Source organism: Chiroxiphia lanceolata, chromosome 1 (genome assembly GCF_009829145.1).
Source record: "Chiroxiphia lanceolata isolate bChiLan1 chromosome 1, bChiLan1.pri, whole genome shotgun sequence".
In the NCBI taxonomy this organism is placed as follows: Eukaryota; Metazoa; Chordata; class Aves; order Passeriformes; family Pipridae; genus Chiroxiphia; species Chiroxiphia lanceolata.
The window spans coordinates 128,880,365-128,952,453 of record NC_045637.1 but is presented as its reverse complement, the minus strand read 5'-3'; the positions used below and the strand labels follow the sequence as shown (position 1 = coordinate 128,952,453).

General features: G+C 35.6%; 1 long non-coding RNA gene across 1 annotated transcript; it reads right to left on the bottom strand.

Annotated features, from left to right (window-relative positions):
- Positions 1 to 24,072: 24,072 nt before the first annotated feature.
- LOC116796955 lies at positions 24,073 to 68,027 on the bottom strand. The gene is made up of 3 exons (XR_004360546.1): positions 67,957 to 68,027; positions 36,084 to 36,139; positions 24,073 to 24,378 (listed from the first exon to the last, which is right to left on the bottom strand). It is a non-coding gene; the product is annotated as an uncharacterized LOC116796955 (long non-coding RNA).
- Positions 68,028 to 72,089: the final 4,062 nt, after the last annotated feature.

The following is a 72,089-nucleotide window of genomic DNA, read 5'->3' as shown; positions in this document are numbered from 1 at the left end:
CTAGCTACGGCTAATCTATGCAAATCAAAAGCCTTTTGAATTGTTCTATGAGGAGTTTCAACACAAATGTGAATATTGTCTAAATTAAAACACTTTATAATCATGTTGCTGGTAGTTCCAGAGCGGGTATCAGTTTGGTCAGAAGGGATTTTGAGGCCAACGAGGATCAGATCTAGGACCCTTAAAAATGTGATCACAATATTTTTAATCACATCTACTTGCGTATTCACAAACCTACATTGCAAGAAAATTAGGTAATTTACAAATACAATGAATGGATAACTGAACTTGCAAGATTTACATATACAAGTACTTGTACCTGAAAATATTTAGAGGCTTGTTCAGAACAAACTATTACAATTCAGGAGATAACACTTAGAATTATATTAGATAACTTTATGAAAACATAAAATCTCAATAGTAATAAAAAAAACTCCTAAGAATCAATAATCTTAACCCTACAGGTTAGTATGAAAGGAACAAGAGAAAAATATTTGCAACTTTTTGGTACATCTGCATTTTAATACAGTAAAATTCTGTTTGTTCAATGCCAGAAATCATTTGGTACAGTTAGAAAAGACACAGATAGCTATAATGGTGATCACTGAAATTATTTTAACTGTGGGTTAGATTGAGACTATTTAACTTGGAAAAAAGACAGCTTGAGTATAATAATAGTCTGTGATTGTGGGTATCACAGGGAGTAATTATTCATAATTCAAGAAGAAAGGGCATTGAATTAAACTATTATATGACAGGAAGAATAAATATATCTATATTTTCTCATATTATTCTCTGGACAACTACTCTGGCCACCTCTGAAGAATGATATCAGAACAAACAGATAATTGGTTTCAACCAATAGTGCTGTTCTTTTATATGACCATTCTGTGTAAGTGTAATAAATATCTGTTACAAAACGTCCTCTTGTCTTGAGTCATATCACTGGTAATTCAAGAGTGTGCTAAGTGTAAAGCGGCACAGGATGTCTTCAGACAATGTCTTTTTGCATTCCTGCTATACTACCTAAGGGAAAAATATACTCTACTAAGTTTGTTAGCATGAGGGAGATATCTAAAGGGTTCTAAAGTACTTGAATTCATATAATGGCATTTTCAAGAGCAACTGTGAAATTTTGGTTTTACAGCCAAAGAGAGTGCTACAACTAGATTTTAAAGCATACGTACTTCCTACTATAAAACAAAACTTCTAAATTTGCTTGTACATTAATTTTAAAGCACTAACTTTTGAAACCCTTGCTATAGGAAAATTTTTAAATATACGTATATCCGAGAACAGAAATCTAAATGAATTCAAGTTTTATTAATTTTGCTTTCTGATTTTTTGTTTGTTTGTTTGTTTTTTGAAATGTTATGCTTTGGAAAAAAATACTTTTTATGTGAAAAACTAATGAACATTAGAAATGTGTATATGGGTATTTCATACTCCTTTCATCAGTTTATTCTTAGATGAATTCATGAATGCTACCATTAGATTATAATTAAGCTCATAAACTACTTGATCTACAGTTTAAGTATGTTCTTGAATGTCTCGTTTGAAGGGAAAAGATATACAAGGTTGGCAGAATAGATTTTGTTTGGATTTTCTACAGCTGTGACACAAAAAGAAGTTTCACATACAAAATTGGCTGAATAGCTCTCGAATAAAAACTCATGTATTTTAAAATTTGAAACTAACTCAGATGATACATATGATGGTACTCAGTTTTTAGAAGTTTTTGGTTCAAGGGTGACGTCCACTAGAGGACTTGCAACTCCAGCTGACAACTATCCAATTTAGCCAATTGGATAGTTAAAACTTTTCAGAGAAGCAATGAGGGAAGAGCAAGTTAACAGGGAGAGTGAGGCAGAGACCTTCACCAGGAAGATCATACTCCTCCTAGCAAAGAACTCAGGACACTGATGACTACATCAACCCCCCCACCCCCACCCACCCACATTTCTTGTTCAGGAACAGTGAGGCTTGACTGTCAACTTCAAGGCCCAAAAAGTCTTTGGAGGTGTGACTGCAATATCAGAGAAAATAGTATTTGAAAGTATAACAGCGGTAGCTGTGGATGAGGTTTTCTGTAATAATTACATAATTTAGTCTACAAACACTATGAGGTTTGCTCTTTGTTGATGAGATTGTTAAACTGCTAATTGAATTAACAATAAATTCTTAGTCCAGCATCGGTATGCATGCTGTGTCCCCTTTTTGCAGATAGCAAGGTTTTCTGTGTAAAAATGTTTGTCTCTTGGTTGCAAGACTGAAAAAGCATAAACTTTGCTAACTTGCTTTTCTCTTGAATCTTGATTTTGCTCAGCAATTATTTGAAAGCTGAAGGAGAGCCTCTTGCCTCTATCTGTTCTCAGTATAGCCTGTATCTTGATGGCTGATACATTTTTCTGTTAAGAGATATATGTGTCTAGAGAGACAGTTTTTGGTGTCCCAGCCCTAGAAAAGAATTGGCAGAGATTCATGATTTGTGCAGGTAAAGTTGGCACCACAACCTGTGGTTGTGAACAGAAGCATCTATATCTGCTGTGGTCTGTGCTCAGTACAGTGAGGATTCCATGTGTCACACATAAATGATGATGTCTAGCTGATTAAACCATTCTGTTGACTTGGATGGCGTTCATGCCTTCTGCATTATTAGGCATTAAATTTCAGGTTCTTGAACTTAGTCTATCACAGCAAAAATCTCAGCTGAGTACATGTGTTGCTGGCACCTCACTATTTCTCCTACTCTTCTTCACCAAAAAAATCTAGTTCTTTGATGCTTTGACATAGAGAAAGATGTCAACTGTATAAAATTTTACAGCCTGCCATGCTATAAAACATCCTATATGTTGACTTCAGTAGGAGAAAATAAAATTAATGACATCTAATAAAACACTTTTAGTGTGATTAGTCAACACACTTTTCTCAGACTCTCAGTACAGTATATCATATTGTAGAGAACTTTCAGTTTGCTTATTTGCTTCTTGTGGTATTAAACATAGGAAACTCACATAAATAATTCCTTCAAAATAATCAGAGTCAACAGAGCATTTACAAGTGATTAAGGAGAATTAAATTTCATTGTATGCTGCAGTCCTAAACAAATTTCATACTCACCTGAGTTTGTTTCACAGCAAATCAATAATACTAAAGACTTTATTTGAACAGACAATATACAGTTTCCTATTCCTGTTCAGTGTGCATATAAAACTATCAGCTTCAGTTAATAAGAATTTTTTTCACAAACGTTGATGGGTGGAAATGTATTCTTTGCTTTAAGAGACTTTGCCATCTTGTGTCTGACATCAGCCAACAGCCTTGAATATCAAGAGGAACTGTCCAATTCCTAAGAACACTTTTTATGCTTTCCAGTGATCTTTGGGCAAGTATTCAATGATTCAGTAATAAAGTAAACAAACTATTAGTCTGTTTTCAGGTTTCATTGCACAACTATCAGCAGGATTAAAAAGTTTAAAAAACTCCCAACACTACAGTCATTATTTAATATCCCTGTGATGATACCAATGCTGAATCAAGTAAAAATAGTAATTGTACTGCAAATGTAATAGCATACCACTGCTAGAATCCATACTCTTCTTGGGTATCAACATGCCTATACTTTGTGTCTTTTTTATCTCAGGGTGCTATTAGTTCCTGCCCATCAAGAAGTCCTCAGAAGACATCCGTGTTCTAAAATATTTTCTTAGGGAACAAAAGCAGCACAATAATTTCCAAAATGTACACAGATGTCATTGGGTAAAATAACTGAAGAGGGAATACTGGAACATTCTAAAATTTCCTGTCCAGTTGTCAGTGAATTATTTGAGTTTATGAGCCATTTTGCGTTTATGCCTTCAATGAGAGTGTTCCCAAATGGTAACAGATATTGAAAAACTCCATAGAAAGTTGTGAAAATAGAGATACATTCAAATATTAATACAGATGTAACACAGGCTTAAAGTATTAAAAATGTCTGCAGCAAATTTCTTATCAGTGATAAATCAGAATGGGATTGTCTATCAGCTGAATAAAATACTTCGAGAATACTTTGAGACTGCAAGGAGGAATGAGGTAAGTGCCTGAATTTTGTTTTGGAGGTGTGTCTCCAGCCCTGCTTCTGGCCCTGTATCATGCATAAACCTGGGCCCTGTGTTGTAAGTGGGATTTCTCCTGGACCCCTTGAATATATGCAGACCTGTCTCTGGCCCTGTCTCCTGGATAAACTTTGAGTTCATGCTATAGCCTGGTCTTCAGCCTGATATCTGGCCCTGTCTGCTTTTCCTCCAGGCTGGATTTCCATAGAAGGACCCCAGATGCAGTCTACTACTCGCCTATCTATGCCTGTCAATGGACCCCATTCCCAGCACCTGCCTCTGCCTGTAGGATTCAGCTCGTGGGAGACTGTGTCCTGTTGACGAGGACACAGCCCCAGATGGAGCCACCCTCAGACCCTGACTTGTCTGTTTTTGAGGAGCAACTCTGCCCTTGCTGCTCCCTGATGCAGGATTTTAAAGGTATATCTTCCTGAAAGGGTTAGAGCTCTAGGAAAGAGTGATGAATATTTTTATTGTTATGCACAGATAAGCACAGGATTCATGTGAAGATTTAAGCACAGAGCATCATGTAGCACTCTAAGTAAAAAGGTAATGTGTATATCCAGAGTGGAAAAATGGAGTAGCTATATTTAATGTCAACTGATGAACAACAGTATAGAAAAACATTTTTAAGGATAACATAGCCAGTTAATTTCACTTTGTGTATATGACTAGAACTTGGGTTTTTTACTCCTTGCGAAAAAAAATTGGGAGGGGGCTGTTCAATTAAGGCCCTCTGTCATCTGGTTTATTTATGCATTCTAGAAGCATTGGTAACCTTGAAAATATTTTTAATTGTAATAATTTCTGAGCTGAATAGGAAAAATATTGAATGTGAAAAACTCATTTTTAATGTTTTTTTAAAATAATTTCTTGTTAACTGATCCAGATTGGTTATTATAAACATAATTTGGGGTTTGGAAATATATAACAAAATGAAATTTTCTTTTCCAGAATTTGTTTTAATCTGCATATGTTACTTTTTTGATGGATGGGCGTAAATATATTTCTAGGATGTTCTAAAAAAACACAATTCAGTTTGTGCCACTCACTTTCCTTCCTTTATCAAAATCCTTATGCACCTGCACCCATTTCTGACAACGTGAGCACGATGAAGCATGGCTGGAATCCACAGGTTAGCGTAGCATTCATTCAAAAAAAAATTACCTAAATTAAATAGACTGAAAGCTCAGTGTGGCTGCAAAGGAGATACTATCCTGCAGTTTATTGCATTCTGAGCCAGGGAACACGGCCTTTATAGCACTATTACCAATGAATTTTAAATCACTCCAAAGTTCAAACTTCACTGAAGCATCACATTGTATGCTGAAATCAGATGACCATTTTGGCTGGCAAATGCCATCTATATTTCAGAAAACATGCATGTTCTAATAAAAAATGAATTAAAAGACATGGAAACTTCAAGCATCATTTGTCATCTGAAACTGATGTTCATTAATATGCTTCAAATCTCTAACTCTGAAAAAAGCTAAGTCAATTCCCAAATTACCATAACATTCAAAACTAAACAGTAATGCATTTTAAAATGAGTGTATTGAAAATTGAATGCCAACTGAAAATAAATGATGGTACCTTTTAAAATTAAATTACAACAGACTTTTTTTCTTGTTCTTTCCCCTGTTGTCGTCTTCAGTTAGTCTAGCTGTCCAATTCTTACTATATTTACCCTTTGACAAGAAGGGCCTAGAATATAAAAGACAAAAACACCACATAATTTTTCATAATTAAATACTTCATAACAATCTTAACTCGGTATAAAAAAAAAAATCCATTACATAAAAAGGAGTTTCTTCATTTTTCTGTTTTCTGTTAGTTCTTTCACTACATCCTTCCCAATGAAATTTCACACACATAGCTATTTATTTATTTGACCTTGTCCATAAATATCCTTATTTGATATGTCTGTATAGACTATTTGCAAGGCTTGTACAGTAAAAATATGAATTTTTAGTAAGCTTGGTATATATTTAAAAACAAAATGAAAAACAGATTCCCTAACAACAAACTGGCAGACCAAAAGTTTTCCACTATGAAGTTTTGGTGTTGACAGGGAAAAGCAAGTAACTATGAAAAAAAGAAATTCAAATCAGATATTGATTACATATTAGTAGTAAAAATTGATTTTTTTAATATATGGTAAAATGTTTTATTCTTGCTGATGTTCTGAAAATACTTACTATCAAATTTCAAAATATATTAAAATAACAAAACAATACCTAGCCCTGGCATACTTGACAATAAAATTTAGTAAAACTTTAGGTTTTTCAGTCTCTAAATGGGAAAAAAGCTACATAATAGATTTATGAAGTTCTACAAATCCATTTTCTGCATTTTTAGATTCCTATATGTTTTTAACTGTCCCAGTATTTTTTATTCTTTACTTGTACATTGCGTGGTACAGCATAGCTCTCCCTACTATTTCATATCCATAAAGCAGTGGGCTGCAAAGTATACAAAGAATGAAAAATAAACTTTTCTACTATTATTATTTACAAAATTATTTTGATCAACATCATTCTTTCTGTGTTCTTCAGTCACCATTTCCACTAAATGGATTGTATCTTCTACGCATTGGCAGATGCTGTTTGCCTGATGTCATAGTTGAACAATAAACATTTTAGACTGCTTTGGCACTTCAGCATAGAACATCTTTCTTTATTTGGCATCCTTCTGTTTTTCATTTTGGCCACATTTTTAAATACAACCTCTAATTTTGCTCTGGCAATCAATTGCAGGTGCAAATAACTGGAGTATTTAGATGTCCAAATACCTGACTGAAGGCACAAATCATGTAGTTAAACCCTAAATGCTATTGATTGTGACCATGAAGTGAGTGGTTTAGTTGAATTCCCCTTTACTTTTTTGACTATGAAAATCAAGGTACTCTTTAAAAATAAAAATAGAACATTATTTCTAATATTTAGAACTTATGCCTCTACATCATAAATGTCTTTTTTTTTTTTTTACTATTTTCACAAAATGCGTATTTGGTGTGTCTTTCTGGTAATTGTGCCTCACAGACCCTTAGTAATAGAGAGTTACTGAGATTTTAATGGCTGTACAAATATAATAATAGTACTTTTTTCACTTTAAGCACAATTCACAAAAAACTACAGAGCAGTCAGGCAAATTGTTGCCAGATAAAATTCTCTCTTTTCTCTGTGGGAATTTTACCAGAAAAAGAATTGAAAAGTTGAGGCCTTCTAATAAAATGTAACTGAATTAAAGTCTATGTGCATTAGAAAATATCTTTTTATACTTTTTTTTATTCCATCTTCCTTTCTGTGAATAACCACCGTGCTTCAACTGGAATCTGACCTGCATCTTGTTGCTTTGGATCTAAAAATGCTTTTCTGAACAGAAATTAATAATCATGCTGAATCATGGTGAAGACTGTTGCTGTATATAAACATCTGGTATAAAATGTGCTAAGGCCAACACATTTCCTTGTCAACTCATGAAAACTATTCGAATTCAGGTCTCCAGAAGTAAAAGGCTTTAAGTACAGTAATCCATTGGATCACTGATGGACTGAAACAATTGACAGATGTAACACATTTTTAACCATAAGAAATGGTAGAAATACCATTTTCCTTCATGTATAGTGACCGTTATGAAATAAATATGCACATGCCATTTGATAGACCTAACACTAATGGGAGACAAATCCCTGAGTCAGCATTTACGGGCTGAAAAAAGGTAATTGTCTGAAATGACAATTACTGAAATGACTTTGGTCTGATGAGGCATGCCCTGGGGAAAAGTCACAGGATTGCCACAATAGATTAGTTTAGGATTTGGTTTTCTATAGATTACTTTGACAAGAAACAAGCATTGGAAATTTCCCTGTTCTCCCAGCACCTTACCATATGTTCACAAATTCTGAGAAAGCTATTCTATCTCAGCTTTCCTAGGAATACTAACTCCTGGTGACCACTGTAAAAGTAAGCTTTTAAATGTTACAGATAAATTTTAGTCTGTGTCTCAAACTGTCACCAAATTTCTGGGCAGAGCTTGAACTGTGGCTCTTACCTCTTACTAATAACTTTCTCACTGGAAGTTAACGGAAATTATTTTCCTTTTCAGTACAATAAAAAAACAACAGAGGGTAAGGGACTTTTTTTTTTTCTCTTCACATTTTGGGGGTAGGTTTCAGATGCTGTAAGTATTGCTTAGGAGATGCATCAGAAAACCAAAATAAAAATACAAATATTTGACAGGAAATAGGATAAAATCATTATTTATACATCTTTTAAAATTCTGCATTTCCAGGGTAGAGGTTTTAATTCATAGTCCTTCAAATTAGTCTTTAAAGGTTGAAAATGCAGATAATCATTATCAAAACTATGAAAATTAATAAATCACACTCACTAATATTTTTAATTTTAATTACTGAAGAAGGGCCTACCTACTACCTGGAACAGTCTGACATTGAGGTGAAAATTCTCTTTCTAAATTAGAGAGCTCATAGTGAGGACAACAAAATCTAAAAAGCAACATCTACAAGACCACTGGAAGATTACCTAGCTCGAAATGAAAACACTTTTTCCCCCTCAAAATCCATGCATAATTTTATAGATAATTAAAGCTGGTATAGAGGACACATCACAGCATTTGTAAACTCATCCCAGCAAGGTCGTAGGAAAAAAGACCAAATGAATGTTAATTTTTTGCTAAAACTTGCAGTATAAGACCTCAGACCTCAAAAATGTATGTGGATATTTAATTTCATGCACATGAATTCTATTTTGAAGTTTTCTTTCGAAAAAACCATATCTGTTAACCAGTGGGCAATCTTTTCACTTCTAGACATTACAGTAGCTCTTAAATTTTATCACACAGGTAGACAAACACTGGATAAAGGCTGTTGCCAGCTCACAGAGTTTCAGCTCTTAAGTGCTTTTAACTACAGAAGCATTTCAGTACATCTAACAGGTAATTCGGTCTTGGATTTCAACCACACTAACATTCATACTTCTCCAATATTATATCATTTGTTCATGGCACTGTCAGTCCAGTAACAGACATAACTCCAACTGCTTAAAAACCAGGAGCAAAGACTAAGCTGGTAATCGCAGAGGAAGGTAGTCACTCTGCCAGTGTGTTCTGACCTCAGACACCCTTGCAGAAAGGAAGGATTCCTCCACTGAGGAGGCATCTGCCTCTCTAAGAACAAAAACTGTGTTTCAGGTATAGATCAAATAAACAACTTCTAAGCTATTCTCATGCAAGAATTTAAAACAAAGAGTTAAATTGTTACTCAGACTTGTCCGAATGACCTTTCCCCTTGTCATGGTCTGAGATAGCCCCAAAATCCAATTCCCTAGCTCCATTCCCCCTCCCACATCTCAACCCAATGTGAGATGGGTTTTTCCAGACAAAACACAACCAGACTCAGAATCGGGGAAAGGGAATATATTACAATGACTGTACAAATAAATACTATAACACATTATAGACACGATCACAACTATCTCTACCATGACATATAGTATTTACAATGGATCAGATCTCTTCTCCCCTCCAAATAAAAGTCCAGGAGGGAAAGAAGGACAGATCCCTTCCACATTTAGGGTAGCAGCTCCTCTTCTGTCTTCCATGCAGCAGTAACTGGATTGCTGTAGCTGGATCTCTTTTCAATACACACAAGGGGGTCTCCAAGCCCCTCGTCTCTCCTTCGGTCCAAGCGAAGGCCTCACCTGTGGACTGCCAGCAGGGACAAGACTCACATCACCACAGGTATATCACGAAATGCAGGGGCATCTTTGTGAAAGTCCCTTCCTCAGGGGATTCACCCCTGAGTCAGAACATCTTGGGCAGCATTCAGTTGCAAGCCTTTGCCTCAAGAGTTCTACCAGAGCTCCTGTGCTCTGTCTCAGGTTGCTAGGCTTGTCAGCAGCAGCGAGGGAGGCCAAGGTCAACTCCCCCCGCATTCCATCTGGCCGTCCCGGTCCAGCTCCGGGACGTCTTTTGAGCTTCTCAGCTCCTCTCTCTCTCCAGTGCTGCATGTCCAAAACTCTTCTCCAAAATAGGGGTCCATCTCCCTCTTTTTTCTCAGAGGGATCAAAGGAGTTTGGGGGGGTCTGGTATCAGTTCTTACCCCCAGAACTCTGTCTCTCAGCTACTGGCTCTCTTTTCCTTTGCTCTCCTTCCAGGAGTCTTCTCTGCGGTGCTGCATGTTGTTCCTGCTGCTCCTCCGGTTCAGGTCTTATCTATCCTGGCTCTCTGCCAGTCTCTGGACGCTGCGTCTCTGCTTTCTGCTCTGTCTCCGCTACCCAGTTTGGAGAAAACATCTCCCAGCTTAACTACAGACACTTAGTCCAGTCTAACACTGTTCCAAGTCTTTGCAGTCCCCCCCAGCCAGGGGCTGGGAGGCCCCAGAGGCCCTGAGGGGCTCAGAGCCCCTTCCTCGTGGCTCTACAACATGGTTACTTCTTCTAACAACCAAAACTACAACTTGTCTCTTCCGGTGCTTGTGATATGTTCACATTTTTTTTGCAGGAGCGCCCATTGGACAGAACTTCAAAACTTCCAGGAGTTTCCACCCCTTGGGGGTTACCACTTTTCTTAGCCTCTGGGGGGAAAACAAGATCCAAACCACTACACCCTTGAAACAGCCTCTGAGTCCCAATTGAGAATTTAAAACTAGTCCTTGGTACCCTTTCTTTAAATGACCTTTAAACTAAATCATTCTCTCTTTCTAATTGTGATTAACAGATATCTTCTCTTTCTAAGTCTTTCTCTGCAATCTCATTTCCCTTTGCTCCAATTAAAGCACTGCTCATTTTTGTTTCAGAAACAGTTAATGGAGACGAACTTTAGATGGAAAGAAAAAATTTTACTTCACAAGAATACAATAGTTTCAGATTGTGTTTTCTGTACCTTTAAGATGTTAAGTAGTTGGAAGAGAAATCTTAAAAAAACTGAATTCTAATAGGTTCATAAACCTGTGTGTAGAAGTTAGTAGCAAAACATTTAAGAAACTAACTGGAAATGAATTCTAAAACACATATTAGTTGGTTATCACATGAAAAGACAAACACATTAATTTTTAATATTTACTTTTGCTTTTACTACACTCGTTAGTTACAATGTACCAAAGTATTAGACCAGAGTGCAGCATAGAGAGGAAAACAAAAAAGAGAAATCCTAGACCTTGCAAATAACACTTGCTTTTTTTTCAAACTTTGAGCAGAAAAATGTCAACGTTAATGTTCAATTTCAGATAATTTTGTGGACAACTAATTTCCATTATTCAGCTATTGAAGGTCACTTAAGTAGGTAACCAGAATAATTAAATTACCTCCCCAGAGTTCCCTGTACTAGACCACGTTCAACAGTATTCAGTTAGGTCATATTATCTGCATGAACATCACTGAGTAGGTCTACTGAACTATCTTGTTTTTTAATCAAAAAAAGACATCCTTTGGTTACAAATTGCAATGACTGCGAAAACTTTCATATCTACAAGTGATAGATATTCACTTAGCAACAGACATGAATGCAGCAGGTAGATTCTCTTAAATGAAATTTAATATGTGTGATAGGCAGCAGCCTCCAAGCTGCGCTCCCTGCACATAGTTGTAGTGCTTTTCTGAACTGTGGCATTGTGCTCTGCATGATGGTGTTAGTCCAAAATAATATGGAAGAAGGGTCTATCAGGAAAATACAATTTCCATGAGCAATCATTTTGTTCCTACTGTTTGACAAAGACAAAGAGCATCTATGGCTGTAGTGACATTAACAATGAATTTACACGCTGGAACTTACAAAGATTCACAGTTTATTCCATGTGAAAAAAGTAAAATAAAACAGTCTGTAAATATAAAACAAGGTAACAACTGAAAATTAATTTCCCAAATCTAAGCTCTGCATGATCATAACTATAGCCTTTCTTTCCATTTACAATGCCTTAAAACCTACAAATTCACTCAGAAAAACAATGCTGTTCATTTAACATGTTTTATAAGACTTCCGTAGTACAAATTAGGATTTAGATTTTAGCTTTAAGATGTAGCCTACACAACTAAGAGAAGGTGTTAAGTAATGTTGCTCTATGCTATTCTAAATGTCTTGAATCAGCCACCTAGCAGAGCAGAAAGCCACATTACTTCCACATTCTCTCTACAAGCTTGCTACAAGTGTGGAGAAGATCTTGGATTTCTGTTGAAACACTGTACATGGAAATTGTAGAATTGACATATGTTAAGTCATTAAAAGATTACTTTCACATTATAAGGGACAGATGACTCAAATATTACATAGAAAAGATGGGAAAATTATTAACTTCACAAGAATAAGTTGTAATTTCCAAACAAATGCCAGCTTTTAAAACCCCTCATTCTTATATGCTTATGTTAATTTCCATTGTTTTACAATAAGTAATAGTATTTATTATTATTATCATCAGGTGTTTTACACTTCAGAGTGCATAACACATCTGAGAGTTATGGTTTCCAGCTTTACATGGATTCCAATCTATCATTTCTTAATTGCCTACTTGGAAAAAAATCAAAGCAATTTCCTTTCCCATCTGAACAAAATAGCATTTTTCGGCCTTGATGTTCAGGATTCGGTGTTTAAAAGAAGCATACTGTCAGTCAAAGAGCTCAGCAGAAGAACCCTGCAAGGTATATGAAAAATGGCACTTTGAACCAGTTAATCTTAAATTCGCAAAAAAAAAAAAAAGTGAAATAGGGAATAGAAAGTGAAAAATCATTTTTAGAATAAGCAAAAGTGTTTTCTTAAGAAGAACTAAATGCAATATTTCTACAATACATAACTTATGCTTTTAGAAAAATAAAAGTTTAGTCTTTCAGAGCAGTGAGTAAACTTAATTTTTGGAAAAAAATATAGTGCAATGCAATTAATATTATTTGTTTACTAAATAGAAGCCCTAGGGCAAACCTCAATAATTTCAATGAGAGCGGGATAAGAAATACAATACTGTCCACAATCTCCTGTCAGGAAAGAACAACAATCAAAAAGAAAGTTTGAGGAAACACAGCTTTTCTCCAACAAAATGGGTAACTCTCTAAAAGGACTCATCAAAAGAATTAAAATCAACTGAAGAACACTAGTTCTTCAAGAAACCACATGATGATATCCATATCAAAAGAAATACTCAGAGCTTAATGTTAAGCATGTCCTAAATTGATGCGCTGCATTACAGTTTTGAGTGTCCATACCATACCAATATCATAACACAGAAACTACGTCACAGGTGCTTGTGATAAAGATCATGCTTTACAGTGGTGCTTTCCAAATTGCTTTATGATTCAGAGGAAAGCCATGAATCTGAATGTTATATCAACACACCAGGTAGCTTCAGATGAAATGCTCTCAGCCACTTACAAATGAAAACTGACAAGATTATAAAACAATTTTCCAGTACTGGACAATAGTGGTCTCATTAACATAATAGTAGCAACTCCAAAAGATTAATTACAAAAAGCTATTCATATTTATTATTTCATAAAGGTACATGAATGAGTTTATACAAATAAGAAGGAAAATTGTTGCTCCTTTTTGAATTGCCTTTTGGAAAGCAGATATGCCTGTGGGGAAAATAAACACTACATATACTCATGAAAATAATTTCCAATAGTGTAGTATTGACAGGGAATCTTTGGAAACCATAGCTACCAGGCTAACTGAAGGCAAATAACAAAAGGTGGATTGAAACTGTTTGAAAATATCAATCTTGCCAATTGCAAAATAAAAATGCAAACTTCTGCAACAGTCACTCTGTGCATCAGTGTAACTATTATATGTGATTACTACCTGGCAAGCTCTCTAGGGTCCAAGATGAATGGAGAAGTCAAGAACAGAAGCACAAAAACTCAGCTTTTTCTTTTTGAGTCTGATAATCATCATCTCTTTTTCCATATCTTCCCTTTAGTTTGTCCAAACTTTAACCATTTTTCTTATCATTGAGTGATCTTGAGGCTAAAGCCTGCAAAGGATTCCTTTTAGGAAAGGACATGCCCTCAGCTTTGTTTTCCTTTCCTTTTTTGCTTGGTTCATTTGTTTTGTTCTTGCATGTGTGTGTGTGTGTGTTTGAGCTTGCAGGTGGCAAGGTTTTCTCTCTTTCCTTTTTTTTTCTTCACTACCAGATTCATTATTCTGCATTAAGCTGCATTGAACTACATTTGTCATCTATTAGTCCTGTTACTGTCTACATTGTTCCTCATTAATTACTATTTTTCCTAAATTAGAATCACATGGAAATCTTGCCTTCAGAAGCATTATCCAATTCATTTATATGAATAAAAATAGTAGAGGACAGATCAGTAGTGCTTGCAATGCCAACACCTCACTAATAACTTCTGTTTGATTTAGGAAAGAGCATCTTCGACTTCTTTTGTCCTCTTGCAGAAATTCACTTCACTGAGTTTCTGAACTGGATTTATAGCATATTTTGCAGGTTAATCTTCGAAAGAAGCCTTACAAAATAGGTCCTAAGCCAGGTTGTATAGCTCTTACAAAGCTGCTGTACTACACCTTTTCACTTACTAAAGAAAAGCAACAAGTTTCAGACCTTTGGATACCTGTAATGCAGAAATTGAAGTAAAGAGGAATGGAATTCCAGTGAGGTGGTGAGCAGAAGGACCTTTATTTCTTTGGGACCATAAGTTACATTCATAATATCAAACGTACTTGCCATTCAAATCCAGCATTTCCCATCAGTTACTCTTAACCAGCTTTACCTGTACTAACATTGTGAAATAACCATTTGCCTGCATGGGAAAGCTGGAAAATTGTGCCTGTGTTAGAGAAACGGTGTAACAATATTTAAGCTGTTTATTTAGACTATATATAATGTTGACCTGCAAAAATTCTACCAATTTCCCAAGATAAATTCACAAAGACTTGTTTCAGAGGTTTTGAACCTCAACATATTTTGGTTCTGCTTTCCTTTTGTGCCAAGTTGTGTTTTAATTAACTTGGCCACCAAGCTTTCAATTTTCTTCTGTGTTGTTTAAATAAGATAGATTTTTATAGCTTTTAAAAAGCATGAGTCTTTCAGTGACTTTGCCATGTGGTTTGCTCTCCATATAAATAAATGATAAAATGGGGCTCCTGTAAGGGGAGGCATTCTCACCTCATTTGTTGTGGAAGGCTAGGTTCTGGTTCAAAGTCAGCTAAATTTTAAATGTAAATATAGTACACTATTCTACAGTACCTGAAAAATGTTTTAGGATTTAAAGCTGACCTATATTTTGATGGCTTTTTTTCATACCTGTTGCATGAGATGAACAAATTCATATTAAGAAACAAGAATTTCTTGTTCTTTCTAGGAATTTTATAATTTGCAGTTTTTAAAAACCAAATTATAAAATGTTAATAATGTCATTGCCTTCTCATCCAGAGGCAGCCCGAAGGAATTCTGTGTGTGGTTTCATCACTCATAAGAAGTCTTGTACTTACAAAAACAACTTTTGTTTAGTTATTTTTATTTCAATTGTTACCTACTGTAAGCTCTGGAGGCTGTTTGCTTTGTGAATGTCACAGGCAGCTGTAAAGACACAATATGTAGAATAGAAACAGAACATGAAATTATTATAAAGCATATATATCAATGTACTCATGCACACATGTGTGGGTGACTATGGTTGACAGGAAAGAAAATAGGGATTACTAAACTGATTATCAAAGTCAATAGGGATCTCTAATAAATTAAAACCCTGAGAGGGCAACAGATTTAATAATAATAATCTATTTCATAAACAAATAAAAGAGTTAATTTTTTCTGGTTACAATGATTTATTTTAAAAAAAAAAACAAACCAACAAACCAAAACTCTGTTTTGGTTTTAAGAAAAGTCAGACTGTAAAAAACCTCACTAACAAACACTTCTCCCTTGAGTTCCTGTAAGTTTTGTGTAATCTGGAGTCTTTTAAGCAGCTTGAAATCAAATTATATTAGAAACTGTCCAAAAAGGTAGATTTTATAGCTAGACCTTGATTTATGTTTTTTTAATGAAGTATGTTTCCAAAGCAGCAAATTGGGATTTTTATTTCCTTTAACAACTTTTGTTTACAAGAAATGCTGTGACTGGGTGACATAAACAAACAAGATTTATTCATAAAAGTGTTTAAACACAGCTAACAAATGAAGAGGAAAGAAGTAAAGCAGAAGATCAGATAAACAATAAAAATGCAGTTTTAACCTAATATTAAATTAGCAATTACAGATATGATACACAGGTCACTGTTTCATTTTTATTGTTGCCTCTTGGAGCTGAAAGACATACTAAGCTAAGCTAAAGGTAAAACTCTTGCAGTGGTTAAACTCAGATAACTTCTGAATATGTGGTTGATCATCGTCCAATCCAATTCCCAAATTATGAAGACAATCTTTATTAAAAGGACAGGTACTTCTGGTAAGGCATTAGTCACCACTGAAATTCTTTGACTTTGAAAATAAATAAGAGATGGTGCCAGATCCTTTTTGGTGGTGCCCAGGCCCGGGTCTGGAGCTGCAAGGAACAGAAAAGAGCATCCCTTTTTTTAAGGGATGGAGGTGACTGGTTTTCAACCCTAGAAAGCAGCAAATATGAAATCCATGAAAGGTTTCACATGGTTTTCATCTCTGAAACATTAGTAATTTTAGACCAACTGTTCCCCACTGTGAAACAGGAATGCAAGCACTTCTCCAGGCATGCCTTAAAAATGATACTATCCTCATTCTTCAGTCGTTGCTTTATTCAGTGAGTGGTTCCACACGCAGTTTCCATGCACATAACTCATTAAAAAATGTCCACTTTTGTGTGTGCTTTAGAGCTTGCTTTCTACTGAAACTGCAAAGGATTAGAAGCATTTGCGGACTTACCTGGTATTTCTAATGAACCCAGCTCTGAAAGAACTGTCATTTTGTGGGTAATGTTGCTTATTTCATAGCACAGGTCTCAATTCCTTAAGAGCTTCCTTATTGTACATCTTAAGAAAGCGTGCCAAGAACTTGAGACATGTTTTTGAGGATGACTGATAAAACTGTGTTTCTATCATAGCCTCGTCACAGTAATCCCTATCCCGATGTCATGCAACAGTTAGCTTTTCTAATTCAGGTCAGAGAGTTATTATTCTGCTTTTCTTTCTGACTGGATGAGTTTCACTTGGCATAAACAGAAAGTCAAGGCTGATGTTCATGAGACAACAGGAACTAAAAGAGCTGGAAGATTCAGTTCAGTCTGAAAACTGCAAGCCAAAATTAAATAATCAAAATGGTATTGGAAGCAGTGTCCATTTTATCATATTTTCTGTATTGTTTGTTTGTTTGTTTTTCATTTTATTGTTGTCAGAAAATCTCTTATCTGCATTTCCCAATAACAAAGAAACAAAAGCAAGGATTTATCTTCTCTGTGCTTATCATTTGGGGTGGGCCTAATGTTGTTTTGCTGCTCATACGTCTCTTTTTAACATTTTACAATCCCAGATTAATAATCCCATTCCTTTACATGGATATGTTTTAATATCATTTCGATTACCCCTCTCTGAGCTCTGATAATAAGAATAGTTGATAAATCATCAGTGGTATAGGCCACTGTTTTGACATTATCAAAGTATTTATTAACTCCTGAAGAAATAAAATGAATAAAAACATGGAAAGTCTATACAGAAATGTTTGTTATTACAATTTGTCCTTTTTCAGAATTATTTGACACTATTTGTCATCATCAAATAGTTCAGGGAGGTATGTTTTGGTGTGTTTTGGTGTTTTATATGACAAGAAAGAATACTCTTTTTGTTTTTTCCTCTGTCTATAAAATCATAATGGTTACAATTTTGCTTTTAAGACTGTATGGATTGTCCTGGTAAGTGAGGTCAATTTCACTTGTCTGAGATCCCTGGAAATATGATGAACATGTCTTTTAAAGATAGTTAATATATCTGCTGCCAAGCAGTATAACACTTAACTCTCATTAAATTGCATACTTTTGTCAGTATCTCAGCCACTTCATTGTCAGACAGCTCCAATATGAAAACTATTTATTCTCTTCTTTCCTTACTTCAATTCCTGATAGCCTCATTCTTATTACCTGAAAAGATGAAGTAAAGAGGTGCTTTTCCTATGGTCTGGTGAGACGTGGGTACAAAGAAATTATCAGGCTTCAGCTTGACAATGTTCTTATCTGATGTAACAGCACATTCCATTCGCAGACATTGGACCAACAAAGCAAATAATTTTTTTGTTGTGGTTTTCTCTCTCTGATGCTTGAGACTCACTTTTGCTTTTTGAAGAGCAGGTCTGGGTCTGAAACTGGTAATTGGATCCTCCCACAAAGATCTTTTTCCACAGTTTGAATGGGTCCCATGCTGATCAGTACTATACAGTCTGCAAGAATTTTAACCCTACTTGCCCCCAAATATTTGAATCTTTTTTGCATACAGAAATTAGAATCAAACACATATTACTTATGAATGATATAATAAAATGAACAGCCTTTCATTTCTGTGGGCAAATAATACTCTCATTCTCAATCTAAATCAAACTGCAGAGTCACTAATAAAAATAAGTCATGACTCACAAAATTAAGTTCTTTTGCATTAATCTTAAACTCTTTAAGAATTATTGGAGTCTCACATCATTAAAACTAATGTCAGTGGTATAGTCTGCAGTAACTATTAAATTTACAACTGGAAGATAAGACTCATTTAAAAGAAAAATTAAAACTGTACTAAAGATGAAAATGTAGATACTGTTTACGTAGCACAGCTGTGGTAGGTGATAGTTTACAGGTAAACCCTTCATGCTGTAGGACATCCATTATGTAAATAATCACTGGTTTTTTGTGACACTGTTTGTCAAATAATTCTGCAAGAGGCCTAATTATATAAAAAAATCTTTTTGTATAGACTTCCAATACTTTTACTCATTTTATTATCACTTCTTGCAGCAATTAATAGATACTGCATACACTCATTTAACAGTGTACAGCATATTTAAGTGTGTTCTACTAGACTGACTTGAATAAAATGAAGCCAAATTGCAGCAAATATAAAACCTGTCCTAGGTCCATCAACAAAGTACAGGTAACAAGTCACTGTCCATAAATTTACTGTAGCTCAAGGACTACACCAGTCTGAGGAAAGCAAAAAATGCACCCAGAAACATACTGAGGTTACCATCTGAAATGCACCGTAGGAAAGGTTGCCAGAGACCCTTTCAGACCTATTAAATCTGGAGCATGTATAGGTATTCTCTCACTGCAGTAAATAAAAAGGCATTTTTACTGGGGAGAAAAAAAAAAAAAAGAAAAAATTTCCTTACAGAGTAAGAAGTAGAAAGGATTTTACTCTGATTCTTGACATATGTCCCACCTCACTTAGAGTGTATGCTGGACTTCACATGTGTTGACTGGAAGCTACTGCTCCAAGGATTTCTCACCTACCTCTTTTAGTCCTTATAACTCAAAAAAGGCCTAAGAGGGGATGGTAAAAAGAAGCAGCTTGCTTTTGCATGAATTGCAATGTCTCAACAGCCAGCAAGCAGAGGCTGGACTGTTAAACTATAAATTAGAAGTGCCTTGAAGTCACTGTCGCAGAAATCTAAGGCTGGACTTCATCTCCTCAGACTCTTTCACTAAACAATTTGTAATTTGTTTTCATTCCAGTGGAATATTTATGAAAACACACTATTAGTTTAAATTGATATTGCTCAGAAATTAATCTGAATTTGTGAGGTTTAGCGATGATTTTTCAGGTTACTAGCACAGCACATATACTATAGATGAAAATGTATAATCAAAACCACTTGTGGGATTTTTTAAGGAAAAAGTTTAATATTTTCTAGTAGAAGATTTCAACTAACATTAAATTGTTCATTTTGAGACCTAAATCCTTCAAATGCATACAAAAAATTCTGGATATGATCTGTGCTTATTTCAGAAAGAAAACCAAACCAAACCAAAAATGTATTATTTATTTTAAATTAAACAAACATTTTTGTTTAATTTAAACCATTTTGTTTAAAGAAAAATCAAGTATTTTCAGTCAACTCAAAAAAATATGATTAGTTTCTAAGGGAATTTTAGGTAGAAAAGCTATTTAAGCTAGAATAAGAGAAGCATTTAGGATAAAATAAGAAAAGCTTTTATTCACATAGGTTGAATGTTACATAGCTAATAAGGCTTTTAAGTTTTTCTCTAGAAGCAAAGAAGAAAATCTAATCTAGATAACTACCTTTCATTTTTTAATCTAGCACTTAACACAAGCATCAAACAAACAATAAACCCCTGTAAACCACAGAAAGACTATTTCTTTTTTTCTTATAACTGTTTAAAAGCAGCATTTGAAATGAGTCACAGAATCACAGAATTGTTAGGGTTGGAAGGGACCTCTGGAGATTATCTAGTCCAACCCCCCTGCCAAGACAGGGCCACCAAGAGCAGGTTACACAGGAACGCGTCCGGGTGGGTTTTTAATGTCTCCAGAGAGGGAGACTCTGTGACTTCCATGGGCAGCCTGTTCCAGTGCTCTGCCATCCTCGACATAAGGCAGCTCTTCCTGATGTTGAGGTGCAACTTGTGTTTTAGTTTTTGGCCATTGCTACTTATCCTGTCACTGGGCACCACCAAAAGGGATCTGGCACCATCCTCTTGGCACCCACCTTTGAGATATTTATATGAATTAATGAGATCCTCTCTCAGTCTTCTCTTCCCCAGACTAAACAGGTCCAGCTCCTTCAGTCTCTTCCCACAAGAGAGATGCTCCAGTCCCCTAATCATCTTCGAGGTCCTCTGCTGCACCCTCTCCAGTAGCTCCTTGTCTCTCTTGTACTGAGGAGTCCAGAACTGGACACAGCACTCCAGATGTGGCCTCACCAGAGCTGAGTAGCAGGGGAGGATCACCTCCCCTGACCTGCTGCTCATATACTATGAACTTGACAAGATGTTTATCCTGCATCCTACATATGTTCAGTCCAGGGAAAAAATCTCTTAAAAGATTTGATTCAATTTAACTATGCAACAGAGACCAATTCTTTTTTTGTGAATCTGATGACACCAAGCAGGCAAAGAAACAAATAAACAAACTCCTTTAAAAAAGACTTTACATCACATAAATATTGGAATGACTAGAAAATCTACCAAATTAAAGCAATTCCTCTGTCTTTTATAGCTTTGTTATTACTGAAAAAAAAATCTACTAAATTGGCAATGATTTAATGAGAATTGCTGCACAAAGCTATGTGTCATCAGTGAAGTCATTTAGGGAAAGCTAAAACAATTCTTCCTTTTAATTTTATTGTTTTGAGCCCAAATAATTTCTTTTATTCTTTCAATTTTGAGATTTTTTACTAGCTTACTTTTACTGGAAAGCTGCCATTAATATAATTGCTATTTAAAAAATAATCAGAGGAAATATAAACTTATTTGAGTTTGTAGAACAATTTATGCATATCTACTTGTTTTATTTAAAATATCTATGTGCTCTGTTAGTAGCTTCTCTCCAGTGGAACCATATTTACCTCACAGCAGATAAAACTGGGCATATTCACATTTTCTAATACAGAGCTAACTACCATAATTACGAGACTTAGGCTTTTAAAGCGGGTGTTAGCACTAAGTTACTGTGGAAAGATGTAATTTCAGGTGTTATGGGGCTAAGTTTTTTTAAAAGTATGGTGGAATACATGGTAGATCATACACTGAATTTTGGGAGTGTTTATTCTCTGTAAATATGGACTCAGGTCCATATTCAGGTTCCAATTGCCGTGTCTATAAATGTGTAACTCTCCATCACTTTCTCAAGTTTAAGAGCCAAATGTCTCTATCAACTAAAGTTTCAAAATGATGGTTAAGGTCTCTTGGTTATTCATAAATATAGACACTGAGACTTCCCAGAAAAATCTATAATTTCAGCATAGTTTACTACTGCTATATTACTTCTACTTCTATATGAAGGTTAAGCAAGGAGAATGTACAAGAAGGAGTCCAATACCATATTGGGCTTAAGTCCTGTTAGTTTTAAAAAAAAATCCTATTTTTTTTCTTATTCTTTTTCTCATAGATCATACCAATGAATTTTAATTTGGCTCACTAGGGCAGTACTTGTCTTAAAATGGGATAAACCTCAGAATGACTTAGTAACAAGTGAATTAAATATTTAATTAGATATTTTAAAGGGCTCCATAAAGCTCTTATAAGATTAGCTAGACTTATGTATATATTAAATCATACACATTTTCTTAAGCAGAATAGAAACAGGAAGTATCCCAGATTTCCCTGATCGCCATAAAATTAGTCAAGAAAGATATTTTGTTTTCTATGTTAATAGGAACAAGGAATGCAAGTTGTCAAAAGACAACTCTTTTTCTATTTCTGAAGTAAATTTTTAGACTGCTTGGAAATTAAGACAGAAGGGAACAAGCAGTTGTTCCGAACGTTAATTGTCTCAACCTGTTTGGTAATGGAAAGATGTAATAGGATAAAGCAAACTTTAAAGAGCTAAAGGACACAGAAAAATGCAAGCCATACCACATTGCATTTTCCTGAGCCGAGAGAAAGTTAAAAAGTACAGAGTACATGGAGCAATGACAGTGTTTGGTACTAGTTGACAATGACATGCAGAGCATCCTAAGCAATAGTGTTTATCTCACAGAGCATCTGAATTATTCATAGATTCCAACAGTAGAATAAATTTATTGTCTCCTATAAGAGATATAAGAGGTTGATAAACTGCTTTTCTGACCTTGAAGAACTTTGTTGGCACATTAAGGGACTTTGATACATAGCAAGGTGCAGACACTCACTATGATTTGTTAGGTGCATTCTGCTGGGACTGCGCTATCAGGTGAATTGAAAACAAAAAACCTCTCTCAAGAAAGCAATGTGAAAAAAAAAAAAAGCTGGTTGGTTTTCTCCCACTGCCCCTGTGGTACTGATCACAAAAAAATGCACAAGGGGAGATTTTTTTAAAAATTTATATATTTTTTAACTACTACTAACATGTGGAGAAGCAAAAATCAAATGTTTTCTTCTGCTTTCTGCTGTCTATGTACTTTCCACTCTGGTACAAATGACTCTGACCCATCCTGCTTTGCCCACTACATATTGCTCTGAACTGCACACTGGGATTACAGTAGATGACAGCAGGGCCTCAGAGAGTCTCAAACTAAGGTCCTGCTGGTATTGAAGCAAGGCCATGCTTCGGTACTATAGTAGAAATACCCTTTAAATGTGGAGAATGGGAAAAACTTGGTAGAGGAAAAAACATTTCTTTCAATGGATAAGCAGAAAGAGTGGCATTAATTACTGGCAACACAGGTTCTTTCAGAACATTTATCTTAATATCCTGTCTTCCATCTCTGTGGATTTAGTCTACTAGCTTAGTATCAGGATCTTTTCATTCTCTCCTGGTTGGATAGGCCGATACAGCTTACAGAAGTGGTTAAATTACCTGTTTTTCTCAACCTAAGGGACTCAAGTGTTGTAACTGCAGAGACAGAGGCATCAGCACACAGGGCCTCCAGAGATCAGCATTTTGCCTCAAGAAACTACCATCTGTAACTCTGAATAATTAAATATAACTGATAATCAATCAGGAGCATATGGTTAGCATAACAGAAATTGAACTGTCGCTGAAGTCAGGGAAAAAGCTGCTTCACTGAGGATTAAGAAGATTGGATTTTGGTTACCTGCACACTATATTGCATGTGAATAAAAAGAGGATTTTAGTTTGCAGTATAAGTAGTCTATTAATCCTAATAAATGCAACCATCTTTCCTACAGAAACATTTAACATGAGTTTAGTGCTTTTACCTCATTCTAATACTTCTGTCATAAAATAGCACAAAAATAATGTACTATGTTTAAAGAAAACCACAGGGCTGTCTTGTATAAGCTATTGAGAAAGATTTATTGTTTTGAGCTTGAAAACAGCAAGAAAAACATAAGAAGGTTAAGGGCTGAACCTAGCTCAAGAAATGAAAGCAAAGCAAAATGATCCTGCTTCTATGGTTTGTGACAAACCAGTTGGATAAACATGAGCAAAACCGTGATGCTTCCTTTAAGACAACATATTTTAAATAAGCAGCAGTCCCTTTCTTTCCAAGGAGTTGCTTGTAGTTCTAGCAGGCATTGACAGCTGCCGGCGCACCTCTGTTTAGATGCTGCCAACTCAGAAAGGTACAAATTTGTCCAAATTCTCCTTCCATCTTCTTGCTTTCTCTAGGAAGAGTTTACTTGAATTAAAAGTTGCGTCATCTTTAAGACCACCACTGTTACTCCCTTTGGGAGTCCACATTTGAAATCATGCTTCTGTTTTAAAAGATGGGAAGAGTACATAGGTGGAAAATTGCCGTAGAGGCAACTAATGAGGACCAGTGTATTATTTATGTATGCAAATACACACATATACAACTCTATAAAATGGGGGTTGTTCAGTCTGAGGAGTTTGTGTTCACAGACACAGCCCTGGTAATACTGCATGCCTGAGTTCTCAGCGACTGGAAATGCCAAAGGGCTAGTTACATATGCCTCTGACAATGAATAATCAGCAAGGGATTGACAGTAAGCATAGGTAATTTTGATTGAATAGACTCTCTAGGTTCACATGGACAATTCAGAAGCCCATTATACTTGTTTAATGAACATGAGTAGAGTAATAGAGATCATTCATTAATTCACTACATTAATTGAAGCCAGTGTTGTTACCTTTCGTCTTTGTTTAATACTGCCATTATCTGACCTAGCTTTATATTGTTGATATATTTAATACTCTGTGAACTGTTTCGTGTTGACTTTTTGATGCGTTATAAAAAATTCAATGCAATTTCATTAAGATCAGGACTGAAATGGGATAAACAGTAACTCCAACTCTAGTGCCATCTATATTTTAATTTTCAGTGTAAAATGTTCTGCCTGACCTTTTAAAAAGCTCTGCTATATTAAATTAGGATTCTCTATTTCAAACGGTCTATGTTCATATTGGCATTTTAATAAACCTTGGAAAAGGAAAATATTTATAATTTAAGTTTGTCCATCACCAGATTCATACAGAACATTTTATGTAAAAGAATATGTATCTTTCCAGTAAAAACAAGAAAAATGGCTTGTGTAACTTTGCAGCCTTTCATCGGGTAAAATGAATGAGGTTTTTTAGTCATTAAGATCTTGTCTAGGTTTCTTTCTTTTTCTGACACTTTTTGTTCCAAACCTGAACTTTGGGATAGTATGTGAATTTGCTCATTTATTCATTTTTGGATAGTCCCAAGCCCTGTCTTTGCTTTAGCTGAAAAGACTGATGGCATGTTAACACTTCTGAGGTTATTTGTTCTTAAGTACATCTTCTAGGTTATATGTCATAATGACAAGCAGCCAGCACTGTAGGTGCCAGAAACATTACAGCCCTGTAGCAGGGTTACAGTTCATAGACTAAATCAGCTCAGAAGATGTATGGGTGGTCCAATGATTGCTGAATGCTCAGTCCAGGAGTTTAAAAGAGAGAATCAATGAGCTGCAACTGTGTAAAATAGGGGTCAAATATGTACAGCTGAGGCTCCACATACATCAGATAGGGCTATGTTTTATCTTCTGCTGTGTAACATTTGTTACTGAAATGTGGCTCAGAAACACTCTATTAAAAGTAGATTGGTATTAATTAATTCAGATTACTGTCTGCTCCAGAAGACATCAGGATAACAGAAGTCTCCTTCAGCATACTGCTATATATCTCAAAATCTAAGTACTAATTCAAAATTACCAAGCAGATATTCGATCAAAACTCTCCCCTCCACTGACTGTCCTTTGGTTTTGTATCAGTGACTTTCTTGCCATCACAATCTGCTCTGCCAGTCATAGCTTCCTTGCTTTTTTATCTGTATAACTTTATGTTCCATTGGATGGTTGAATCTATTTCAGGTCTTTATAACTATTTCTGGATTGATAAATAATATTCTTTCTATGGTGCTGATTCAGTTTCTTTGACATGAAAAGAAGTCTTGTACTGACTTAGAGAAACAAAACCCCAAATTCGGGAAGACCAGTGAGAATTCAGGGAACCTCATCAGCTCAGCAAATCTAGCTTGCCTCCAACACGTGAGAGAGTAAGTCTGGAAGAATAAAATGTCAGTTCAAACATTAAAATCCTTAATTTTCACACTGTCATTATTCATACAAGTCTATAAGGATTCTTATGGTGACACTCTGTGGGTTTCCATCCTGCACTTCTGGAGCAACCTAAACTGCTGTGGTATCCTTGACACTGAGCTGCTCTTGTCTCTACCCTCGCCTGGAGATGGTTTCAGAGAGGAATTTGATCTCAGACCTGCTTTCAGCAAACAGAAGCCATAGCTCATACCACTAACACACTTTTGAGAGAAAATATAGATTTCCTTTGCAATGGGTGGTGCTGGTAAGGGTGCTTGGAGGACACAGAACTGCTACAATGAGAAAGATGGAGGATGTCTGATCCTCCCATTCATTGAACGAGAAGTCTTCTTGTTGTCCTTCTGAGTAATTTTGAGGCTGAGGTTTCTGAACTAGCGATTGGAAAATTGAGATCAGAAGAACTTTAACCTAAGGAATGGAGAGAAAGAAGTTGTGAATGGCTAAAGAAAACATAGATAAATGTGAATATAGAAAATTAAATAAAAGTAGTACTATTGAGGAAAGAAAAATGCTGCTAGGAGGTACTAATATTAATAAGAAAAATACTAAATATAGGCAGTATAATTTTAAAAGGTTTATATTTAATCTTGTAAGAGAATTGGATATGATCATTAATGACATTGTAGACAGTTCAGAATTAGGGAAGAAGAACATACATAAAATAGGATAGTTGAGAAGGGAGTACAGGTCACTTAACTGATTTTAAGAAGGGCCTGGATTATTTCATAGAATCATAGACTTGCCTGGGTTGGAAGGGACCTTAGAGATCACCTAATTCTAATTCTCCTACCATGGTCCGGGACACCTTCCACTAAATCAGGTTGCTCAAAGCTCCATCAAAACTGGCCTTGAACACTTCCAGGGATGGAGCATCTACAACCTCTCTGAGCAACCCAATTTCATGAAAATAACTTTGTTTATGGTTATTGTAAGAGGGACTAGATGTTCAAGTATTCTATCCCTATTTTTTAATGCTTTGTTGAAAGAGAAGATTCCTTTAATGGCATATTAAAGAAAGTTTTACATGTAATTTTCTTTTGTTTGGTTTATAAACTAGTTTATAATCAGCCAAAACATAGAATACTTTCTTGGAACTTCATTTTTTTATTCAACTCAACCTTTATTTCATTAAATCTAATTAAAGTACCTGTCGGCAATTTAATTTCGAAACATTCAGTATTTTTTTTGCCTTTCCTTTGTAATGGGTGATGAACTTATGTAAGTAGAATAGTTTTTGTTCTGTTTTGTTGCATTTGTAGAAAAAATCCAATAAATCTAATATACAGCAATGTGAAGAAAGGATGTGGCCTTATCGTAACCCTAAAAATTGTAAAAAAAAAATAAAAATTCCCTGGTTATTAAGAACAGCAGTTGTTATAGTTTTCAGAACACTGTTTTAAGAGTGTCCACCTTGCTTTCACTATCAGTATTAGTACTCTGCTCAGTGCTTAAAAGCTTTATTACTATTCATAGCATGGGAATGTGTGGCAATAAATGTACCTTTTCACCTACAAAAAATCCTATATGTTTTAGAGTGAAATGAGTGTCTTGATGATGGAGGATACAGAGAAGATGCAGTTACTGAATGGCTTTTTTGCTACAGTCTTTACTGAAAAGTCAGCTCTCAGCAATTCCAGACCCTGGAATCAAGAAAAAGTCTGGAGAAAGGAAGATTTTCCGCTGGTAAAGGAGTATCAGGTTAGAGGTTATTTAGGCAAACTTGACACCCACAAAGCCATAGACCTCAATGAGATTTAGCCGTGAGTGCTGAGGGAGCTGGCAGATCATAGAATCGTATAATCATAGAATCAGGTTGGAAAGGACCTCCAAGATCATCAAGTCCAACTCTTGATCCAACACTGCCATGATTACTAGACCATGGCACTAAGTGCCACATCCAGTATCATCTTAAAAACCTCCAGGGGTGGAGAATCCACCACTTCCCTGGGCAGCCCATTCCAATGCCTGATTACCCTCTCTGTAAAGAATTTCTTCCTAATATCAAACCTAAACCTCCCCTGGCAGAGCTCAAGACCATGCCCTCTTGTCTTACCGATAGCTGCCTGGGAGAAGAGACCAATCCCCACCTGGCTACAACCTCCTTTCAGGGAGTTGTAGAGAGTGATGAGGTCTCCCCTGTGCCTCCTCTTCTCCAGGCTAATCTCAGTCTTTGAAGGGTCATGGAGAACAGTAGAGGTGTGTGGAGGAAAGCCAGTGTCACTTCAGTCTTCCAAAAGGGCAACATGGAGGACCCAGAATGCTACAGGCCACTCAGTCTCACCTCTGTCCCTGGAAAGGTAGTGGAACAGCTCATTCTAGATATCATCTCTAAGGATAGGGAACAAAAGAAGGTTATCAGGAGTAGTCAACACTCCTTAGTCAACAAGGAGGAAATCATACTGGACCAGTCTGATAGCCTTCTATGATGCATGACTGTCCAGGTAGATGAGAAGAGAGAAGTGGATGTTGTCTCCCTCGACTTCAGCAAGGTTTTTATCACTGTCTCCCATAACACTCTCAGAGGTAAGATCAGGAAACACGGGTTGGAGGAGTGAACAATGACATGGATTGAGAACTGGCTCAGTGGCAGAGCTCAGAGGGTTGTGATCCATGGCACAGAGACCAGCTGCAGGTTTGTAGCCAGCAGTGCTCCCTGGGGGTCAGTCCTAGGTCCAGTCTTGTTCAACTGTGACCTGGGTGAAGGGACAGAGTGCACCCTCAGCAAGTTTGCTGATGATAAAAGACTGGAGGGAGTGGCTGGTACACCCAAAGGCTGTGCTGCCTTTCAGGGAGACCTGGACGGGCTGGAGAGTTGGGCAGAGAGGAATCTAAACTTCAACAAAGGCAAGTGCACCTGGGGAGGAATAACTCCATGCACCAGTACAGGTTAGGGGCTGACCTGCTGGAAATCAGCTCTGTGGAAACATCAAAACCCAGTGGGACATGATCCTGCTTTAGGTGAACCTACTTTACCAGAGGGGTTGGACTAAATAATCTCCAGAGGTCCCTTCCAACCCCAGCCATTGTGTGATTGTGACTTCATTCCATAGGTCTGAGAAGTAATTTAGAAATATTGAATATAGATGTTATTTTTGCTATGGGCCTTGAGGTTTGAGAAGTGGATAGATAATAATTCTTCCATTAGATTCTTTTATCACTTATTTTGTTACTTCAGCTACTAATGATGTTTTATTAATATGTAGCTTTCAGCATGACAGAGAAAACCATTATGCATTTTACCGTGGGGTAAACAGTCTTTCAGATACAAAATAAAATAAAAAAGAAAGCTTTTTTATTAAGCCAGAAAAGACAGCCAAACAGGTCACTAAATGTCAATATTGTTATGTTATTTCAATGTGATTATGCCTGTCATGAAAGAAGAATGATGTATTCTATAAAGTGACCAGGGGATAAGGTTTTGACCCATAAAAAATGTTTCTCGGACCAAAGCTGGTTCAATTCACCACACATAGCTAATTGTGGAATAGTTAACCACTGAGACTGAGCTAACCATTTAACCTCCCTCTGTAGCACATCAAGACAGAAAGACACTCCTTCCAGAGAATAGTTTATTTTGACTACTCTAAATATGTATTTTTGGATAATAAGCCTCTAGAAGTGCTTTCCCCTCTCTCTCAGCAGACTAGAAGCAGCACAGATCTAAATTAGTTGGTTCAGATTAGATACCTGACAAGATGGCTGACAGGAGGTGAAACTCTCCGAGAAAAAACAAAGCCAAGGCTTGTAAGGTGTTTAATTCCAAGTAAAATCAATAGATGACAATAAAATGAAATAACCTACGTTAGTTTCTGAACAGAATCCTGCCTAAAACAGCAATGAAAATATAAGGCTGCTTAAGAATATGAAAATGGACCTCTTCAGGCCAGAACTGGAAATCTAGTAGCCACACCATTTGCTCTGTAGACTTTGTAATAGAAACAATACAGATCCATATGGGGAAAAAAATTATAGTATTGCATATTTTTTTTTACTAAAGTGGGAGAGATCTTTTGAAAGACTATGAAAGACTAAACCTTTCTCCAGAAAATCGTCTGAATTCATCATGGCATTTGAGTGTATGTACACAAAGGTTTGTGTTTTTGCCTGACTCTGGACCACATTCAGCTCCACTTGAATTAACCCTAATAATGAACTGTACTTGTGTATAAGATATTAAAAGCAGTGCACAAAGATTTACTCAAAAGAAAATTTGCCTAGGAAAATATTAGATACACAAAACTACATTTTCCTTACTGTAAGTAAACCAAATTTAGTTGATTAAATAAGAGAACCAAATATTATTATTTTCTTTCACTTGTTAAAGAGAATCCATCATTTCTGTCTTTAACTGTAGCAGCCTTGTTGCTGTAAGCTGTTAGTTTTTAACAGTTATTCAGTCCTGTTCCCACTTGCAGCAATTATTTCAGCATGGAAGCAGGACTGAACCCAGCTGCTTAAATTCCTTCAGTTTTCACTTGTTCTTAACACTCACAAAGTTCCACTGTTGCAATTCAGAAGCACCCAATTTATTAAAATATTTTGGAGCAGGATTTTTGATAAGGACCTTGGAATCTGTCTCAAGGATATTCAAGCTTAGTGTAAGTCATTCAGCCCAACAGGCCAGAGTTAAACAAAAGTGTCAAACTAATTTTAAAGAAAACTAACAAATTAAAAGTATTCTTTTCAGATCCCAAGCAAAGATACTAATTTAAAGGCCTGCTTCTCTGATAACTACAGAACACACCGATCTGGTTGGAATCTCTGCTTTCCCAGACAGTGAAAATTAAATTGCTTTTACTCAATTTAAATATCAAATCACTTTTTATGCTTAGCAGAAGTTAGACCTTGATCACAAGAGCTCATTTAATATAAAAGACATAAGAAAGAGGCACAAGCTCCTATACTCTAAAATGCTTTATAATACAGTCCAATTTACATAATTCATATTCAGTGCTGTAGCTAAGATTAAGTTTTATGAAAAGAAGAATTTCTTTATGCACATGAGTAGGAGTGAGTAAAGATCACTGGAGTCTGCATTTCTTCCTGCAGTAGTCCTAAAAATCTTTGTCAGGGCTATAAACATGGGTTTTGGTTATGCATACTTAAGATGGGAAATCACATTTCTGACTGATAAGAATGTAGAGGACTTAAAATTCATTCCACACTTATTCAGAAAGAGGAAAATCTGAATCTAGTGTGGATTTAGAGTAAAGGGACTAAGCATTAGCTAGATCTGAGGGGTGTGAGAGAGAGAACAGCAGTCGGCATGGTTCTATCAGAGTCCCTCTGACAAGGGCATCCTTGTCCTTCTCAGATGGGTATCATCGGTATTCACACAAATCCACCGTCTGTGCCCCAGTGCACATCTTCCATGTGAGCCACATTTTGTAGAACACAGCAAACATAAACAGTCCTATCCTTTGGGATTCAATCCTTTTGAATCCCTCAATTTCCTCTGCTGCAAACTCTATATTCTGGTTTAATAGTAAATATAAATGTTAGCATGCAGACTTACAGAAATGACAATATTGGTAACAACAGGCAGGCATTCACAAAAAAATATACAACAAAGTGAAGGAAATAACTTAGCCTGAAGACATCGAATTAAGGAATCACTAGCACATTGTCCCAAGAGGGACTCAGAGGTATCCCTGCTACTCATTTTCTGAAGCTGGAGGGACAAATCATTTCTAATCCCTCTATTGACTGCCATCTAGGGGCCCTAAGAATTTTATAGTGCATATCTTTTGTGCCATCAGCTGTTTTACTTTATGTGTAGGGAACATAGAGACTAAATTTTCCTCTTCTGTCACGTTATGGTCATTGATCCAGCAGATGTCTGAGGCTGAAGCCTTGTAATTGTAAAAGTTATCCTGGATAATAAATAAAAAATAATAATAAAAAAAGAAACTGGAACACTTATTTAGAGTTTTCTCTTACTTTACAACCAGCGTGGAAAGTAGAACTATAAAATAGGTGTGATTACTATCCCCTCTGACTTTATACAGTAAATTTGTAGTACTGAGGCATTAATAATCAAAGAAAAGGATGGACTTTCCTGAGCTTTAAGCACTCTCAGCTCCCTCTGATGTGGCCATAATTTCTAGATGATTTCTATTTCAGAAAATCATGTCTTATATTTTGTTCTTTTGGTGTAGTTTTCATTCACTGGGCTTTGAAAAACCACAGAACTACTCATCCAAAAAAGAGGGCTTGGTTATCAATTTACACTTTTCACATTAGTGACACCAAACTTTTCTTTGAGAAGATCCCAGACTCTTTTGGAAAAGTAGGAATATTGCCACTTTTTTTCTGAACATTTTTGCGTATGGACTGTCCTGGCTCACTGAGTTTCTCCAGGAACTGTTTCCCGAGTCATTAAAGAGGCTGCACTGTGCTGTCAGTTTTAGTCAAGGCCAGAGGAATTATTTTATTTTTTGTCTTCAGTTTGAAATATACATGTCCACTCACATACTCAAGTATCCTGCATGTAGTTTTCTTTCTCTTAGGGAAAAGTCTACCTATCTGTAATGAACTATGAACTACAAGTTATCAACAAATTATGGAAGTTACATTTTAAAAATGGGAACTTAAAGCATCAGAGTAGCCTTCTGTATGCATTCAAAGAGGTTAAATCTGTTTGACACTTGACCATTATTTTTATATAAACAATATAGCCTTATGATGTTGAAAGCCTTGTAATATCGAATTGTCTGGCCTCTTTTTCTTTCTTTTTCCTTTTTTCTTTTTTTCTGGGATGGTATACAGAATTTAATTTTAATTGTAGTTGCACTGTAGTTCTCCTGTGGTCACCCAGGGATCTTTGTAAATAACATGTTACAGCACAAATTCATTTCAGTCAGTAAATACAATTTTAACAGAGGTTGCTTATTTATTTTATTCCATTTTGAGGGAAAATTAAGTGGAAAAAAGTGCAAAGAAAACAGTGATGACTTTTTAAAGATCTCATTAAAAAATAAGCATCTTATATTCTATCTACCTCTGTGACATAGAAGGTAACATATTTTACGCAAAAGACCTTCCTTGACTTCAAGTCTTTCCTTTCCTGACTAATTAATGCCCCCAAACACGAGGCTCAGATATACAGAAAAAATTCAAACAAGACCTATACATGCCTCGAATACCACTGTATTGATAAATACATTCTGTGGGGAAAGAAAAAAAAAGGCTTTTCTCTTACAGTTCTCCACTATGACCCAGGCAGAGAATGATGGAGGGAGAAGACAAAGTGGTACCTTCATCATTCTCAGAATTAGTGCAGCCCAGAAGATACTGAACTAAATTCTATTTTAATCTTTTGCTTCAAATCGTGTAAAACCAATGGAGCAATTCACGGAGTTAAAGGGAAAAGTTACTGCGAGTGAGAATGACAGAATCTGATGCTCAGAACAAAGTGAATATAACTTACAACAGTAAGTTGGGCTGTACAAGACATAATGCAGTGCTTGAAGCCTTTCTTCACTGAGTTCTTAAAGTAAGTGTCAAGTGGTACAAAAAATTTTCAGTCTGAGAACCTGGATTGAGGACTGTGAAATTTTAAGACACAATATAGTATGAGGACTCAGCATCTGAAATAGGTTATGCTGTGAATACATACACCAGAATAAAAAGAAATCATGCATATTTTTTAATGATTTCTGAGCAACTGCTAACTTTTTAGATGGTGTCAGACTATTACCTACAGTCAGCTATTTTCCTACAACAGTCACATTGTAGACAGAGAGCAATCTTTCTGTACAGTAGTAGAGTGGAACTAAAAATGACTATGTTCTAGCAGGGCCGCAACTTGTTATGTTGATTGAGGTGAGACACATTTAGAGTTTTCTACCTGCAAAATTAAACTAATTATACTTTTTAACATTACCTCATTCCCTGTTTGACTTTTCAATACAGAAATCATTTTATATTACGTATCTGTACCTGACTGAGTGAAACTCCTACCAGGAGTACATAAATGCTGCTGTAACAAGTACAGTAATCTTAAAACAGTGTTTTGTGTATAGATCATTCAGGAGAGAACAAAACTAAATTACTAAAACGTCAGAATACTTGTGCTTCACTTGCTTTATGGGCTAGAGGTACCTTAGGTGCATGGGTAGGTGTCCCAACAATGCCTGTTTTCCCATACTAAATATGTCTTTGACCAAAAACATTATTCTTTTGACATGCCTTATAAGCCACTTTGTGTTCATATGTGTAGGAGGGGAGGACTACCACTGAACACAAAATTCAGTCATTCAGAATAAGTGAAAAGGTAGTGCTCCTCATCTGGCCAGTTGGGCAAGCAACAAATAGCTCTTCCCTTGAGGACCTGCTGACAAGCTACAGTGTGTTTGCTTTTCTGGGCCATTTCACTTAAATAAAACTTTAAGCAGGTGATTTAGTTTCTTAAGAGAGTCTCAGAGAGAGATTATTCTGGCAGGTGGTCCTTGTTGCCAGCATGCTTGATTGGTACAGTAAACCTATTCACTCATATTTGTGGATAACTTTCCAGTTTCACCCTCTGTAGAGTACTGCTCTTTCAAGCACCACTTTTACACCCTCTTATCTAGATGAAATTCAGGCTGGTTAGGACTCCTTTTGCATTCTTATGTTTAATTTTGACTACGCAGTAAATATGTGAATAGAATCATAGCCAATGATAAAGGCAATATTCCACTCTCAGCTGCCTTAAGGGTTCTTCACTATCAACGAAAGGCAGCAGATGGGCCTGTTTGCTTATTTGTTTTTAAGAGAAGGAGAAAACAGAAGAGATTTTGTGATATTTTATCCTGAGTTGTATGGGGCTTTGGGGTACAGACGTCTCAGTAAGGTTTTCCTCAGAATTCTGCAGCACATAAACTGCTTGTGCTTGTTTAAGGCAGTATTTTCATTTGTGGATTTTTTTCTTTTCCAGCAGGAAATATTTCCAGATGATTCCTTGCACAGTTCCTCAGCCAATGTTTTATATGTTTCAAGAAATGTCTTGTCTGTGGACTGCTAAACCCTTAAAGCCTCTGATCTATTCTGTGTTTACCAAAGCTCTTTGCTTTAGGTCAGTGCTCTCTGCACATAGTTATAAAAAAAAAAATCTCTTTGAGACACCAAGATGTGGTTCACCTTAAGAGAGGAATAAAGGAGTTAAAACTCAGATATGAGACTGAATGCACTGTACTAAGTATTGCTACCTAAAGGCTGTCAAAAAGTGACATGTATTTTGGGCTCTACTTCTTGCTTGCTGTTTTTTGGTTTACAGTGAAATTAATATTAATTTCTCTGGCATAAAGAAATTAATTGGGATTTACTCTCACCCAAACTGTAGATCCACTATAGTTCTGTTTGCTGATGCAGCAGATACTTGTAGAAAAAATAAGATGATATTACTGTGACCAGCTGGTCTGTATTATGCAATTCAATATATTTTATCTTGATCCTGGATGTACTTAAATATAAAATAACTTAGTTATTAGTTAAGTCCATTATCAAAAGTCAAAGACTAAACAAGCAGTAAATACAAAATAGTGGTATCTGTCTGCCTAACCTCTAAACGTGTCTTTAACTCACAGCCAGATTTTAAGGGAGCTTAAGGCAGTCAGATACCTGAACTTAGTTGTTATTCATCTATCATCTTGCACCACCTTTTTTGCACAGAATCTCCATAACTGTGATGTAGATTTTCTGTCTGAAGTTAAACATGTCTCACTTGATATGCTTAGATATGGTATACAAATACCTGTGGGAAACTACAAATCAAAGCAAAATTCCCGTGTGTTGAGGATGGTAAATGCTCTCTCATCTTTTTCTCTATAAAAATGTCATTTTCATATTCATTATCCATTCTTTTTCTTACTAACTTGTGAAAGACAGGAAGACTTCTTCCCAGTCCAGGAGTAATCAGGAGGCCTTGAGCCTAGAGATCAAAGATAAGAAAGGAGGAGGAATAGACAAAAAAAAGAGAAGGGAGAGAAATATTGAGATCTGGACAAACAAAGAAGTAATAAAAGAAGATTTTTTTTTTTTGCTAAAATACTTATTTTACCTTTTTATTGATAAAAATGTATAAAATGTTCTATTAGTAATGAATTATAGGTACATTGTATCCTGCATTTTCTGCTACAAGTTTATTCCCCATATGGTGAAGTATCAGCTGTCACTATTGTAGTTGATTTCTTAGTGGGTGACTTGCCCACGTCAGACAGGAAACACGACGCAGAGCCAGCAAGAGCAGACATTTTCCAAGTCCTAAGTTTGGTGAGTTTATTTTCTTCATCCTGATTTTATTGACTGCATTTCAATTGGCAATCCTCTCCTGGTTCAGTGTTACCTTTAAATGAACAACTGTAACCTCAGAGCTCTTTGCCCATACTGCCACAAAGACTTCTGATTACTATTTTCAACAGACAAAAAACCTATTTCCTACCACAAATTAAAGCAGCATCTTACTTGTCATAAGATAGACAAGACATCTGAGGAACAGGCTGTTCTCTGGTTGTCAGGGTAAGATGCTTATTTTTCTGCCTTTCCTCCATTTCTCTTTATTTAGACCTCATGTACGTAACCATCCAAGCAGAAGACGGAATAGTTATTTACCAGAAAATTGAAAGAAAGGCATGATGTTACCATAGGAAAGTAGGGTTCAATGATTCCACTTAGAGTAGAGTGTCAGAGAGAAACAGCGGTCACCAAAGCAAAATCCTCAGCTCTGGTGTGATCTTCTACAAGCTGTGACAAAGCTAGAAGTAATGGCTGTGTCAGTAGCAAGAGGGAGGAGGCCAACACTTGCTCACAGTAGCCTCCTCATGCATCACTGTCAAGCAGGCTGTAGAGAAAAAAAAGCAAATCCTCACTGTGAAATTGTTTCTCAGACTGAAGCAGTGGCAGCAGCAATGCAGTCTGCTGCTCGTGTAGAAAAGGTGTCAGCAAAGGGAACAAAGGTAACCCCGTGGAAACAACTGCTTGCTGAACCCATTTAAACAATATCTTTGCAATGTTAGTAAAAAAGCTGCACAGTATAAAAATGGAGAAAGAGTATATTAAGTGAGTGTAGAGGTGAGGCATGAGAGAGAAAGATAGTGCTTTGGAAAAAAAAACCACTTCAGCTAAATATTCTTGACTGATTGCAATTTGCTGCTCTGCGCTTACTGCAAGGCAGTGAGAAGTAGACTTCAGGTAGAGGACCCATCTCCTGTTAGGGACCAGATTATACCCTACACAGTAAACAAGAAACTGCCCGAAGCTGACCAGCCAGCCTAAATTATAAAAATAATCAGCAATTAGAGTACCATGAAAAATATTTCTGTTTGCCTTTGTTAGAACTTCCTGTTTGCAATGTTCCGGGCCTTCCAAGCAAGGGAGAATGAGGAACTCACTATCAGACCAGGGCTCCCCAAAAAGCATATGGAATAGCAAATTTGTGCAGGTTTCTGTCTTCTTTAGGCTTGATAACAATGGCAATTCATGGTCAGAAACATGAGTTTTCAGCGTCATAGAGTGCCATCTCTAGAATATCTATGCAAAAAACCCTGGTTTCTCTAACTTATATAGGCCTTGTCTGCCTCACAAGTGATAAGTTAGAAATGGGGACTTCTCCTGAACCTGCTTCATTTTATTTTTATCCAGCAATTCTGACTCTAAGACAAAAGAAGGGCATGATCCACTGTAGTTTCCTGTGCCTATTAAGTGGACTAATATCTTTGAAACGAAGGCAGACTGTGTAGTCCATCTCAGCACTTCTCAGCTCTGTAAAAGGATCATTCACTCCACAACGCTGTAGGTTTTGGGTTTGTAGTTTATTACTATCTATGATTACTCAGTCACCACAACTTTGATGTGTACAAATAAAAGCAAGTGCGTAAAACATTGACTTCAAATAGAATCACTAATGTTTTGCAATTTTTACTGCCCTTTGTTTAATATTGGCATCCAATAAATAACTATTGTTAATAATAAAACTGCAATTGAAATAAATGCAATTCCTACTGAAATATAAATGATGTATTTATGAGAAGACTATGCTGTCCTATGGGACAAATTACTATATACAGCAGGCTGGAGAATAAGAGTGTAAGCTTCATGGGGGAAAAAGTGGCAGGATGCCTGAAAATTAAAAAAGTATGGAAATGCAAAATTTGACCAGAATTCACTATTCATATATTTATTGTGCTAGTATTTCTTTAAATGTTCTTTTCTTTCATAGCTCACATCTGTATGCACAGCCCACTTCTTAATCATGCTATTTTTGTTACTTTTGTTTCCTGTGATTGGAAGAATCTGAGATTTAAGTTCTGAAAGCTCCTGCTCGCTCTTTCAGCAAATTAGTAAACACACTGGTTCTAAAGAAAATATTTTATTATGTTTTATTTCTTCAATAAACATCCAGATGAGGAATCTATTTCAAATAAAATACCACATCCAGATTTAAAAACATGTGCTTACAAGCTTAATTTCTTCCATCAGTTTCTAAACTGATAGACTCTCTTGACTAAATATGAGAGTCAGCTAACTAGGAGAAATCCTGCTCTTGCCTTTGTAGGATAGTTGTTAATTTGTTTTGCTGGGTGTCCACTACTTATCCCTGTTGGAGTAGAACTTTCGATTTTGGCTCATTCTACCAAATAACTGTCAAACCTGGACATTAATGAGGTTTATGTACCTTTATGTACACTTTATATATCTGAAATAATCAAGCTGTAACTACACTTCATATATTTGCAATTATACAGTGTAATTATCAAGAACAGAAGTTATTTTCCAAAAACAGAATCCAATTTTTGCTTTATATGCCTGAAAAGAGAATAATCCCAAATAAAAATTAAATATATAGCAATAATGAATTTCAATAAAACATTTAACATTCTTTTAAAATATGCAATCATAAACACCATAATAATTTAAACTATTATCCACCTCGCTGCAGGTGAATTAAATGAAAGAAAAAGTAGGAGTATATTTAAAATGCAATAATTTGCATGTTGTGATCTGAAACAATGATATGTTTGTCGTGACTATAAACAGTAAGGTTTTTTTCCATTTTATTTTGTAGAATTGAAGATTTGGGGAGTGAATAAGCTCTTATACTTTAAATAATACAGTCTTTATTGTGTATTCCTAAAAGCAAAATAAAAATATGCCTAATGGGCACAGTATGCCTGTGAATTAAAAATATTTTCCTTCAAAATATTAAGAAATGCAAAAGTATACAGCACTCAGAAATATTTCTTTAATAGCATGTTTATGACTTGAAAGACTGAAAAAGTACCATGTGATAAAACTGCAGTTTCCATAGTAACCTTGATTGTTTTTAATAGCAAGGTAATAAGAAACATAAAATATGGCTTGATTGGCAGCTGCCCTAAGGCATCAGCTCCTGTAACACAACTAAAATGCATTTTTGTTTATTAATATTAAGAAACAAGCTCCTTTTTTTTCTTGCTGCTGATTTCATCACTGGATTTTCAATGTCTAGGGTTCTGTAATATGCTCTATAAGCTCTTATAAAGAAAAAATTAGAACTCCCCTGAAATGTAAAACACAGAAATGCTGCTGCTTTTAGCCTGTGCTTGCAAAGGTTTAGAGAAATGAGAGGCTTGTTATTCCTTCTGTGTTAGCAATTATCTTTTTTGTACTGAAAGTTCCGCAGCTTCAACGTCTTTAGACACAGGAGTAAATTTCTATCTGCTTTCCAGCAGGACAATAACTTACACTTATCACTTATTGTTAGTAACTCTCTTTTTTCTGTTTGATCCAAACATCTCTTGTCCATATGGTGCTGCTTTATTACAATTTCTTCCCTAGGAACATTCACATCAGAGGAGAATCAGCTGTTTTAATAATTGCAATCACATGACTATGTTTGCCCTGCTTGGATATTTGACAACAAGGCATATGATGGAAATGGTATCTACCCTGAAAATAAATGATGCAGGAGCCACCCATGAAAAAATTTGAGATAGATGGATTTTATTTAAGCTTTTTCTGGATGCCTTGATTCTGAGAGTAGACATCTTAAGCCACATCCAATAGTGCTGTTGTTGTGGTGAAGTGGGATGCCTATAATTTTTACAAGTCTTTTGCTAAATGGTTTTTACCCCCTAAAATCAGAAAGTCATGTTTTTTACTGAATCTAAAAGTAACAGGAAGGAAGAGTGGGAGGGGCTTTTCTACAGCTATCAAAATTCACCCTGGATCCTTCTCTGGGCACAAGATCAGATCTTCTCAAAAAGTGAGCCAGAGCTCCCTTTCTTCTTTTTAATTTCAGCTTCAGCCTAAAAGAACTTTGTAAGGAAATATTGATTTCTCAACCTGTACTCTCTGCTCCTCCACTGGACTCCTCACGTGGCTGCACATCAGTTTTCTTCTTCAGATTTCCTATCAGAACTAAAGGTGGACTTGAAGCCTCCTTTGGTACCACTACTTCAGAGAGGCTGACAGTGAAATGGCAGCTCAGGCAGCTCAGACGCACTCTTCCATCTGTGTGTAGTCATAATCCAAACCTATTTCTTCTTTTGCTACTCCAAGCCTATCTCTGTGACTCCACAGTGAGGGTATTTTTTATTACTTTCTCTACTATTTCTCATATGTAAGAGAGATCCCTAATAATAATTTATTTCCTTCTTTATTCTCAGGTCACTTTATAGCTATGGCTTCACATGTTCAAAACTCCTTAAAATCAGAACAGCAGCTTCTCTACCTGAGTTAATGACATCATGTGTTGAGTTAAAAAACTGTGATATGAGATCTACACCACGTTGCACTGCCTAACAGGGTGTCATAAAATCATCTTGGGGATAGCGCTTCTCTAGTTAAGTTTCACTGCTTACTTTATTATACCATTAATCTCATCAGGTCCACTCCTGCAGAGTCCTTGCATAAACTCTCCAGATGAAGAAACCTGGAATGAAACTTCGGAGTTGAATACATCCAGCATAATCTTCCTTTTTTTTTTGCCAATTTTGTTTGGCTTTTCTTAATCAAGCCAACTACATCTATAGTTCACAACTCCTGTACCATTTCATGAACATTAGGAGAATAATAATGTTTTCACTGATAACACCAGAGTCAAAAGAAAATCTATGCACACTCAGTAAATGTAATTCTCTGCAAAGACAAACCAACATAATGGTAATAGGGAAAAACACATCAAAAGCCGAGAGTAAGGAAAAGAGGTCACAACAAAGATAGCGTGATTAAAAGATATTGAAAGACTATTTTAAAAGCAATATTCATACTTTACCATTCAGTCACTTCAGAGTCATCAATGTAGAGTCCCTACCAACAGATTAGCTGATACAGCATCATCATAATTACTGTGGGTAAGGAGCGCTCTTTCACTTTGTGTTGGTGTATGACCAAGAGGTTTATGATGCACACATCAGAGTACAGCTGAAAAAGACAGCAAGGTAGTTTAGGCCCAGACTGACTGGTGTATATTGCTATATGAGGAAAGAGTTTCTCGCCCTCCTGCTTACCACTGTTAGACTATTCCAAGTAGTGGTGATTGTTTTCAGACCGTTCTTTTGCTGAAGAGTGTTGAGTTAAGGAACATTTCATATATCATTAGAAAGTTACACTTGCTATCATGAAGCAAGTTGTTAAGTAAGTTCATAACTGCAATATAATGTCTGGAGCCAGAAAAATCCCAGGTTTATACAGGTCTATGCTCCAACTTAACCTCTGTGCTGAGCTGTAAAAGAATTTCAGATTGTGCTGTGAGCTGGGCATGCTTTTGCACATCAATCTTCCTTGTTTAACAGAAAAGAAACACAGATCTGGGTGGCACTCCAGGGTGAGCAATGACCACTGCCTCTGTTATAACCTTCTGGGTTATAACGATGGAACTGTCCCTTCAAGTAGTTTCTGAATTCTCTTCATGTGACTGAAATTGTGCATTTCAATATTTTCTTGATCCACAGATTAAGTCTTCACTAATTCTAATATTCACCTATGTACTTGCTTCACAGAAACCTCCTTTTTTATTGCAATCTTGACATCTGTTCATGTCACCTTCAGGGTGATTAAGGATTTCCCTTTTCTTCTCCATAGACACAATAGAATATTCTGGCCCTTCAAGTCCTCTCACACATCATCTTACAGATGTATGTACATGCTGTGGTGGTGATCAGTAAACTTCTGATTTGAGAATCAATTATAGAAATATGTGAAGAATTACATTGGCCAAACTTCAGAAATAAGAAAAGAAATATGCAAAATTGTGGGTGAATTGAAGAAAACTTCATCAGTGTGATCTGTCTAATCCCAAATGCAAAAATAGTATGACAAAATTTTAGCTGACTAGTGTATTGGTTTATTACTGAGAAAGTAGCTTCATTGCCTTGCTATTCACTATGGACATTCCTAATAATAACAAATTACAGCAGCTGAGAACTCTGATATTTTTCCAGGAACTATGTCTCAGTCTGAACAAATTTTATCCTACAATTAGTCTGCCAAAGTATGGGACAGTGTGCTTCTATGACATCTTTGGCTAGTAATGGGCTGAGGATTGTTCTTACACCTCAGTTTTTTCAGCATTGTACACTATATAGATGTATATATATATATATACTTCATATGCACATATATATATTACACACATGTGTAAATGTCTGTTGCCCTCTGCGTGCATGTGTAACGTATCTACACTCTTTAGAGCAGTGGACTGTTAAGATCTGTACCATTTCCAAAGTTCCAGTGCCTTAACATGCTCCCTTCAGACAAGACCATTCTGAAGAAATTGACTGTGAAATAAAGAAACACAAAATTACACTTTATTTCTGAAAGAAGTTACAGACTAGGGAAAACACTGTTGATTACAGTCTCAGTGTTCTCATCGCCCATATGAACACTGGTCTCAGCTCTTTGTGCTTTGTGCTTTAGACCAGATAGTCCTTCTAGGTACCTCCACTGACTATTGTATCATAGTCTTTTGAGCTTTCCAAATAGGTAATGGAGTCTCTTCCCATTTTCACTTTTCCATGGGGGAATTTTCATTCTACAGCTCCAGCAACTCCATATCCTGAAAAGAGCCATTCAAACTTAATGGTCCTATTAGTGGCAAAGTATTATTAAAGTGGCAAAGTTTCATTAAACTTCAGTCAGGAAATATAGATGGTCTCCGTGGGCTCAGTCACAGCTACTCAGACACAAGCATCTCACCAGGTACCCTTTTCCCACAAGTTCAGGAAGCTCAAACCCACACATAGCTTAAATGCAAGTAACAACCTCATACAAATACATCCCCACCAAATTAGTCATCCTAGGGAAAATTGATACCTACTTTAACTTTTTATTCTTTCTCAATCTTCAAATCTCTGTTTTCTCAGACTGGGTGTGAATAGCTTTGTTTAAGATAAGAAATACACAAATAAACAAAACAAACAAAAGAAAAAACAAATCCACAGAACTATACATTTCTTATTTTATAGAATCATAGGATAATTTAGGATAGAAGAGACCTCTGGAGGTCATCTATACCCTAAGTGGCCTTCTGTTCAAAGGAACGCTGACTTCAAAGTTGTATCTTGCTTAGGACCATTTCCACTCGAGTTTTGATTATTTCCAAAGATAAAGGCTCTGTAGGCTGTCCAGGAAGTTCTCGTTATAATTTTTTTTTTTCATTCTATGCAATCAGAATTTACCTCACCAAAAATTGTGCCCAAAGCATCTAATCTCTTTACTGAGTACCTGCAAAGAGTCTGGCTCCATTTTTTTCTGTAACCTTCCATTAAATACTTGAAGACTACAATTAGATCCCCTTTTTTGGGGATCTTCTTCCATCTAAACAAAGGGAGCTCCCTTGGTCCCTGCCCACATGTTATGAGGTCCAGCCCCTATCATCTTGCTTTGTTTACATTTTCTCCAGAAATCTGCCCCATAATAAAAAAATCTTTCTTTGTATTTTCATCACTATTTTTCTGGTCGTGTAAACAAAAGTGCTTTTCATCCAACTGTTTGATTCCATTTGCTTGATTGCAAGAGTGCTTTCACACACTGGACTCACCAGTCCATCTGTTTTTTTTTTTTTCTTTTTTTACACTCTTCTGTGTTTAACACACATAAAACATTTCTAATCCAATCCCTTCCTTCCCCTAAAAAACCCACTGGTAAGAAGACATAGAGGCTTTTTGTCATTAATAATTTGCTGTTTATTTATACAGTAGAAGCTATATAGCATTTGGGTAAAGTGATAAAGCTACATGTATTAGTATTAGTAATATTAGTATTAGGCTCCTCAATGAGCTGTGGAAGTGGCCATAGCCCATCAGCTAGTTAATTAATTAAAAAAAATATGAGAAGTAGAGAGCATTTACTTCTGATATTGCAAAAAGAAAACAAAAAAGAAAGGAAAAAAAATCATAACATATATTGCTTCAAAATCTTTCCATTTGAAAATACACTTTTGTGTTAAAGGCACTTATACTACAGTGTACACTGAGGGCTGAATTATCCCACATTACTTACACAGAAATACTTTGCAAAATGGACAGCTATGAAAAAATATTGTGATGAGATCCTTTCCTGCTATTCAAGTTTGATATACTTTCTTCTTCCCCATATTAGATATGAATCTGCTTTCCACATAAGCTGTATTCTCCTAGGTCTACAATAATCCCAGAAGAGTTTCAAAGACCTGAAGCCATCCTCATGAGAAATGTAGTTTTGCACTGGCTTGGACTTTTGTCTCCTCCCGTGCTTTTTCTTTTGAATAGAATTCCTGACTCCCTTATTTGCAGAAATAAGCGAAATTGGCAGCTGTTTCCTCTTTTTCAGAAAAAGAATATCAAAGCTAGGTAGTAATTTCAGCCTCTGGGCCCATCACACGGGACAACTTTTTCAGGTGCCTCCCCACACAGCAGACTGAAATCATTCCTCTTCTACTTGTCTCCAGGGTACAAAGAAGTCATCTCTATATCATGTAAAAAAAAGAGACATTTCATTGCCTCACAGGAAAGCAAAATAATAGTATAGAAGGGACCTTACATGTTATTAAATAGGAGAGATGATGTAGACAGGATGTAGGTAACAGATGAACAATAGTTATTTCTTTCATTAAGCAATTAAAGAAGAAAAAATAAGTTGCAAGAGATATTTATTTTTAAAAACAAAATTTTATTTTTGTTTAAGACATTTTGTTGTTCCTCTAATTAGAATGAGTAGAATAAGATATTTTGAACATTTCTATTTAGTTTTTTTTTTTTTCTGGTTAACTTTAAATTGCTTTGTTAGTAGCAGTTAGTAAAGCCAGACATTATGTTCTATTAGGCAAAAGCTTTTTAATGGAAACATGTAATTTTAATAACACATTTTCTGAGGAAGACAGCATAGCAGGTATCCCAATATGATCCAACACTCAGGTGAGAGAAAGATAAATTCAGGTCCTTGCTTTATCTGACTCATTTTACAGCCTTGTAGATATCATCCAATCACTAAGAATCTCGCTGAGATTTCAGGTCTTTATGCAAGTGTTCTGGCTCAAAAATTAAATTTCATTGAACAAATCTTAGGTCTATATATCCTTCTATATCTCTGCTTATATATTTTCTTTTCATCTATAAATATATCAAACACTGGAAAATTTTTATAATCCATAGTATTTTACTGTGTTGAATACCCATTTTAGTGTAATGAAGTATGTCTCTAAGTTCTTAGTCTGTGCAGCTACTTATCTGAGAATGTGAAATAAACAGAAAGACTTACTAAAACCAATAATGGCACAGTAGGTCACAGATAAAACTAAAGATTGTCATGAGAAATTACATTGTAAATATATGTCATGTCTGAAATGCACAGTGAAAATACATCAGAGTAAGCAACCTGTCTCAGCAGATTGTTCATTATTTTTTTGTTTGTGCGTACTGCATGTGTGTGTGCATTAACTTAAATTTAAAGCAGTTTGGAATTTTTTGAGTTCAAACCTTTTAAATGCAGCTGAAGTTCTTGCTGCGTTATGTTCATTTAGTGAAGATTTTGTAAAAGAATACCTTCTAAAAAAGAGAATTTCTGACCAGATCTCAAGAAGCATTCATCTCAGAAGAATCAGCTCTAATAGGCATATACCAGATCCATGTTTCCCTTTTTTAAATCAAGTTCTAAAGCTTCTAGGTTCAATGTCCCAGATGAATTCTCAATTACCAGAATCATGGCTAGATTAAGTTGCTATTTTATTTTGCTGCTTTCTTTTTTCATGAGCTTGTTAAAATCTTTTGCAAAGTAGATAGTATCTTTAAATTTATAACAATCTCCCAAGCTAGAAAACTTGAGAAACTATTGTGTACACACTTGGGTTTGATTTTTTTAGTTTAAAGTCTTTAAATACTGGTCTAAAAGAGGTTGAAGCCCAAGTTATTTCCTGAAATGTCACGGCACTACAGAGTAGAGTTGGAGAAAGGAGGAGGACATTCAGTATTTCTATTGTTTTCATGTGTCTTTAAAGTGCCTTGTTTTCGGAGCAAGATGAGTCAAATATTAATTAGCTAACTATTAACAAAGGTCTCCTATTCTACTTCTACTTGATCAAGAACTAGACATCTTCCAGTCTTCATTCAGAACCTTCATTCTTGGAAAGAGAAAGAGGTACAATAGAAAGAAGACACAAGCACCAGAACGTTCCCTTCTGCGCTGCAAGTCCAGATTTTTCAACAGCTGAGGGTTTTATAACAAATTAATACAGAGAAAGATCTCAGCTTTGAATAAGATACCTTTCCAAGCATGTTGATCATATAATTCTGACTTGTACACCCAGATTCTCTAAAGACGTCCTCATCAACTTGTTGGAGTCTTTAGAAAGCCTACCCAATAAATTGAGCAATATAATTTTATTATTATATTCAATTTAATAGTATTCAGCTTGCAGATGGTCCCATAGCAAAAAGGAGTAGTTAAAACACAAAATCAGCTCATAGTTCTGAGAATTGAAAGAGCCTGACATTTTCCTTTTTAAGTAAATACTACATTTTAATTGCTGCAGCCCCAAGGTAACCATAAAGTCATGCACTGACACCTCATGCAGATTTCATGAGACTGTTTGCTCTGTTGTTCACAAAAAAAAGTTTGTTTAGCAGCTGCTGCTGCTCCTGATGCTTACATCACCTGAAAGTAAGAAAGCATCTTCCTAAGTATGGAATAAAAGTTTTTAATATTTTACCTGTAATGAAAAACCTAAGAAAAAGAAATCTGAGTGTGGAGTCAAAGTGAAGAGTTGTGAAGACTGCAGAAATGGCTCAAGTGTCAGTTTTGTTACCTGGCTGTGCCTGTTCACCTCCCATTTTTAGCGTAATTTTTATTCCATTTAAGAGAAGTTGTGGACGCCCCATCCCTGGAAGCATTCAAAGCCAGGTAGAATGGGGCATTGAACTTGGTCTAGTGGAAGGTGTCCCTGGCTGTAACTGGGGGGCTTCAAACTAGATGATCTTTAACATTATTTCTGACTTAAATCATTCTGTGATTCTGTGAACAGGGACATTTTTCTTGACTGCAAAGATGGGCTATAGGTACTTAAAAACTTTTCATTTTCTAATTCCTCCATTTTTAAAATGAGATTAAAGACAGTTTCAAGGTCTTTTTTATTAGTTGTGCAGAGCTTTCTGCAGTCTAATGATGTAGGCCTTACAATATAACACAGGATCGTGACACCACTAAGTATATGTATTTTAATAAGTATTGTGTTCTAGGAATTAATATTAGTAAGAGGATCGATTTCTAGACAGTATGTGTGTCATTCAATGGATTTTATGAATGATATAAGCTAATGCAAATCTATGATGTAATTTGAACTCTCTCTGGAAAGCAGTGATACCAATAATATTTCTGAAAAGTGATATGTAATCTTTAACAATCAAGTATTTTTAGAAAGTATATGGATGCTGCAGCAGCAAACAGCTAGTGATAACCTGAAGTTTTATACTGAGATATTTATATGACTAACACAATGGGAATGTTCCATTTTAAAAAGATTTAAAACGGGTACTTTTAGATTTCAGTATGTGCTTTTCAAGCTAAGATTTACTGCCCAAGTGATAAATCTATTCCATTTGTATCTGATTTTTTATCCTAGTTGTTCCACAATTTAATGGCAGATAGGTCTATTACTACTTAACGGAATAAGTGCTGTCCATACCTTTCCACTTCAAAAGGTACATCTTCAGCTTTCCTAGTTACCTGAAACCACAGTCACTTCTAGCTAGGAAGCTGAAATATTACAATGGAGAATATTTTCTAAGGCATAAAACTCCCAGCTACATACCATTTAGTCAATTGGAATTTGAAGTCTTTCTGATAATGTATGTGCTTGGCATTATTAATTCACACCTTTTTCTATTTAATCCCATGACGAACAATTAACCAGGAAGAATGTGGTAGACTCCAACTGTATGGAGTAAAGGGTACATTGTCCTTGCAATATGAAAAACAAGTAAAATCTATGTACAAGGATTCATAGATTTTACCTGTGGTTATCCTACCATCTTGACCATGATTCAGAAATATAGGTAAGCAGATATTAGGATTTATACACATTTTTTTCAAATTAAAGCCAATGAAGCATAGGCAAATTCTTAAATAGGGTTAAGGAGGTTAACATATGAGACATTACTTTTTTAATTACTCTATCAAAAATAGAAGAAATAAAGAAATTTACCAAACTTCAGAACTGTTTAGTGCTTGTTGGAATGTCTCTAAGTTTAAAACTACTCAGTTAAACCTGAATAAAAAAAGTTATATTTGTGCTGTTATAAAATAGACTGAATAGAAGAAATGAAAACTTTGCAAGTATTTAAGCATTTAAGACTATTCTGTTCCCAAGCGTAAGTCAAGCTTTTTTACTTAGGTCAATTAAATATTTATTTAATTAAATTATATATTATTTCTCTAAAAACCATGCAAGCACTTAGATTGTGAAGAAGTGACTTGGCAGTCTTGAGGAAAAAAAAATTGTCCTTCTTGGAACTAATTATTACCTTTTGTGAAATCCACAATCATTAATAATAAAGCCAGAGGTCTGGGATTTCTTTGTTGTTCTATTAACTTGAAAGAAAATTACATATTATTATTCATTTGTGACTTCCCAGAGAATAATCACACTGGGGGGGGGGGGGGGGGGGGGGGAGGGGAAGAAGGCACTGTGCAGCAGTAGTTGCAGGCATAAAGTATGGTAGGTTTTTGTCTCTGAAAAAAAAATCCTTTGAAAAAAGCATTAAAGATTTTGTACTGTGCTATAAATGGACATCTGTTCTATAAGCTGTACCTCAACAAGATGACATTGGTTGTCATGTCAAATCTCAACAGGCCACCTTTACTCATGTTCTCCTAAGCTAAGAAATGCCACTGTAGCAGAATAAAACATAACCTTTAATATTTCTTTCTTTGGTCTCGGCTTCAGTGAAATGCAAGAGAAATATAAGAAATCCTTGCCTCTCAGTGGATTTGGTTTAAGCCAGCCTCTCCTCTGTAGAGCTATTTTCAGCTGGGATTTCTTCCAAGAAGAAAGAGAAGTTATTTTGTGTTCTTGTTTCGGTCTTTGTCAGATGAAGAAAGATAAAATTAGATTAATATATATTCCTGTCTATTTTGTTACTGTAGAAAGCTAGAAATACTACTTCAAGTCTGGCATAATATTTAATGTTCCTGGCTCAGATACAAACATCCATAGGTTTTGTATGCATTACATAATGGAGCTACACTGTTCCACAGAGGCATGGCTTTGGGACTGATAGAGTTCAACAGCTGTACCTCCCTACCATAGTCTCTCAACTTGAAGTACTTCTGGGATTTCTGAAGAAGTAATTCAGGAAATACAGATATCCCAATTTGGCTCACAGATCACTTGAAACTGCACAGAGAAAGAAGTTGATAAACTTAGCATAACAATATATTAAATATCATTATTTTTCTTTTCATAGAAGACATTCTGGTTTTAAAAATGGAAAAGGTACAACCTCAGCTAATAGTTTGTAAAACACCTTCATCCTGCTTGGTCTGCCTATCTTAATTTTCTGTTCCTTCTCTTGGGTACAATAGTTCTACCGCCCGACTTGACAGAGATTTGCATTCAACAAATATATGTTGATAATGACTATGGAATAGAACATGGCTAGAGGCATATAGCCCTCACCATGCCTCTGTGAGATGCTGCTTTGCCAAAAAAATTGTATGACTCCCCAAAACACCTGTTTTAAAGCCTCATGATTTACAAAGAACTGGTTTCTCTTCATTCTTGTGGAATTAATTTACAGGTTATAGAAAAATCAAGGAGAAGTAAGAGAGCTGCTGAAGAGAAATTTTCCCTAATTTTTTTAAATTGTTTGTTTCTGTTTTGTCTTTGAGAATGTCTTTTACAAAGAATGAGAACAACATATTTTGTTGTCACAAAGAAATTACTCCTGTTCATTGAAGATTAGTTGGCTACTGTTCATATTCTTCATTCACTAAACATCTGCAGAAAATATTTTCGCTGATATGGAAATCCTAACTGGGTGTCCTGTTCCAGATCTGAATGGTAGAATGGAGTCCAGGAGCTGGATCACCTGTGCACCACAGAACAGCTTCTCTCTCACGCTCACAGCAGTATATCCATACACAGAGATGTGAGACATTGTGGCTCCAAATGCTCAACATGTTTTGAAAGCTTTCATGCACATTAAAAACTGGACAGTTTGGCTTTTTCAGGAGGAATTAAACAGATTAATTAATTAATTAATTATTTTAACCTTTCCTTACAGATTTTTTTTCCTTCCCTCATAGGGATCTATAAATAGCATCCACGATCCACATGGCATGAATTGCAAAGCTAATCACCAGCATTAATAAAGGTTAAAAAGCTCAGAAGTGTTGCGATCTGCTGCTTTGGCAAACAAAGGCTGCGTTATTCATGGGGCAGGAAGCAGAGCAAAGGGTTTTGTTGCACTGTGGGAAAGTGCTGATCAGTCTTCAAACCAACGAGAATACCACGCATCAGAGGAACTTGGGTAGTGTATAAATCCTACCAACACTGAATCAAAGAGGTTCTTCTGTTCACCTTGTCATTTCATATGCCTAATTCCTCATTTCAGAACCTCCTTACAGATTGGTATTTGAGGTTTAATTGATACTTAGTATGCAGCTGAATATAAGGTCTCCCTGAGTAAAATTTATTCTTTATTGTGCTCAGGAGAAATATTTTTGTAATTTAGTGGGCACTTCTGGGAAGTGAAAACATTATAATTGTCACAGAAATGAAACACGTAAACATGATTCCCTTTACTTAATTTACTGTTGTGATGAACAGACGTCTCAATACATTTGCAACAGAGTCAGACTACGCAAAAGAAGAAAAATATTTTAAAGACAACATAAACCAATGTCACTATGCTGATGTTAATGGATTCTCATAAATCTACATGAGCTAAGAATCTGTGCCACAAACTATCTGTCACAACCAATACTTTGAATGTCCAGTGGATGTTTGATATTGAATGTCCAGTTAGCTTTAATTTATATTTGAAGACACTAATTCATTTTTTTAGTCTTAAAATGTGCTTAAACTGACACCAAATTATAATGACCCTGAGACAATTGTTCTTTTTAATAATCCAGAAATTATCATTGTGATAAATGATTCAAAAGGCATGTCACAGAACATGCCTCAGGAGATAAAATTTGTTCATATAGTATAAGAATGTTTCTGACATAAGTTTCCATATAATTTGTTTAAATTCTTTCAAAGATCGTATTTAAGTAGTAGTTCAAAATAAGATAATAAAGGTCAAATATATAACACGATACATAAGTCCTACATCTCTTAATATTACCTGCTGCTTAATTTTTCCCCTTTAATTTGAAATTAAAATTTTGCTCAAAGTACAGTGTGAATTTGAAACTAGAAAATAATTTCTGCTATAAAATCTTTTGGTTTTTTCATACTTTGTAATGTGTGCTAAAGAAAGTTTTTCAAATAATTTCATTCTTGCAATGTTTACACATGAAACTTAAACTCAGAACCATGTCTTTTAAAACCAAATATTGCTATTAAATGATGTAATAGTCTTTATATAAGTATAAAAAGTATTTTAATTATTGCAATTAAAAATATGAAAACTGATACCAATCAGGAAACTTATAATTTGAAACATAATCTATTATTTTGTAGTAATTATTTCTTTCATTTTTTTTTCCCCCACTGTCCACTATAGACGGGAATTTTTTTTCTTTTTTATTCCCTTTTTCTTCCAAGCCATGACAATCAGACAGCCAATTATTTGTATTTGTGTACTAAAGAAATTAAAAAAAAACTCAACCAATTCTGCATTACAACAAAGCTGTTAAAAAAATGACAGTGTTTCAGCGACAAAATCAAGTCAGGAAGTTGAAATCTGGCTGCAGATCAATGCAGATGCACGAGTATCTTGCGCACTCCTAATGCATATGACTACTCTCTCAGAACCATTAGGGATCTGATGTTCAGGATGTCACAGGTATTACACTGACTGACAGTGGATAAACAGCTAACATAGACCAATGCAACGATGGATAGTGATAAAGTACCTGTTTATACATGGTTGTCCACGAACACCTCAGTTGGACAGACTGTATGAATTGTACTTTGAAGGAAGATGGAAGTTAACTTCGCGTCAATCACTTCCAAACTGTGGTTTGGAGAACCTCGACCTGGCCGAAGACATCTCAGGTTGTCTCACAGCATAAGACTTCCAAAAAGCAGTAGTGTTTCAACACAGTAAGGATAACTGGAGAGGTCACTTATTATTTAAGCAGGAACAAAGCAGCAAAGAAATGAGGCCAAGAGTATAGTTAAGGGAATGACTATTCATGAGGTGTTTTCAATAATATCTGTACCACAATGAATCTGATCATACTGACAATATAGTCATGCTTGACATGCTATGAACTCAGCAAACAGCAGTCATTACCCTCCACTCACTGTTACCCACTTGCTCTCAGAAACACTGCCTAACCACCTCGATTACACAATGATTAAAAGGTCATCAAAGCTACTGAAGAATCTGAGCTGTGCAAATAGACAGGGTGAGATGAAGCAAAACAAGCAGAAACAGAAAATTGTGCACAATCAGCATAAATGGAGAAACAGAGCAGAAGTGGAGACTGAAGGAGATAATGCAATTTTCTGCCAGCTAACATTCCAGGAGAGAAACCACTAGCCTCAAAGTCTGTGCTTGGAGACAAAATACAGTGATGGGAAAGAAGTTGCTCATAATTAGGGAACTGAAGGAAAGATGTCGATGTAGCAAAAATTATATAAGCCATTAGAAATTTTAAGAATTTCTTAGAAAAATAAGAAAATGGAAAAATAAGAAAATCAAAAAATAAGAATAACCAGGGTTCCAAAGTCACTTACACTTTACATAACATAATTTGGTTAAAATTACAGATTTCAGAAAAAAAAAAAATAAGGCAAGCTATGGTTTTTCTAAGCAAGCTGGCATATTTCAATCTTCTGAATTGAAGTTCAATTCAGCGCAACAGCAGTGAAAAATCAAGACTTCAGTTTTCTGACAAAAACACATGCATATACATGGCTAGAGGATTACAAAGTAAAAGATTGCATTGTAATTAAATAAACATGCTTAGTTCAATCATTCTATCAAATTAAAATTTAAGCATTTGTTAATTTGGGTTTTATTATGTTTGTTTGTTTGTTTTTAAATCAGGAAATGTATTTATTTTGGTACGGTGAAATCAACAGTGGGTCTATTTTGCCATAAAGACCGTTTCTTAATTTTTCTCTTTAAAAGTTTACAAGACTTTGGGACCGGAAAAATAGTTGAAATCCAGCATCTTCTTCAAGATTCCCATCCAATTACAAAAGACTATTTAAATACCATCTTCTTTAAAAGTAACAATTGCTACTACACAAGTCAATCAGTTATACAAATTACTTGTCTGTGAGAAATGCTGATGTGCCCCAGTGTGTTCCAAAGAAGTTGTAGGCAGGGGCAGATAAAGTGACAAAGTTAGAACTTAGCCTGTCATGAGGCTGATTGATGTATCTGTTGCTTACAAGTGAGTGATGCAGCCAAGGCGTTCTGCTTACATTGTTCTACATGATCAAATATCACAGGTTTGTGGGTACTATTACCTAACATTCCCCTTTACATGACACTTTGGAGTTACTCTGCTCCTTTTCCATTAGGACTAAAACTCAGATTGGGGGAGCAGTTCTATTAAGCAGCCCTGAGTACCTACAGAAGAGAAATGACATTTGTGCCTTATAGTATTTATGAAAATTTAGGACAGATGTGACTCACTGAAGCTCAAGCAAACCAAGTAAAAACTTATTTTTTTCAATTAAATCAGTGGTAGAAAAAAAAAGCCAGTTTAATGCCCTATGAATTTGCAGTTTACTTTAGGGGAATTTACCAGTTGCAGATATAAAACCTTCAGTGCAGTCTAACTAAGCAGTGCTTGATTGCTACAAACACAGCAGCCTTTTATAAACTCCTGAGTGAGTTTGAAGTTATAGATTTGGCATTGTTTGCAGACCGCTAAGTATTTCAGGTCCCACTACTCCTGTACTGTCCAAACCCTGGTTCCTACAAATTAGATTCCTAGTGCAGAACTCAAGAGCAGCACAAGGTGAGTGAGGGAGGAGAGGCACGTGGCTGAAATTACAGACTTCTTACATAAAAGAAACTTGGAATGTCACCCTTTACCTATTTCTCAAGACAATAAATCTTTGAATTAACTGTGTTCATGAACTTGCAATGAAAAGCCAGGTCTACTTCTTGTCAGTCACTTTAAGAAAATGAAGCACAGAGGAAAAAAAAAAGCTTAAGGAATAGGAAGGCAAAAAAAAGCTGAACAGACATATAGACTTTAGCACATACAAAATTAAAACCGTTTAAAAATTGCCTTCACTTAATAACAACCCAAACTGTTTGAAATAATTGCTGTTCAGCAACAGAGATATAAGTATGCTACTTCACATAAATTTCTAATGACTTCAACATGAGGAATTAACTATAATAGAGTGTCATATTAAAATATAGAAACCACCAAAGATTGCAGTAGCAATTCAATCTCTAAACTTCCATTCTATGGGGAGCTGCAGGTTTGGTGATTAGTGATGGGTGCAAAATTATAATTCACAGCAAACCTGATAAGTACCATTGTGTGTATCCTTTTTAAATGCAAACAGTGAAGAGGACAACTATCAGGTTATTCCGAAAGCTCTTGTGCCAAAAGCATCTTTTTGAATGTCAAAATACAAGTAAATGTTGAAAAGATATATATGATATTTTCTAATATCTTAAAATAATATCTTCTGAAGTTTTCAAAGTAACATACACAGAGTAATAAAATATTTGTGATTTTATCTTTAGGGTTTTTATTATCACAGATGAGAGGTTCAATTTCATTTCATAGTCAAATATTGGTGACTGTATAAGGGACGCAAGTCTTTCAAATATGGAATATAAATATTATCCAGGGGAAAAATGCAGTATAGTACAATAACATACATATAGATGCTATCTCAAATATATATGTTGAAAATGGATATGTGCAAAACAGTTATAAAATAATGACAGTAGAGATTGTGAATTTTTAGAAGTAATAGCTAATGTAGTTGAGTACCTTCATATTATCACTTAATATTTTTTTTCTTACAATGATAGGAAAACAAAAAAGGAAGGAAGAAAAAGTTTCAGGTCATTTCCTTTTACTAACACCAGTATTCATTTAAAAAAAAAAGAAAAGTACATAGCTCTTGTTTTTCTGACAGCTAGATTTCAAGTAAACTTCAAGGATTTATTCTAATTGGATTATATATTTACATACGAATAAAGGAGTTGCACTAGCACAAGTACTTTTTCTTCCTAAGAAGCTCCACATATTCAGGATCAGAATTGCAAAAAAAAGTTTGGGGATATATAAAGAAAACAAAAAGGTTTGTCTTCCTGTTCAGTACTGCTTCTTACTTTTCAGTATTTATCCAGGGGAAAGCATGCTCGTCTGTATGACTACAAAACGTTTGATCCTTTGATTTTGCCAGAATTCCCTTTACTAAAGAAATTCTGACAAAGTCAACCTTACTGTTTAACCAGTCTAGACTATAGAGGAACCACCTGTTGTCATTGAAACACATATTTCCAAATGAATCACTCATATTCCTCTAATTATTTCTGTTTCATAGTAGAGAAATATACTTCTTGGAGCACACGAGTATGTTTTGATGTCTTAAAACACCAATATAAGAGTTCATAAATAGCACTTTCTTTTACTACTGCTACCACAGTAAGGGAAACGGCATGAGTACTATCTTCCATCTGTAGTTTCAGTTTTTTTGATGTTTTATCATGTGATGTAAATTAGAGATACCTTCAGGTCTTTTTAATTCACCACTGGCATGTCATCTTGCTTACAATGGCAGCATTAATAAAAGTGCAAGAACAGAGGCATTATTTGCATTGTTTGTGGCTCAGCTGTTACCACTGTGCCCTAATCCTCCATAATTTCAAGTTGTTCCTGAGTGTACTGTCCTGTTTCCTTCACAGACTTACTGTAATGTCTTCATTTCCATGCAGCTGTTAATTCACAGTACACAGAAACAACTTGATAAGACTTAAAAATTTCCATGAGATTAAAAAAATAAACCATCAGAAAAAGCAATACAGCTTCCTAGTATTGTCTGATCTGAAAGCATACCTTCAGACTGTTTTTCCTTTTGCAATATGTAGAAATTTAAAGATATTCAGGACAGACTATTAGATATGCAAATGTAGTCATTGCTCTTTTACAGCTATATTACTCCAAGTATCCAATATCCAGCCCCTAATATTAAGAAGTAGTTTGGGAAGACTCAGTGTATGCATTTACCCTTGGGAGTTGAGATTCCAAGAGTTTGAACAGTTGTTGAAACATTGTCAGATTTCCCAGTAGTCACATTAAGATTTACCTTTCATATTAATATGACAAAAAAGCATCAAAGCTGCATTCTGACCTTCTTTCATGTAATTCAGTTAAAGTACATCAATCTTATTTTCTCTTCTTGGTCGAGTGGAGATCATGTTGTTTCATTTTAGGAACAATTTGCCCATGGTGTATGAAGTACCATATTATGTGTCTGTGAAAAGTGATATTGTGAAAAAAGAGGGATAGCAGAAGGAAGTGTACCTCATAAAAAAACCCAAAAATCTCTAAATTATCTTGTCCTTGCTCTGTAAGATGATTGCACACAGTCAAAGACAGTACCATGTAATCAGTTTTTACTCAGAATGTGATGTCTCCCCACTCTGAGAAGAAAGAAGCAGAGACAAGTTAAAAGAAGATGGTTGAGATTAAAAGGAAAAATCAGGTATCAAAGGCAAGCCTGAGGAAGATTGAATTGCCTAAATCATAAAGTGGAATCTAAAACCTCTAGTTTGGTGGGTGCCTGGGCTCCCTAGCATTGGTATTTTGCATTATGTTGCTGCTCAGACCTTTGCAGGCAGAGTCCTAACTCTAATATGCCTCTTTTTGAGGTTTAAAAATAAACTACTCAACAGCACTGACCTGTTCCAGTGCCACAAATATCCCAAATGAAGAATTAATGGTTTTTTTTAATCAAGGCCCATTACTGCCACCCAGTTTTCTATAGTAGTCAACCACAGACAAAAAAACCCCCTCCTTAGAGGAAGAGGATTCAATCCCGTATTTCTTATCTGCTGAGTGAAGGCTCTGTCAACCAGGAGGCAGGCCCACGTCTCTGTGTATGTAAAATCACACAAAAATATTTAGCTTATTCCTCCCTCTCTCCTGTTGAGGGTAGTATCAGAAAGTGGTGTTACTAGTCTGTGATTAAAATATATCTGACAACACAATATTATTTACACGGTTTACAAGATCTCCTTGATTTGACTTTGTTTTATGCTCCTGACATGTTTCCGTCTACATTTTTAATTACATTAACAAGATCACAAATTTAATGTAACTAGAAAATTTTAATAAAGGTATTCCAAAGTCATATTCTTCACATTTGCTATTTTTTCTATAGTATCTAATCCTTATTTATGTAGGAAACAACTTTGATGATGTGCTTTTACTATCAGTAACTTTGGAAGCTTTTCAAAGTAGCAAGGTCAGAATAATGACTTGCCAGGTTCTGTGGTTTCATTGATGCAAAAATGCCTGTGAGTGTTATACAGATTATTTCAAATACTAAATCCTAGACTACGTATTTTATCAGAGTGTAAGGCTTCCTCTACACATGTGGGCTTCAGCACAGTTGTCGCTGTACCCTCTACCTTACCCTTGTCATTGTGCTTAGCAATAAGGTTACCCTGTGACCTGTTTAAGAGTGTGGTTGTCCATTAAATAAATGTGATTCATCCCAACATCATCATTCTAATAGACTATAATGGCCTTAGGTTGCTTCTAGACTGAAATTAAGACAATTGTTTTATCAAATGGTTTATTCCTAAGATTTACTTATATTGTGAATCCTTTAAGAAGTACAGAAAATCCCCTCTAGCAATACAAACCCCTTGCACAGACTCAGGCAACCCTAGGTGTTTGTCTTCTAGACCAGCGTTAAGGTGCAACTAGCAGAAAAATTGTGGCTACCCTACCATGTAGAGGTGTTCTGGACAGGGAATGGGTCATATATAGTAATTCTCGGTGAGAAAACAGTTAGTTGTAGCTGCAGGTTTCAGACAAGACCCAGCAGACTACAGAGGAGATAGTCACACTCCATATTCTATAAATCCTGAATTCAGCACACTCTTCCTTATCATTTCTCTCTGTGAGGACCGTGGCAGTGAACTTTCCATCCTAGTCTAGGTTTTTTAGCTTTCCTAGAACATATGATAAGATTAATATGTATTCTCAAGCTTTTCTAAAAGAAATGAGTATGGATTGGTGTATTTCTGTATCAGGTGGAAACTCTACTACATTTTGTTAGATGTGCATATTTTATATAATACTTATTTAATGTGGGAAGTGGGACATTCATTTTTGTTAGGAAAATATACACTTCAGTTATTTTTTACACTAACATATTTGCTAAACCTTTCAAGAAGGAAGTTAGACAAACCACAGACATCAAAAATACTTTGAAAAGAATAACAAGTGCGATAGGCTATTAAGAAGCAAAAAAAAATATAATCCACATTGTATTTTTTAGCTGAGCATATTATTTTCCTCTTAAAACAACAAAACTAAGTCCCTAACAGAACTTTGTATGACATAACACTAGCTTTTCCCAATTTTTCTTTTTGCCTTTTAAGAACTATTTTGAGCTATACTCGGTAGACATCTTAGCCCCAGACATCTGATAATTCATATAAAAAGTAAAAATGAAAAAAATTGTGGATTGTGATACAGATAGGTTAATAGGTGAAGCAAAAGCTGTGAGTGGATTTGTTTCCAGGAAAGTAGAGCTGCATCGAGGGTAATGGTTTCTTGATAAGACAAATGTCATAACTTCAAATGTCTTCTCCTTCTTTCTCCATTTTTTTTTTTGCTGAGCACAACACCATATGATGTGGAATATTCCTTTTGTCAGTGGGAGTCAGCTATCTTGGTAGTGTCCCTTCCCAGCTTGTGCCCCCATCCCACTCGCATCCACTTGCACTGCTCAGCAATAGTTAAAACACTGGTGTGCTATCAACACTGTCTTGGTCACAAATCAAAACCAGCACTGTACAAGCTACTATGACTAAAATTAAGTCTACCCCTGACAAAACCAGAATAAGAACTTAGCATTACATTTGGTTACAATAAAGGTGTCAATGAGCATTAAAAATGTTAGAGATCTATCCGGATCTCTGTGGTGTTTCTCCAATTCCTGTGTGCTGTAAGGTTCACTCGAAAGATCTAGATGGGGGTATAAGATATCCCAGGAGGGAGATATCTATTATAATTACTTCCCTGCAGCCTATACTTGTGAGATCTTTCAAGTTCAGTGACAGACCCAGCTATCAAGTTGAAACTAATCCTTGGATAGCATTAACCAATGTTAACAGGCAGGGCGTATGAGTGCTTTAATATTATCCACTCTGTTGTCAGATGAAGAGACTGAAACACTTATAAGTTCTTTGTTTATGATTTGACAGAAAGGCTGAGTTGGACTGATCTTACCTATTTTAGCTTTTTAGGGTTTTAACTTCTACATCTGTATGGGTCACCCTATGCTTCTGAAAAGTCAAAGCATAAAATTAGCCTCAAAGCTCAATTAATCTGACCTATTTTGTCTATATCAGTTCTATGTATTTCAGATATTTTCTTTAGGATGAGATGAGCAGAAGTTGTTCTTTCTCCCATTTCATGATAATACAATTCTAGACGATTGGGATGGCAAACTTGGATGTAGTTTACCACACTTGATCAGATGAATTCAGACACCAGTCAGGTCTCATGACTGATCTTATTCTATTTTTGACACCAACTAACCTACCATCTAACTTTAAATGTTGAAATGCTTTCATGCACACAATGGTTTTTTTGGCATCTAAAATTGACAAAGCTCTCAACAGAGGATCTAACACAATGAGATTCTTTATCTACTCCCACTCAAGCACAGTCCAAAAAAGATTTATTTTTTTTCCACAATCAGCAAAAAGTCTATTTTTCCCCCTTATCTGGCAAACATTACAAGGCTATGGTGGTACTTTGAAAAACATTTTAAATAAATTTGGAGGTATCTGGAATAACAGATGACACTAGCAAAAACTGAATACACTTTTCAAGGCCTGACCTGTATCCAGTTACTCTCAATGACCATTTTTTGTGCAAATTCGAAGGATTCAGTCAAAGAGGAATTTTTGTAGGAGGGCATACCTGTTAACATCTTAGATTCAGAAGGCCATTAGAACTTGATAAGTTTCCCATGTTAAATGGCCACAAGTAAACAAATGACCTCTGATATTCTGGTGAAATAATCTCAATAGGAGAAGTTCTAAGAAGATCTTGCTTTTCATTGAAGCAGTGACACTATGTTGTGTGTTCCACTAAAGTATTACAGGGAATCTCCCAGTCATTGTAGATTACCACTGCTACTCATTAACCAAAGGCACTTGTTAATGAAATGCTATTAAAATAATAATAATAAAAAGAGTAATTTTCTTCTGATTTCAATTATGCAGGGAAAAATTCACTCATTTAAGATCCTCAGCAATGCATTGCTTTGCACCTTGAAGATGATTTCTAAGTCCTTGACAAATATTCTGGGGAGATAAAGGGTATTAAAACTGGCCAATGATAAGAGATGAGATAGGACACTGAATCTCCAGTTACACAGATTTAGTGGTTATGGACTTTAACAGAAGGGCAGTAGCATTTATTCTAGAAAACTCTGTCTCTGAAAAACAAAAAGACACTTCTACAGAAGATAAACTTTTATTTTGCTCTCACTGAAAAACTATCTCACTGTGAAAGCAATAACTCTCTCTGTAGGATGAATATGTTTGCTGACACAAGCACCTAGACATTCCTTGTTACTGTAGACATGGTGAAAGAGAGAAATTTCACAGTTTGGATTGTTTCCTACCTATATATTTCATGTTTCTCTGAGGTGTTATTAATGTCTTATTCATGTATATAGTATTACTCTACTATTTCACTATTTTTGTATCTAGTACATTCACACTACCCATTTCACTGGAATGGAACAGCAAGCATCTCATGGAAAAACAACATAAGTGTATAGCAAGGCAAAAAGGACAACAGTTAAAAAAAACAAGATGAGAAATAGGATGAAGTATAGTCACTCACTGTCACTAAGTCCATTCAAAATATGACTGCATTACCTCTTGGCTTTAGTTGGCTCCAACTAGAGGCCTGCAAAGATCCTTACCTTTGGCCTTGGCAAGCTTGGATGAAAATTAACTAACTTTACTGTTAAAGCTGTACTAGCTTCTGGTATCTTTCCAGAAAATTAGCTAGAAGGTTGTAATCTGTAGAGAATTAAAATTTTATCATCTATGTAAAACACCTAATTAAAGGTAAAGAAATTATAGATTTTAGAGTGGTGGCATCTGCTAAATATGAATTTTTCTCTATATTTTGTTCTGTAAGAATGTAGGAGGAAGGCTGTATTACATCTCAGAGTCATCTCATTCTTTCTCCACATACCGTTGTGTTGCTTGTATTCAATTCACATCTAAACTTCACAAACACAGATTTAGTTTCAGTTTAGAGATTTAGTTTCTTTCAAATAAAACCTGAGAATACAGAGAAACAGATAATAGCTTCGGGGAGGTCAGGAAATGATCTGTCAGCAAGTATTGGCAAAAAACAAACTACTGTTACAACTGAAAGTGAGAGCAGGTCAGAAAAATGGTACTCTAGACTATTTGTGTTGCCTAAAGAGACCGCAGAGAAAAATACTCCAGGCCAATTTAGTGCATAAGATAAGATAAAGAGAGAAGGTTCCTCTAATGAGGCCTCAGGCCAGGGGAATACACACCAAGCGCACACACCCTGACAGTGGTTCTATGATTTTATAATAAGGTCCATCCAATCCCAGAATCATCCACTCCCAGTTCTGCCCCCTGACATGCCCCTTCAGGAATTCAGTCTGGGGTCTTTGGGACCCTTTCTTCCTCATCTTTATCTTCTTCATAGCATGTACAGTCCTTGGAGCTCCTCCAAAGTTCTAGACTTGAAGGTTACTGTGTCCATGTGACATCTCCTGGTCCAAGCTTAGGGTGCTATGACCTTAAACAGGAGTGTTTTTCTACAATTCTACCTTGAAAGGAAGACTAAACACGCTAACAGAATTTAGAGGGATTGATATGAAATGTGGTAACAGGGTTGGGTATGCATAACTATTATGCTACAGGGTAGGGAATATAATACAGCTACATTAAAATCTACATTTGCTACACAACTACTAAAATCTACAAAAGTTAAAAAAATCCAAAAGCTCTGAGGCAACATTTTACTAGCTCTCCACTCACTATAACGGGACCTTAAACACATAGCTGAAGTGCAGACAGCTATTTGGAGATATGCAAAGTTAGGAATCTGAATCTGTAGCTGAAAGAATTCTTCCAAGATGTTCATCTAACATTCTAACCTATCTCTGGTAACAGCTGTAATGGGTGCTTAGGTATAGAAAGAGTTAAAATATGATGATGGTTCCTGAGAATATTTTCCCTGTCATCCAGTGATTAATAGCCATCAATAGATTGTTCTACTAAAATTTATCTGACCCCTTTCTTAATACACCACCAGTACCTACTGCCTTGGTCTACTCTTGCCACAAATAATGCTTCTAGAATGGCAGTTATCAGCACAGAGACATCAAGTTGTATAACTTTTCTAAATTCTTCTTGATATTAAGCCACATGATCAAAAGGGTTTTTTTAATAACTATATCTTTATCATGTGTTTTGCTAGCTTAACTCTTTCAACTAAAACACTGTTCGTCACACTGAGGGTAGCTTTTCATCTGATTATCTCCCAGATGACTGTTTTGACTACAGACTAGTTATCTTAAATTTTCCCAGTTTGATAAAACTAATTTGCCAGTCTTCATTAAAGATATTCACTTCACAGAAAAAGAGTATTTCTGTTTTCTCACTTACACACACACACAGATGCACATCCTTGTTTCATGATGTTTCCTCATTCTCCAGCTGCATACAGAGGTAACTCAACTAGCTATTTTAAATTCAACAGCTACAAAATTAGGTGAGATCAATTTTTTTCTTAGTGTAGCAAAATGATTCCTAGGATTGTTGAGTGACAAATGTGTATATTTACCTGTTCTTCAAAACTCTGCAGCCAGAGCTGAATAACTTATGCATTTTTAGATTTATGTCATATTCTTGGGGTTACATGCAAAAATAAGGCTGTAGCTTTTGAATTCCTTTGCATCTGTAGTCTCACTGTTGATGCAAATCAGCATTTGCAAATGAAAAATGCCTAAAGCATGATTTGAAGACAGAAATATTTTGCTATAGTGAATGTTTACACTGTTTTTTTATAGAAATTAATTAACTTTCTAGAAATCCAAGCTACGGGATAATAATATGAAAAAAGAGCAGATTAACAATATATATCTTAAATTCTGGCATTCCTAAATAGCATGATTAATTGTAATTATTTTGCTGTATATTTGGCTAAAAAAATTAATATACATAGGGAATTCTGTTACAAAAACAGGTTATAATTATATATGTATATATATTGCTCTCTTCTTTGTTTAGATTAAATATGTTAAATGTTAAAGTTAAACAGCAAGCACCATATTAACTACACATAATATGAACTTATTCAAATGTTATGACTCCACCTTTGATAAAATTTTATTGGAAAGCTGCTCATAAAATCTCATAAAAATCTATAATTTCTCAGAATGTAATTTAAATAACAGGCTATAGTGATTTTTTAAAATGTTAAATTAGAAATTGTCTTGTAAAATGTAACTGCCGCTTAATGCATAATAATATTTCACTTACAATTTCCAGTAACACGTTGTGGTAGTAATTAAATAAAGAGAAAAATTTATTAAAACAGTTTCTTCAGTGCTTTACAATTTTAAAATAAATTGCCTTCTGCTTATGTATGTGAACTATTTTGACATAATGTTTAAAGCAGAAAATTAATGGAATACAGCTGTTCAAAGTTAACGAAGATAAGCCAGCAGTGAAGATGACCAGCTCAACTGAACAGAGAAATTTTTCTGGAACTTTGGAAAAACAGAAGATTTTATGACCTTTGGAAGAAGGGGTGGGAAACTCAGGAGGACTACAAGGATGTCATGAGGTTATGCAGGAGGAAAATTAGAAGGGACAAAGCTCAACTGTAGCTTTGTCTGGACAATAAAAATTTTTCTATAACTACATAATCAATAAAAGCAGGGCTAAGGAGAATCTCCATCCTTTAGTGGATGCAGGAGGAAACAAAGGATGAGGAAGAGGCTGAGGCACTTTATACCTTCTTTGCCTCAGCCTTTATAGTAAGACCAGTTGTTCTTCAGATACCCATACATCGTCCTGTCACTACATGCCCTTGTAAAAAATCCCTCTCCAGCTTTCTTGTAGGTTCACTTTAGGTATCACAAGGTGTTTTAACGTCTCCCTGGAGCCTTCTCTTCTCCAGGCTGAACAACCTCAGGTCTCTTGTGTTCATAGGAGAGGTGCTTCAGCCTTCTGATCATCTTGGTGGCCTCCTCTGGCCTTGCTCCAACAGGTCCATATCATTCTTATGGTAGGGGCCTCAGAGCTGGATACAGCACTCCAGGTGGATACTCACCAGAGTGCAGTAGAAGGGAAGATAAGTTTATAACTTTACAACACACCCTCTGTTACTGATTATATAAAGATGGAGCATTTGAAGGGAAGACACAATGTCCAAAAAACTCTGATAAGGGAATGTCAAATGTAAACCACAGCTTCTGTTATTTATTTCTACTGTCCATTTGTCCCTGAATTTGTGTAAAGGAGTGTCAGACAAATAGTTTCTGACAATTCCAAATTAAATAAACCTCTAAAATATCAACCCTGGAGGAACGGTTACCGATGCTGGAGGAAGTTTAATCTGAATCAATAGCCAGAGTTTTGTCTACACTTTTCAAAGCTAATTAAGCAAAGAAACTTTCTATATCATCTATCAACTGGGGCTGATTTATTTATTGTAGAAAATAACTACATAACTTATCAAAAGCAACAAATGAAAAGAAATAATGCACCATTCTGTGTACTAAATCTGAAATGCACATTAATGGAGCACCAGCAAGTCTGTCAAAATGCCATGGCATAATTATTGCCTAATTAGCTAGTGTAGTCAAACATGTAGGATTTACTGCTACTTACATGACTTTTCGTTGTAGAAATCAAAAAAGGAAATGATAATGGCTTCGTGCTGTAAAGACAGTTCTTTTTGGTTTTGGTTCATCTGCTTAGACACTTTCAAAATGAAACATATGTTGAAGTACCTCATGTTTTAGTGTCATCTTTTATTTCATTTTGAAATCTCTCTAGAGTATGAAATACAAATGACAAAGACACTGAATTGAATAAGTGCATGTTACAATTATGCGTTACTATGTGCTAGCCAAGATCGTAATGCCAAGTCTTTATTGTAAATCACATTGATCTATAATTACTATGAACTGTTAAGCTTTCATATTCACAGAGTCTTTGGAAATAAATCACTGCATCATTCAGTATTAATACCAAATGTGTGAGAAGGAAAAGCGTTTCTAGAAATGTCATAAGCTTAGTTTACTCTGAAATCTTAAAGATTTTTTTATATTTAAAACTAAAGAGGAGAACTATAACTTAGATTCCTTGTTCTTTAATAAAAGAAAATATTTGTATAAATCTTTGTTAAAAGAAAAGATTTTCTGAAGGTTTTTCTGAACTCTGAAAAGAATGATCTGACAAGTTGTATTTTTCAGTTTGCAGAACAAGACCTACGATTTCAACTCAGCTGATTGATATGGTTCAATCTGAAGATAGGCTGGCATTTTGAAAATGTATGTGTTCCCAAACTGAGAGAGCACCCAAATATGCTGAGAGGATTATACACTAAAATTCTGTTGTAACTTTTTATGGAGATCAGGAAAGCAGTTTACCATCAAGACGCCTTCAGATTTCTTTCAGCACAGAAGGAAGAAACGTTGGAGGAGATTTCACTACACTGCTGTACCTTTACTTTCTGCAGTACACAGCCCATGTTTATTCACCTGCTGGTTAGGGAAAGTGATGTATCCAAAGAAACAAGGTAATGTAAAACTAAACATACAGCAATTATATGCATTGAAATTTTTTTTTAAATGGTAACATCCTGTCCTTAGAGAAAAGACCAAGAGATTTTTAATATCACCAGCATGACAAGAGGCCTTTAGAGGTCTTCTATACACTGTCATGTCCAACCAAACTGTAGATTCTAAGTTCTGTGTGCTCAGCACAACCGTGTTGGCTCCTAACCCCACAAACCCACTCTTGTGTATTTTCTGATAAATATTGATATGATCCTACTATATTTAGCTTAATAAGATCACATCACAATTTAATACTTAAATACCTATACAGTTACATATGTAATGTAGACCAGAACCTATTGTGTTACATTAAGACTGTGGGTGAGGAAATTTAACTGTTCGCACTCTGCCATCTAAATGTACCTTCAAGCAATTCATAATTTAAATTATTTTAACAATATTTTTGAGGCAATGTAATTTAAAACTGTGCTTTGAATCAAAAAGCAGTTGTATAAAATGGGATCTGATGGGTTGAAGATCCAAAAATTTTAATTTTCATCTTTTTCATTGCATGTACGCATGTATACATATAGTGTTTGCCTCTTTCATTCTCCTCTTCTCAAAACTTAAATTTTCAGAAAACCATTCATGAAATTCAGAGTACATGTTGTATACTACAGAGACCCTGTAAAACAGATAAAAATGTACATTTTAAAAAACCAAGGGAAATTCCAATTAATAAGGTCACATATTTAGGCAAAGATGAACACTTATCTTCACCATGACACAGAAACACGGAGTCAGAAGGGGACTGAAGAGCATGGAAACACTTGCAGTGCCTTCTCTGATTTTACAAGTTGGAAGCAGTCTTCTTATTACAGAACTGACTGTTTTACAAGCATATTCTGAACAAGAACAGTGTGACTCAGGTCAGGCATTCCTCATTCAGCAATAATGAAAACAGGTCAAGGAGAAAACTTAGAGAACTCACACAGAAGAAATGTCATCATTCCCCCCTCTCTTGCTGAGTGGTCCATAGGTCTGAGTTCAGTGACTAATTGCACACATCACAATATTTAAGGATGCATTACACTTATGGGTGGGGTCCATGACTTCGAACTCTTCCTCTGAAAGTTTAGCAGGTGTAAAGAGGGACTTCAGTTAGAAGATAGAAGCTGCCTGCATATTCAATGGAGAAAGATCAGCTTCTAGTTCTGAGAACTTTTTGGTCCTGAGATCCATCTGAAAGAGAGTGCCTCTTTCTTACGTCTGCCTTGTGATCTTTCCCTTAAATATTTAGGTAGCATGACCTTAATCTCAGAGATGCTTGCTATCTATAGCTTTCACTGAGAGAAAGGGATGTACATGTTGATACTGGATGGCACTTGCCATTGCAGAGAACATATTATTTGTGCACAGTTTGCTCACAGTACAGTAAGAGCTTTTATAGAAATCAATAATTTAGGGCAAAATTTTACCTATATGTATGTGTGCATTACTTCCTTTGAAGTGAAGATAGACATCTGCACATGTACCCATGAACAGAACTAGATCATAGATATTTTTCTTCGTAGTGAATTTTTCACCTAGTAAACCCAGAATGAACAATTTGTTACAATAATTATATAGTACCTACCTTTTTAAAGTCTTTTTCATCAGCATATCTTAAAGTCCTTAAAGTCCTTAAAGTTCTGGGGTTTTTTCTTCCCCTATGTCCTTATTTTGATATAACTTTTTTTCAGAGTAAACTGAAACTCTGTTTTCTGTAGCTCAGAATTTTGATAATTAATAGATAATTTTAGAAATACTTCTTCCAAAAGGCATAAGCTGGTTCCACCTGGCTGCTGATGTTCCTAAGGTGAATTAATTTTCTCACTATGCAATCTGTAGCAATTGACAAAGTATTTACCTGTAGACATAATGATTTACTACTTTGTTGAAATATTCCGTGCAAAAGAGCAGAGTGGTTTTAAACCTTGACGTTCTTTATACACTGAGCAATGTACAGACTTGCAAACTGACAGTCACACTTCTATCTAAAGGAGATAGACATTTGCACATCAGTACTAGCTCTGGTACAAAAGTGAGATATGATGCAAAAGAAAGAGCAGCCTGTTCTCCATGAAGGCTCAAAGTTATAGGCCCTCAGAAAATAAACTTTCCGTAAGAGAGACTTTGAGGACTGATTTCTAGAAGGGCAGACCAGAGTTTAATTATACGAACATAGGATTTGAAAGATCTTCAAGATGCAGCTGCCTACAATTTAACTGTCTATACTAAGCTCGAGGCCTAGGATGTCTGTATAGACAATGTAGAGACAGCTAAGGAGAGCTATCTCCACAGACTTTTGAATGGACAAAAAAAATCACTAAAAATAGAGGCAAGGGGGATTTCAGATTATTCTCTGGAGACGCTCTCTTTCCAAAGTGATTACACAGATTAAAAGTCTATCATTTAGGTGCCTACACTTAAGTAAGGTAAATTTCGTATTCAGTGTCTCAAAATTTTGAAATGCCTCCTCTAACACTTCCCAGAAATGTCCCTGAAAAATATCACTCTGTTGATAGATAATGAAACCTTTGAAGTCAGCATTCTACCGCACTGGATCTATTACTTTAATTATAAGCAAAACATAGCCAGTCAGTGCTAAATTGTTTTGAATGCTCTAATAGTTGCATGGAATCAGAACTTTTAAAATCTTCTTTTTAAATACCTCAGAGGGAAACTGTGAAAAACAGACTTCCTACTGTACAGATGGTCACCATCCCTGGCATTCTAACCTCTGTAAACTGTAAAGAATTTTTCTGCTATTGAATGTATTTGCATTTTCCACAGCGGGATAATACATTTTCCTATTTATAAATTCAAACAATTCTACAGTTACCGTAACCTGCCTACACAAGTGAAACCTCATTTCTTTGTGCAGAAATGGTGTGGCTCATTCCATGATGTACAGAGAAGGACATTGTAAATAACATTTTAACACCCACATCCCAGTTCATATTAAATAGATGTAATGTATGGGTAGGCCATTTAAAGAAGAAAAAGGTCAGTAAATACATAAAAAATGTTAGTCATGTCTGTAATCTGCCACATACAGCAACAAGAATCACCATTAAAGGGGTAAGGTAAAAAAGCTGATATTACAGGTCTCTAACTGCAAACAAGTGGCCCTGCTCTTATTTCTGCTCCTTTCTATGCCTCCTGCTTCGACCTGTATTACAAAACCAACACTGTGATCAACACACAGATTTTGACCACAGGAGACTTGGGTTCAAGGCACGCAGGATGCAAACTGTGCCTTTCACTAAGCTCTGCTGTGAACACGTATGATTTACTATAGAATATGTTTCACAGCACCAGTCACAGGTAACACTAGAAAAGAAAATCAAAGGTCAATCGAGAGAGGAAGTGAGATTAAGGTTACAGGATGAGACAAAGCAACTATGTCTGCTGCTTAGCATTTAAAAAGACAGAGGAGTAAAATGAAAGAATTGTTTTGTGCTGCATCAGTACCAATACCAATACTGAGAACAGCTTTAGTTTTAACTAATATTTTAAACTTTTGCACTAAAGAAACAAAGGAAAGCTACCACTTGAATTCACATACATAATAGCAGTTCTCCATGGACTTAAGAAATGTCAATGTCTCAATGAAATTAGTTTTCATATTCAGAAGCTGAGGTAATTATTGGAAGCTTAACTTGCATACTGACTTCGAGTTTTGCCCAGTTTCAAGGCCTCACTGTTTCTTTGTTACTGACTTCTTGAAAGAATAATGCATATTAACTAATTCTTCATGTCAATATTCTTCATGTCAACAAATTATCAGGGTGTGTATGTTTTAGTCCTTTTTAGTTCCCCAGAACTGAAGAAAATAAAAGCTAGGGCAGTCCATCCATTGGTAAGCACTAAGAAAGAGAATCTTAAAGTACACCTGGTCCAGGAACATTATAAATTAACTGCAAAAAGGTAGTTGTAAAAACTTAGAAGAAAAATGAAATAAAATCATATTATTATGTAAGCTTTTCTAACCCTGAGAGAGCTGGGTTCTCTGAGATTCTTTACCAAATAATTTATATTTTAATATCAAAGCATTTCAGTCTCAACTCACTTTTAATAGATGGCTTTAGTGACTTATTTGTGATGGCAGAAACCTTGGAGAACGCATTGCACCAATGCTCTAGCTTATGAAAAAACAGATGCAGTGTAGTGTATCATGACAGGCTGAAATGGAATTCCAGCCGTGTGAAGGTAAATTTTCCAGCTGTGCTAGCACAGATTGGAATAACTCACTCATGACTGCTGCAGAAGAAAGTGTCAGTCTATATCTCAAACTGTAGCTATCAGCCACTTTGTACCCCTACCTACAGCAGACAGGGAAAAATTCAGAAGTAACAAGGTGAGATTAATGCATTTCTGAGAAGTAACTTACAGTTTTATAATTTTTTTTGAATCTATTTTTTTTATTCCAATGCTTTTTGCTCTGAGTTTATGAATATTCAGATATTTCTTAAAATGGGTATACTACTCATTGCCGTGATGTTCTTTTTTCCTTTAGAATGGCTGCTGTTTTCCGAATATTCAATGTGCTACTATCATGACCAAATAATGAAGTTAGTTATGTTCACATATAATTGTAAAATGGAAACAAAACTACATGAAAAATATATACATGGGAGGATGATGCAGGATGATTGTGGTAGGGCTTGGGATATCACAAACTGGACTCTCAAAAATATCAGTCACAAATCAATAATGCATTATGTTTTGACTTTGAAAAAGAGCAGGTGAATTTTATGCAAGTGAACAATTTATGTTGTGGTAGAATCAACAACACTGATTTTAATTAAGCACCTTTCTTTTTCCTATTCAACAATTCAGAAGTCACACTGAATCTCTCAGGTCTTATTTCTGTGGTTAAAATTCATCAGACATCCAGCTCTTTGTCTTGTGCTTACAAGAAATGGGATTTATAAGTGGGTTTCCTATCTAATGCAGGCTTAGAGTAGTTTGGACTTCAAGATCAGACAAATACAAGTCTTTGAACAGGGACACAGGAACTTTTAATGTGCAAAAAATATCAACAGAAGATATGTATTAACATCACCGAGGTTAGATAATGCATCTCTCTTTCATTTCTTTATTCCTGGCCTCATGATATGTTGCAGTACGCAGACTATGAGGCATTAAGTTCAAAAGTAAAATTCAGCATAGAAAAAAA